Consider the following 61,285-nt stretch of genomic DNA (forward strand, 5'->3'; position numbering starts at 1 on the left):
TTTATGAATGCACTAATTTAATCATGCAAATCCAGAACTTTGCTCGAGTCTCTAATGTAATCTTTGAATAGTTAAAATATGAAGTATGTAGGGTAATCGTTTTTATTGAGCAATAATTAAATGTACGTCTGGTGACTTTGCAGTCGAACCTGTGCATGCCAAGGGAAGGACACCGACAAATGTGGAGCTTCATTCTCTTTTGGCTGCTCCTGGAGCATGTACTTCAATGGATGCAAGTACGCACGAAGTAAAAACCCTCGCAAGTTCAGACTGCAGGGAGACCACCCCAAAGAGGTTAGTTTCCAAGAAACTGTTGGTTATTTTTGGATACAGCCACCTTACATTTTATGGAAAATACTGTATTTGTCTATTCAAGACGTTTAAATAGGTTGAGATGTCAATGCATGATAGCATTTAAATATGAACCTTGTAAAGTCATTATTAACGTTGATATATTTTTTGCTGTCATTTGTGCAGGAGGACGAACTCAGGGATAACTTTCAGAACCTGGCCACTCATGTGGGCCCTCTATATAAGCAGCTGGCTCCCCAAGCGTACACTAACCAGGTAAAAACAGACAAACTATCTAGGACTGCCCCCTTTCAGTCGACTATTCGGCATTCGACTAGAAAACACTTATTCGAACAAATTTTTATTAGTCGTTTGTCTGCTTATCATTTAAAAAGTGTATATGCAGCACGTTAGTCGCTTTACATTGCCGTTCGCTCTAACACTACCATTAACTTGGATAAAGGAATGCTCAACTCAACTCTCAACTCAACTTTATTTATATAGCGCTTTTTACAATTTTCATTGTTACAAAGCAGCTGTACATGAGACATATTGACTATAAGCAAAACAATTAAAGTTATACCTGTAAAAACAAGAAAAAGTTGAAAACACAGAAGAAAGACATACCCACATACAAAACACTCAAACAACATGATGGCTAAAAATGAGGAATATGCAATCCTACGTTTGCCAGATCTGTTGAGCACATGCGCTGCATCCCTCCGCCATCTGTGCGCTTCTAACGGCAGCCGCATCGGCTTCATTGTGTGCGGGACAGAGAGCTCAGTTTTCCGGCGGTGCGGACAAACTTGGGTTCCTGCGACATTCCAAAAAGTTAAATGTGGCTTAATTCATTAAAATTCAGTATACACCTTAATAAAGCGTATTATGTAAAGAAATGCCGAAAAGCCTGAACGTGAACGGAAACCGCAATAAAGGATCACAGGACAAAGTGTGAGTGCTTTGCATTCATGTTCGAGGCTTCTGCTTTTCTTTACATAATATGCTTTATTATATGGTGTATACAGAACATTTAGAGTTTTGGAAAGTCGCAGGAACATAAACTTTGGCCTTATTGTTGGGAAAATTGATCTACGTCTTTATGAAGAAAGGCATGACGGCAGAGACACGGAAAACAAAGGAAAAACTGAGGCGAGTTTAGTTAATGGTCTATATTGTTGCAGTGTTTAGTTACTGCTTTAGTTTTTATTTATTCGTTAATGCAATGTATTGAATATATTTATTTATTCCTATGTTTTGCGTTCTGGCCTCTTTAAAGCCGTCTGCTTGATTTTCCATTGATATTATTTCGTATTTGAAGTGCTTCAATTTGCTGTATTTTTATTTATTAGTTTATTTACAATTTATTTTGTAGTCTACGTTTAAAATATTGCAACAACTGAATTTTGTTTTTGAAGAAAATACTCACATTATAGGCTATTTTTTGCAGTCTGATCCAGAGAAAAAAGGTTTCGTTATGAGTCCGTAGACCTTTTTATTTGTTATGGTTTGCTGTTTTTTTTCATTTGCCTAAAATTTATATTTACAAGTTCACTAGAGAAATATTATATTGAGATGTACAGACGTGCTCAAATGTGTTGGTACCCCTCCACAAAAAACAAAGAATGCACAATTTTCTCTGAAATAACTTGAAACTGACAAAAGTAATTGGCATCCACCATTGTTTATTCCATATTTAATAGAAATCAGGCTTTGCTTTTGATTTTTTATTCAACATAATACTGTAAATATTAAAACAAATGAAAACGCCATGGACAAAAAATGATGGGACCCCTAACCTAATATTTTGTTGCACAACCTTTAGAGGCAATCACTGCAAGCAAACGTTTTCTGTAGCTTTCAATGAGACTTCTGCACCTGTTAACAGGTAGTTTGGCTCACTCTTCCTGAGCAAACTGCTCCAGCGGTCTCAGGTTTGATGGGTGCCTTCTCCAGACTGCAAGTTCCAGCTCTTTCCATAGATGTTTGATAGGCTTCAGATCAGGACTCATAGAAGGCCACTTCAGAATAGTGTATGTAATATGTGTGTTTTGGGTCATTATCCTGTTGGAGGACCCATGACCTGCGACTGAGATGGAGCTTTCTGACACTGGGCAGTACGTTTCGCTCCAGAATGCCTTGATAGTCTTGAGATTTCATTGTGCCCTACACGGATTCAAGACACCCTGTGCCAGATGCAGCAAAGCAGCCCCAAAACATAACCGAGCCTCCTCCATGTTTCACTGTAGGTATGGTGTTCACTTCTTTGAAAGCTTGATTTTTTTCGTCTATGAACAGAGAGCTGATGTGACTATCCAAAAAGCTCCAGTTTTGACTCATCTGTCCAAAGGACATCTTCCCAGAAGGATTGTTGCTTGTCAATATGAATATTTGCAAATTCAAGTCTCTCATTTTATGTTTTTCTTTCAAAATTGGAGTCCTCCTGGGTCTTCTTCCATGCTCAAAAAGCGACGGATGGTGCGTTCCATGGATCTTAAACTTCTTAATAAAATTTGCAACTGTTGTCACAGGAACATCGAGCTGCTTGGAGATGGTCTTGTAGCCTTTGCCTTTACCTTTACCATGCTTGTCTATTATTTTCTTTCTGAGCTCCTCAGACAACTCTATCCTTTGCTTTCTCTGGTCCATGTTCAGTGTGGTGCACACAATGATACCAAACAGCACAGTGACTACTTTCCTCCGTTTAAATAGGCTGAATGACTGATTGCAAGACTGGATACATGTGTGATACTAATTAAAGAAACTAATTAGTTTGAAATATCATTATAATCCAATTATGTATTATCTTTTCTAAGGGGTACCAACAAATGTGTCCAGGCCATTTTAGAATATCTTTGTAGAATAAGCAATAATTCATCTCTTTCCACAGCTTCTTTGCTTTATTCTATGACATACCAAAGGCATGCAAGTATACATGATACAATAGCTTTTAATTTCATCACTCTTCATGAGGAATGAAGCATTATTTCAATGAGCTGTAAGGGTACCAACAAATTTGAGCACGTCTGTATAATCATAACTTGTGGCGGTGTCACAGCGGATTGCATTATGCGTGCGCTTGAGCATTTAATTTATATTTTAAAGGCTCATTATAAGGGTTTTGTATAGCTCTGTAATTTAGAGCAATGTTAGCAATGTTACATAAAATATATTTTTCATTCATGAAGCTTAAACCATCATCTGATGTCCCCATTCTCCATGTATATTGAGATATTTAAATTAATGTCATAAACGTGCGAATAGTTGACTAATGGCCTAATTGAACAACTACTAGTTGACTAAAGAAATCTCTAGTTGGGGGCAGCCCTAAAACTATCTAATAAGACATTGTATTATTCAACCATATTAAAAACATAACTGATTTTATGTTATGATCATTTTTAAAAATCACCTTAAAGTGATGGTTCACCCAAAAATTCTGTCATCATTTACTCACCCTCGTCATTTAAAACTTGACTTGTTGTCTCCTGCAGAACACAAAAAATATATTTTGAAGAATGTTGGTAACCAAAAAATGGTGCTACCCATTGACTTCTCGGTGGTTTTGGGTCAATACAATAGAAGTCAATGGGTGTCACAGTTGTTTGGTTACCAACATTCTGCAAAATATCGTTTGTGTTCTGCATAAAATAATCATACAGGTTTGAAATGAAAAGAGGGTAAATGTTAATTTTGGGGTGAACTACCACTTTAATAAATGATGAACAGGAATAGTCTTATCATGTAAATAGTTTTTATACTAATTATAGTTTTCTTTTTTCTTAGTGCACGTATGAGAAAGTTGCTTCAGACTGTCGATTAGGTTTAACAGAAGGAAGACCATTTTCAGGAGTCACTGCTTGCATGGATTTTTGTGCCCATGCTCACAAAGACCAGCATAACCTCCAAAACGGCTGTACTGTGGTAGGCTATTAATTTATATATTTATATGAATAATGTGTGACTCACTCATACAATTTCTATTGTTGTTTTTTGTAAACATTAGTGTAGGAAGTTGTTCACCTTTTCCTTGCACTTCCTAATATCATTACTTCCAGGTGTGCACTCTAACAAAAGAGGACAATCGCTCCGTAGGCACGATCCCGGATGATGAACAGCTGCATGTGCTTCCACTCTACAAGGTCTCTCTAACCGATGAATTTGGTAGTGAAGAGAACCAGCGACTCAAAATGCAGACAGGAGCCATCCAGATGCTCGCTAACTTCCGCCGAGAGGTTAGAAAACTTCCAGAGCCTGCTAAATCCTGCCGCCAGCGTCGGTTGGAGGCCAAAAAGGCAGCATCAGAGAAGAAGAATAAGAAATTGCAGCTTTCAGAAACCCCAGAGAAGACTATAAAGATGGAGATGGATCACACAGCGTCACCACACCCTCAGCAAGGCAATAAAGGTCAGTTAAAGGATTAAACATTGTAATAGCTTTGGGGTGGTATATTGGCCCAAGGTGCTGAATTGTGCTTTTACATGTTGGGGTGGCATCATTTGAATGAAATTTGCCATTGAATTATAGAATTTGGAATTATTTTTGAAACAGCGTATTATATTTTAATATGAGACAACATTTGATTCTTACACTGACCGGAGCTCTAAGCTTTTGAATCTGCTACTTATACAACTTGAGAAGATACTAATTTTATGTTTTTGTTATCTAGCTGTTCCAAAACAGGAGGGGAAGCCCACCATCAAAAAAGAGCCTGTCGACCGCTTCCAGCCCTTCAATGGAGCCATACATGGCCATCCAGCACTAGGAAACGGCAAGACAACCCCTGATCCCCACAGCATGAACAGTTTGTTCCCCTACCCTGGTAACTATGCAAGAGGTCACGTCCCCACCAACAGTCAACCTCCTGCACAGAGCCCCATCAATGGCTTTCATCCTAATCTCCAAGATAGACGCTACGGTTACTACAACTACCCTTCCAATGCACTTTTTCCCCCTGAGCTCTTGAATTATGATAACGGAGCCTGGCCCAAAGCTGGCGAACTCCCTGCCACATCATTTGACCAGAAGCCAGATGTTCAGTTTCTCCAAGCCAAGCTGGCACAGGCCTATGCCAATCGTCCAGGGCAGTCACAACAACAAATGGCTGATGCATCCATTCAAGGCTACCCAAACCCATCTGAGGTATCACAGTCTCCTGTCCCACCCAGTCATACTCCATCAATGTTGCATGAGCAGAAAAACCGCTCGACACCCATCATCAAACAGGAGCCCATGGATGTGCCACTGTATGATGGCAGATCAGACGGGCAGGTTCAGAGCTGCCCTGGCACCCCCAGTATCACACCAAAACCTGAAGGCTGGCCTGGACATAAACCAAATGGCAGCCTAGTCCCCAAAGGCTGGGATGGAAACATGAGACCTAATCCAACTGATTTGGCCTTTACTCCAGACAAGCAGAGGCTCCACCAGCAACACCCACACCAAAACGAACATCCTCAGTATCCACAGCAGCAACAGTGGAACTCTTATAACACTCCAATGAAATCCCCTGCTCCATCTCCCTCCCCATCCCTTAAAGCAGGGCCTTCCCCTTCTCACTCTCCGCATCCATCCACCCCAAGACAGTGGGATAGCCCTGCCCCTAGTCCACAACCTAAGGCATGGGGTCCTTACGGTCCCGTAGGTTATGGGTCTGGCAACCCTGCTGGTGCGTTCCCTGACAAAATGCTATCCCAGGCTGGTGGAAATTGTGGCTCTGCTCCACTGGGACTTCAAGAGAAAGCTTGGAAATCTGGTGGTGGATCAGCAGCAGGCAGCACACCATCTCCGGCTCCTGAGGGTCGACTGTTTCCCGATGCACTGCAAAGGTCGACTGGGCAGGCATGCTGGGACAGCGAGTCAGAGACCCAGAGTCAACATGACCCTGAAGAAGAAGAGGTGTGGTCAGACAGTGAACACAACTTCTTGGACCCCAACATTGGAGGAGTAGCGGTGGCCCCTGGTCATGGCTCTATCTTGATTGAATGTGCCCGTCGGGAGCTCCATGCCACCACACCACTTAAAAAGCCTGACCGTTCCCACCCCAGCCGTATTTCCCTGGTCTTCTACCAGCACAAGAACCTGAACCAGCCCTGCCACGGCCTGGCTTTGTGGGAGGCCAAGATGAAACTCCTGGCTGAACGAGCACGACAACGGCAGCAAGAAGCAGCTCTTTTGGGTCTCTCACAGGAAGAAATCAAGGCCTATGGAAAGAAGCGCAAGTGGGCGGCTGAATCAGCAAGCCCATCCCCTGGACAGGCAAAGGACAAACGAGAGGGTGCAGTGACACGAATGGCATCCACACAGCATACCACCACCATAGTGACTGTTTCACCCTACCCGTCCACACACATCACTGGCCCTTACAGTCGATTTGTGTGAATTCGTATAGACTATTGCCCCCTGGAGCCAGAGATGGGAAAAGAAATGATAAGGGTCATGAATCGTACTTCTTTTCCATTTGCTTCCCCACTTCTAGCTCTAACACCTCTTTCAGGCTACCACAGGTGAGAAAGAATAGAGGAAGGGGCACTTTTTCATTTTTTTCTTTTACCTCAAATTTTGGCAGCAGTTTGGCAACACCCCAAACGGACACGCTGTCTATGGTGCTCTTGCTCTCTCCAACGTGGGAGGGATTTCCATAGCTACCCCTCCTTAGGTGAATTTGATGATCCTAATTATTATTGCTCTATTATCAATATTATTACGATTGCTATTGTTACTGTCAACGTTGATATTACAGGTATTGTTATATTATGAAGATGACTATTTTTTATTTTAATGTTATTGTTTTTCATCGTTATTAATATTATGATTTTTTTCTCCTCTTTGACTAAGAGGGACTTCCTTTTTTATTCTCGCTTGTTCGTTATGAACATGAAAACAAGCTAATCACCATTTTTTTCTGTTGCGCTTTTCGCCTTTTCACCCATCAACCTCTCTTAAAAAGCGCCTTCATCATTGTGACTCACATTGATGCGGCTGCATTAAGGCAACTAGAGTATTTCCTCAGCTCTAGTCACTGATCATGTGACCAATATTAGAAAGAAAGGACCCGACACCAGCTTGGGCCTTTCTTTTTGGTGCCACTCCAATGAAATATGTAAGGTTTCTCATCCCTTCGAATGGTGCTTCTTTTCTGTCTCTAGTGTCTCTAAGTTTGCCCTCACAATATCGAGGCAGATGCTGGACCTGGGTGCTTATAGCAGCAGATGTGTCAATCATGTTTAGTGACAGTGACCTCCCAGTCCTGGTGAATTGGCTCAACCTTCCATCTTGTCATCTGACTGGTGCTGACTCATTCGCCTGTGGTGCTTTTTCATTGGCCATTCTTCACTACCCATATAACATTTGGGGTGCTGGTAACGGTAACAAAAATCCACTTTAATAAAATCTGCCCTACAGAGCTGCAGATAACCCATCCCAGGTCTTAAGATGATTTTTAACAATCCATTCTCTGCTTAGAATTCTAAAATCTTTAGACATTTTGTCTATTGGCTTGACATTGTAAGACCTTTACAATTAGTGCAGAGACCTTGAGCTGCTGTAGGTAAGAAAAAGGTTTTCAAATGAATGACTTACCATCACAGATGAGTATCTATGCATATGTAACATTTGTTACATTTGCTAAACGTGTCTTCCATGACCTGATTTATCTACAGCTACCCATCTGCGATGTGAAGTTTTTGTTCTTTTCTTAAAATAGTTTCTTACCTACTGCCTGTTAAACTCACCAGCCTAACGGACAGAGCACATTTCTTGGAGTTGGTGCTACCAAGAGCTCCAGTAAAGTTGCCCCTCATGTAATAAGCAGCCCTCTTCTCACACCTGAAATTCATGGTGCTTAATGGCAATGCATAGCCTCAGCTCAATTGTTTGTGTGAGCGTATAACTGATATAAAGTGTGTGTGTGTGTGAACATGTGCATGGATTCGCAAACATGCACACGGGTTAGAATGTATGTACGTGTGCGAGCATGAATGCCTGTGTGTGCTTGAGCTACATGTAGGGAGCAACGCAGGGCTACCACTGGTTTACACAGGGCTGTAAGATGCTTGACACCCTCACAGAGGAAAGATCCTGGTGCTCGTAAAGTGGTCCTAAAGCTCTTTACCTCGTGTTGTACTGACACTGGTCCCAGTCCACAACTTGCTCCATATACACAGGCGCTACAGACTGCAGGCTTGCTGCCTACATCCACATTCGTACCTACTTTTTTATTATTATTTATTATATGATAATGATGATGATGATTATTTTTATTGTGATTGCTGTCTCTTTTTTTTTGCTCATTTTAGAGAATTTGTAAATATTGAAGAGAGGATTTTATAAAAGCACTTTTAATCTTGATTTTAATGCGGAGGAAAAAAATGATAAGAACGGATTATTGACAACTTGAAACCTAGTTTTTGTTTTAATGGAATTTTATTGGGAGAGATAGAAATGTAAATAGTTAAATATTTAGGTAAGATTATTTAACTGGTGATGGCCTAATCATGAATGATTCCTGAATTTTTAGTCTTCAGTAGTCTATATGTCAAGCCGTCAACAACAGAGCACAAAGCACGATGCTTTGTCGGTCTATTCAAGATACTGCTGTCCTTCTTTTGTGAGTACTGTACTTACACCGATACCTCTGTACTACCACCGGCTTTCTACCCCGCCACATCTGTAAACCGTAAACTAATGGACAACAAAGAAACAAAGTGCGAACCTGTTGACTAATACTAGCAGCTCTCAAGGATTCAGGACTCAAAGGGAGTGGAAGTGCATCACTTTTACGTGAAATTTGCCCATAGAAGTGTAAACTTGCCTCTTGAAATGCGACAGCCTTCAGTTCAGAACTCTAGGTAGATCATGTAAATGTTTTGGTTTATTTGATAAAATATCATGTGGGGTGAGTCTTGCATAGCTCATAAGGCTGCACTGACATTCTTGGAGATGTAGGACTTGATCCTGAAGCTTCTTAAAACTCGGGTTTAATTTTATTCATCCTAAATGGCTTTTTAAACCATGGTGCTACCCTCTTAGAGTTCACTGTAGAAACGACTCATAGCAAACACTGTTGCTAAAGATTTTTGGGGCTCTTAAATTGTGATGTGAACTCGTTTTGAGAGTATAGGAAACCTTTATGGTGCTGATCGTTTTTAAATCTTTTTACTTCTGAGACATTTCTGACGATTGCAAACGAAAACAAAAGCACTCCAATTGATCCGGGCGCCCTTTTTAGTCATCACCTTAAATAACTGAAATGGTACTTGATGTGCACGATAGCAGGTAGAGGAATAGGTACTCTCATGCTTTTGATGTGAATAGACTGTTAATTTAATATTCTGGTGCTACCTGAACTGCCCACAGGTCTGATTATACTCATTTTGAAGTTTTATACATTTTGTCATTTTCTTAGTTGCACTCATTGTTTATTCACACTTACCTTTTGGCCACACTGTCACACAAACATATACAAATACACAATACAGACACGTTCACATACACACACTACTCTGTGCCCCCTATAGAAGTACTCGCTGTTAAGAGTATCATGCCCAGTTTTTAAACATCAAAAGGTTAAAATGTCTAAACTAAAATAAAAAAAGAGAAACTGGCAGCTACATTCCTTTATGAGTTAAAGATTGTTCTTGGTTCTATTTTTTATGTTGAGTATGCAGTATGTAAAAAGTGTTATCTTTTGTTTGGTCTCTCTCCTTGTAGCTGTATGGTGTATTATGTGAATACATAGTGTATGTGGTAAGACCCACAATACTGTTTTATGTTCTAAACTAAGAAAAAAAATAAAAAAATCAAAGAACTAGAGTGTGGCAACGTTATTTATTTATCTGACTGATTATCGAAAATATGATTGTGTTAAGAAGAATTTGCAATGTTGATGGTCACTATATTAATTATATTTTGCAGGAAAATCCATTGTAAATTTATGTAGTATAGTAAAGTTTTGATGTTAAATGAGATCCCAAATAGTACTGCAACATTTTTTAAAGCTTTGTCAATAAAAACAAATCATGCAACCCACGAGTCTGTACAGTACATGATAACTTTAAAATACACTATATGGACAATTGGGATGCCCCCCATAAACGTTTATCTATTCTAGTAATTCCAATAAATACAGATATTAATGCTATACCATACAATACAATTTTGCTTCCATCTTTGTTGCAACAGTTTTAGAAGGGCTTTTTCTGTTCTGAAATGACTGTAGCCCTGTGTACAAGTCATTGATGTGTTTGGGTGATGAGCGTTTGGCTCAAAAGCTGGGTTCAGGTCTGGACTTTATACAGATCAGTCAAGTTCTTCTTCCACACTAGACTGAATCCTTGATTTCTTTTTGAATCTTGCTTTGTGCACAGGGGCACTGTCATAGAATAGAAAAGGACCCCGCCCAAACTGTTGCTATAATTCTCTAGTCTAGAATATCAATCTATGCTGTAGCATTCAGATGTGTGCTCAAGGAAATGACTGAAGTAGTCAAACCTCTTCCTAAAAAGGGGCGTCCCAATTCTTGTGTCCATATGGTGTAAATGTACTTTGCTAGAAGTCCACATGATGGCATCAGAGTTCTGTGCTCTAGGCGACTGTGCAACGATTTACGGAAAAGAACATACCTGAATGCTGCAACCCATTTATTAGTGGGGCAGGGCACAATAATGAACTCTTGTAAGGTGGAAACACGCGATCTCTTGTTGAAAGTGAGTGGTCATATTGAAATTCCCCTCCAAAATGAAAATGCATACAAGCTCCTTCCTAGAAAAGATGGCACAAATGCAGTTAAAGCTATTATGTGAATACGTCAACAATAACGAAATTGTCTAACGGCGGGAAAACACGCAAAATTATAATTATTCGGTATTATTACCTCTATACTGTTTTCTGAAGAAGAATAAATGATAAACTTCGAGATTTAAAACATTTCTAGAAGTAGTAGGCTAGGACATTAGCCCTTAGTCTCAGAGATATCAGTCTTAAGTGTAGGCATCTGCCAGTCAGTTTAAATTTGACCCAACATCCAAGATATAACAGATACATGATTAAAAAATACGTGTCAAACCTTTAGACGGTAGAAGATCATATTAGATATACAAATACCTCATTTATTTTGTTTCTCACGATGTTTTTTTTCTCCTCAGGTAGGCTACTGAGCGAAGTCTACTGCGCATGCCTCGACTTGAACGTTTTCGCTTTTTCACTATTTTTTCACCACATTTTACTTGGGGTCAAAACATTGCTCTTTACTAAACGAGAGAATGAGAATGAAACTGACAATTTGCACTTATAAATGGACGCGATAGTCTCGATGCTAATGGTATTTGATACAAATACAGACAATTACAGTTTCATGTTTTATTCGAGAATTACAAAATCACTGCACTTAAACGTAGCATGTTTTTTTAAAACGGCAGTCATTCTTTAAATTACAGTAAGATATTGAGTTTGGAGGTCCTCATAGTCTGGTTTAAACTGTCTTGCAGCTCCCTCTGTTGGACACAACTGATGTGACAGCACTTAGCATTGTTCCAACTCCAACATATAAAAACAGTAGGTAAGGTCACAAAGTAAAACTTTATTTTCATTTCGTTTTTGACAAAATCCACATGCTTTTGGTTAAGTATTACAGACACATATTTAAGTGTTTAAACTGACTGTGACAAGTATAACTGAAGGTCGTGCTTCATTCTTCATTTTAAAATTGTGAACAACGAACGATTGGTTTTCAGAAATAAGCATTGAGTGGGTTTAAGGCAGTGGTTCTCAAACTGGGGGCCTCCAAGATGGATCCAGGCATTTTGTGAAATATAGAAATTTATCATAGATTTTATGCAATCAAACATCAGAAAAATGACACCGCCAACCAAAAGAATTGAGGTTCCAGCATTGTATAACTGTTTTTGGTTTAATAAAAATTCTAAGTTTAAGATTATACGTCTTTATATGGGGGGCCGTAAAGCGATGCACTTAACACAAAGGGGGCCTTACAACGAAAAAGTTTGAGAACCACTGGTTTAAGGGGTTTCATGTTATTTTTGTACGTCATATGTGGTTATGATATCCACTCTTTGCAACAAATGATGGTTGCTGGAATAAAAAGCCCTAGGCTTTGACTAACATTCAAACAGGGAACGTAAAAACTTTGAACTAGAATTCTGTACGTTTGCATTGGTTACAAGCTATCGAAAAGCTACCTTCTGAATTTATTATCGAGCCAAATAAGAGTTAGAAATCGCCAGCAAACTCTGTGATCTAACAGAGCCATTAAGTAGCTTTCATCTATAAAAATGCTCAACATTTACACAACAAGAACCTTTGATGTAAATTGTATGGCATCATCGTAAATAAAATAATATTTACAAAGTCTGTTGCTTTCATTCCAAGAATGCTTCTCGGTGTGTAGATGAATAATAAAGTTGTATATTTTATATTTCCTAGCATTAGTCGTGACCTATATAAACTTTACAAATATCCATCTCATCATCTGCTCAACACAGTGAATTTATGCTGTGGGTGGTACATCCATATTTCTGTATCTTCTGCAGGGAGCTACAGTTAAAAATGCCCCAAGTGTTAATCAATATCTCTCCTATAACTTGTACTTCTTATCAATGGCTAAATAAGTTTGTGAAATGCAGATTGTAGCCTGTTCTGCTTGTTCAATGAACCTGGCTCCAAGGAGACACAACAAGGCTCTTGAAGCACTGAGCACACAAGACTAATGAGGACAACACTGAATGCCAATGAGGTACAGGAAAATACAGCAAAAAGGAAACAGAATTACAGGCGACTGATTGACGAGAATCAGATTTATTTTCCCCCGTCATATGTCTGGTCGCTAACACCTAGATCAATTTAATCTTTTGACTATGTGATATCCTCTTCTATGTGATGGCACTGGAAGCATGCTGAAAACACTTAACTTCAACATTTATGGATATATTTTTAAAATCAAAAACTTTGTTAACATCGGGTTTCTTGTTCGCACTCGAATTTTAAGGGACAGTTCACTCAAAAATAAAAATTCTGTTAACATTTACTCACCCTTGAGTTGTTCAAAATCTGTATAAATTATTTGGAAGAATGCTTGTAACCAAACAGTTTTTGGCCACCATTAGGAAAAATTGCAATGTCAAAAGTGCCCCAGAACTGTTTGCTCTCCTACATTCTTCAAAACAGACTACTATGGTTGTCAATGGTGGCCAAGAACTGTTTGGTTGCAAGCATTCTTCTAAATATTTTTCTCTCTGTTCATCAGAACAAAGCAATTTTATACAGCAATTTTACTCCAGGGTGAGTAAATGAAGACAGAATTTTAATTTTGGGTGAACTGTTCCTTTAAGGGCATGATATCTGCACTTTTAGAGTCCCTTAGTTTACTGAATGATTGTGATACACACAATGTTCTGCACATCTGCAAATTTGAAATAAGACACATCTGAAGTATTCACAATTACTACTACAGCATAATTTGCCTGGGGTCTTGAAGTCTCTTTAATCTTATGCCACCAATTCAGGTCATGTCAGAGTCTAGAGTAGCAGCAGGTGTGTTAGAACAGTGTTTCCCAACCCCTTTTTCTTATGTATGACCACATTCCCATCAGCGTGAGAGACTATATTTTATTGCATTTTACATTCACATTTAAACTGACCGCAAAGTCATACTTGTGATCAAGAAATGCTTTTCTCATTTTTCTTTTATAAATGTAATCGTTTAAAAATGAATAATGAACTATAAAAAATGCCTTCTGCAATTTGTGTTTTATAGGATCTTCTTTTTTCAATGTATAGCCGCGGAAAAAAAAAGAGTCCTTTCCAAATTTTCTAGATGCATTGTGACCATTCCAGTCCAGTGTCTGTTGAATTTCAACAAAATCAAACCTCAAGAGTGACAAAGTCATCCAACAGCAAATGTGAAAGACTGACAGCATGACAAGAAAAATCCAGGTTATCATACAGTATATAAAATTGAACTTTTCCTAAATGTACAAATATTTTAAAAGTGAATATACATTCAAAAATACAGAGCATCTTTTCTGTTATTTCGACCTGTTCATTTTCTGCAAATAAATGCAAAAAGAAACAATACTTTTTATTTGGGAGAAATATTGTTAGTAGTTGACAGAATGAAGCAAAAATTATCATTTTACCTAAACACATACCTATAAATAGTTAATTCATAAAAACTGTTAATAATTTTGAAATGGTCTAATTTTTTCCGCGCCTGTATATGCTTCTATCTACAGTCTTCTATCTACAGTCACAGTTTGTATTCCTTGCAGTGATAACAATCATTTTTGGTCAGATTATTGTTGAAGAAGAAGAACACAGTTTTTCCATTTGTGATCACTGACTATAAGATATCTCTTGGCAGTTGATTTCAGCATGGTTTTTGAGAGCGGAAGTCTTCAAGTTCAGTGCATTATACCGTAAATCTGTGAGATCAATGAACCCCCAGCTGTCTTGAAAATAGCCTTGTACACAACAAATTGTACTTGAGGAAGTGAAAAGGCACCTGTGAAGAATTTCAGTCGAGCTCTAGGTATGATGCCATCCATAATTGAATATACAGGTATGTGACTGTCTGTTTCAGCAACAGCAGACTACAAAAGACTTTAGAGAAAACAGACTCAAGAACGCAGCTATTCAGTTTAGGTTCGATTTAAATCTCTTTCAAATTATAGATGACACTCTGTAACGGACACCACACAGGTGTCCTTTTCAGGCTGATATATTCTGTTGATCTCGCTGCAATAAAACCAAACATGTCATGAATCAAAATAAGCTCATTTAAGAAAAACATAGCACACTCATCAGTCATTCATAACACCATGAAACACAAGAAACAAGAAAATAAGAAAAAGAGATTCACAATTAAGTCTGCATATTGTGCTGGTTCTGCCCCATCTTGTCTTGCTTTTCTTGAGCTAGTGGCAGAACCATGACAGAACCTCTTGTTTCATGTGGAGAGGGGAATTTTGGCACTGATTGCCTTCCATACTCTCCAGGTCTGTCATTGTTCCTGCACTCTTGTTTCCTCGTTAATGATAATTATTAGTTCATGCCCCGCACCTGTCCCCCCTTGATTCGATCCCTTATTTAATGCCCCTTTGTCCTCTGTCTTGTGCTGGATCATTGTACTGTTGTGTCGTGTTCATGTCAGTGTGGTGAGTTCCTGTTGTGTAGTCAGTTTAGTTTATGTTGGTTATGTCAAGTGTTGTTATTATTTCGTCTAGTTAGTCCCTGTCCTCGTTGCTATGTTTTGTTATGTTCCCCATTGTGGGTTTTTGTTTTGTCCTTGTTTTATTATTATTAAAGTCCTGTTTAACCCCTTACCTCCTGTCTGCACTTGGGTCCTCTGTCTCTGTGTCTCACCCCGAGAATCATGACAGATTCGTTTTACAAATGTTTTATCAGTGTAAAATTCTGTTTTATTTTCATCCACTATCAGAGCATCTGAAATGTTTGAATTGTTGTCAATTGTTGCCTTGTCATTTAAAGCTCCTAACAGACAGCTTTGTCTAGGACTGTGCAAAAATATCGATACATGTAACGATCGCAATATTATTATTTTTCGATAGGTATCACTATCGATACACTCTACTATCGATATATTTTTTAAATCATGTCATATACATACGGCCAGAAGTAAGTGTAAGCGAGCATGGCGAAAAATATAAGAACGCTTGGAGCTCTCAGAGCTGATGTGTGGGTGTGCTCTGGTTTTCAAAATAAGTCATGGAGTAATGAGTTATATAAAATAATGCTGTTTGTAGGCTTCGCAAGTCATGACACAAGTCACTTGGCTACTGCAGTGCATTAGACAAAAAGTTTATTAAGAAAAGTAACAATGACATTTATTGTGCTTTCACGGATGTGACACCAGCACATGATGAACCAGAGGTTTAATACTGCCCATGTTCAGTGTTTTAACTGTAATGCACCACAACAGCCAAGTGACTTGCGTGAGCCACCTTATTCCCCTGTGCTACCCACTTGAGGGGCGCAATCCACAGTTTGAGCACCCAAACCTCTGATCTAAAGGTCCATGCATCGCACATCATGTCCACTCTGCAGAGGTTAGGGATGTTTTTACACTTATCCTTACAGAAAACCCCCGGTGGTGCACAGCATGTTGTATTTCTAGCTCTACTTTTTACATTTTCTATTTAAAGTATTGCAATATATCGCAAATGTGTATCGTATCGAAATACATAGCAATATATTGTATCGTGACCCATCTATCGTGATATGCCAATACACAGCCCTAGCTTTGTCCACCTACTGCCAACAGAGCACATTCATACACGTACAGACTGCTATTTTATTTGAGGGTCTGTCCATATGTCATCTTTGCAATGATATTTATATTTTTTTCAGCAAAAGAAAGTGCTTCTCACCGAAGTTACATATGCATTCGGACAACAGAGCTACTTATTTCTGATTGTTCCATATGTTTCTAGCAGATATATCAAACCTGTTTCTTGAGAAAGCATGAGGGCTTTTGACACAGCTTGTGAGTTTGGCGGTCCATGTTCAAACCAAAAATAAATTATTGACTCGTTTATTAGCCTAATCTATTAATGTGTATGTACAAAACATAAAGAAATGGGAAAAACTATTTGTAAATCATTCATGCTTGAGAGAGTTTTCCATCTTTATTATTTTTCTAATGACATTTACATCCTAATCTGTACAAGCTTGTTGAAGATCCACAAGAAAGCAGAATAAAAAATCAAATTGAATATGAAACATACTGCATCTATAGATTTCTTTTTTCTTCATAACTTTTATTTTGTGTCATTTCCAGTCAAGTCTAATGTTGTAAAATAATGCAAGTGTATAAATATTCTATTGTCTGTATTGAGGAATATAAAATCCTTTACAAAACAAAGACCACCATTCTTACAAAAAGTGTTTAAATTATAATCAACAAATGTTGTTTCAATCACATTTCAAAGAAAAAAAACCATAAAGACATTGTTGAACATTGTTAACAAATTAAAACCCTAGTGAATTTAAAGTTTTGTAAGTAGCGTTGAACAGAAAAACAAGGTTTCTGTGGAACTTAAGCGCTCACCGATAATATTTATGTTTGTCAGATCACTTGATTCGTTGCATTTTTTTACCCTTTAGTGTAGTTCAGTGTGATGCTTCATCTTTGTTTCAGCAGTTTCAAGATAACACGTTGCATAGCATTCAACCACAGAGAAACACTCCGATGAATTTTCCACAAAGTGCTCAGCCTTGAGCTGTTACAAATGCCTACAATTTACTAAATAACCAATATACTAATAACTAACTAATAACTAATTACTATAGAAAACATTTTCATATCTTCCCTCTGACAATTACTTTTAATATTTAGTTAGATCCTGGTTTAATAACCATGAATGGTGAAATCGTGCCAATCATATGGTCTCTCAAGTATTTGAATGTTCTTGCATGAGCATTTTAAAACCAAGATCAAAGACCAAAATCTCAGATTTTATGTCTCTAAATTAGGGCTTTACAAGTGATCGCCTCTGAAATGCTAAAAGAGACACACATGATCAAAATCTGGTAAGCAGAAGATGAGCACAAGTCTACATTCGCATTCCAATTTATTGCAGTAGAAGAATCAAATAAGTGCAATTTTCTGTGATTTCGATGTGCTGTGGGTTGCATATCAGATTTAGCTTAGCCAGGCCTGATTGAGTCATTAATAATTAAATTTCTTCAAATATGAAATGGTGGCCCTCATGTCTCCTTCTGAATTACGTTACCGTGGAATAGAGCACAATTTGTACATTGTCATTAAATGAATATAAAAATATTACATCATAAGATTTTTTAATTCCATTAAAACTCAAATAAAGAAATATAGGCTAGTAAAGGCTTTCTAAATTTACTATTTATAGCTGAAATATAAAAAAATAAACCATGAATTCATCCAATTCAAGCTTCATAGCACAGATTAAAACTATTCCTGCAATTATTAGCAGACATTTGAAAATGAAATATTGGATTACTCATAAATATAAAGCGATATATAGACAAGTTTACTATAGTATACTCATACATTTTTTGTCACGGTTTCGGATGGAAGAACCCAAGCGCAGGCAGCAGCGGTGAAGGGGTTAACACAGACTTTATTAAAACAAACAAAAACACCCACAATGGGGTAACGAGGGCAAGACTAATTATATAAAAAGAAACCAAAATACTTCCCACACGGGGGCAAAAACAGCAGGACAGAAAATAACTAAGAAACTAAACACGGTCAGGTAAGGCAAACACAAGGCAGGGTAATACTCACAAGCACAGCATGAAAACACAGGTAAGCACAGCATGAAAACACAGGTAAGCACAGCATGAAAACACAGGTAAGCACAGCATGAAAACACAGGTAAGCACATACGTACACGTACACAGTACAATGAATACAACGGACGAGCAACAAGACAATGAAACATGAGGGCATTTTAAAGGGAAGACAAACGAAGGGTAATCAAAGAGGGCAGGTGGGAAACATTAGACATGGCAGGGAGGCAATACATGAAACGAGAGGGGTGGGGCCAATGACAAGACACGAGAAAACATATGGAGTGTCAAAAGATAAACACCCCATGGCTTTCTCACACTAAACATAAGGCTTTGCCACGACTCTGCCGCAAGACCAAGAAATCCATGACAAGATAAAGCAGAGTCGTGACATTTTTTTGATTTATTTTATTGATTTTAAACGTCCTCTCCTGCATGGAAACCTTACTATTGAATTTCTCTGCATTGAATTGAACAAACTGGTGAAGAGCTCAAAATGTCAATGAGTATCTGATTGATAGCTTTTTTTCTTTTTGTGACACAGAGACATCAGATCTTTTTTTGGGGGCCGATGTATTTCACCTGACCATATGCCCTTTTTTATGTACTGTAATTCACGTTGTTGTGCAGATTATATTTTTAGTCATTGACATGTAAACCCTCTATTCTGTCATTAGAGTACACTCTGGTAAATGCTAGGTTATTTGCAACCCATAGTTGGGTCAAAAAGGACAAACTCAGCATAGAATCTAAATAGAAATTCATCATAATTTAAACTTTTGTGATTTTAACTAGGTTTAGCCATGGAATATGATTTAATAAATTTGTCATACTGATACTTTGCTTTCATTTAATTTAATAAATACAAACTAGAACATACACTTCCAGCATACAGCTCACTCAACTCAACTCACTCCTACTGTATATATAAATAATCTTTGTATCTATTTCAGTATGAATGAAACGTGCAATTTTCATTCAAAAATGTACATCTTAAAATCAAACCTATTTTCCTTTCATTCATTTTTTCCCTTTCAACCTAAATTGTAAATGTTTGACTTCTGGTTCTCTCAGCAGGACAGAATACATTTCCCTAAAGATTGCCACTCCACAGCAGAGTGGCGTAACCACTGCATCATTATTTTGTCCTAAATTGAAAACCTGATGCATAATTTATGTCTCTCGGGAGCAGCACACTTCACACACCATCACAATGCCTTAAAGGAGCAATGTGGGCTTTTTAGGAGGATCTATTGAAAGATATGCAATATAATATACATAACTATGTATTCAGAGGTGTAAAAAGACCTTACATAATGAAGCGATATGTTTTTATTACCATAGAATGAGCTGTTTCTATCGACACACACCAAGGGTCCCCTTGCATGGAATTCACCATGTTGTTTCTACAGTAGCCCTAAACGGACAAACTGCTCTACAGAGCGCGTTTCCGAAAAACGTTATCTCCTTCGGCAAAGTAGCGAAACCGTGACAACATCTTAGTTCTGTTTCAGCCACCGTTGTGCTTCTAAAGGGAGGGGTGGAGTGAGCCGTTGGTTGCAATTCGCCACCTCACCACTAGATGCCACTAAATTTCATACACTGGACCTTTAACAACAGTGAACAGAATCATTTTTGGATTGGACAGAGGCAGAGGAGTTGGTTCGTCTTATTGCCCAGTCGTGAAGGGTGTTAAGTCCTTGGTTATTAATTGAAGTTTTTAAAGTTCTATATGAAGTTTCTAAATGAACTGAACTTTGTTCTCAAACTGAGATACGAAATTCAAGGACATGGTCCCAAAATGGTATGCCTTCAAGTGTTTTAAATGTTTAATGATAAAAAATCAAATTAAAAGCTGTCTAAGGCAGTATATTCCAAGGTACTGCTCATTTTCAAGTGTGTGGACATTATTTTCTATTCGATTGCTACACAAGGTGCCCAGCTTTAACGTCCCCCCTCCCCATAACACCATGCCCTTTTCTATTTCACAGTTCCCTGTGGCTGCTATAATTCTCCTATTTCATTTGTATTTTCATTTTAAATAAATCCTCTCTAAATCAAATCGCCAAACATCCTTCAGCATTAGTTTTCATCGTTGCCGCCCGGGGTCTGTGTTGTGGTAGGAAGCCGCTAAAGCTGTCTCAGATTTTCACTCAAATTGTTCCCCGAAGCACACTTCTAGATGAGGTTCCTTTCTACGTCAATAGTGTGAAGTCAAGCATCAGCTCTCCAATCAGCTGTCCAATTGGCCTTTATGACTGCTAATCGCAGTCATAAAGAAACCTTTTAAAATCTCTACCTGTCGAAGAAAATTGTTCAAGATTTTTTCAGCAAGAACATTTTTTAATGTTCATGGACAGTATTGTTACAATGAACATGAAATTGTGTCATGAACGACCATCTGCTGCTGTTTTTTCTAACAACAGAACTCACCCATTTGATTAGTGCATATATTTAGACTGAGATCATGTGCGAGTTCACGCAGCATCATCGCCATCCTTTGATTTACATGCAGGTCGCTACATTCATGCAGAACTTTAAAGGTGCACTAACATTGACAAAGCCTAACTGATATTACTCCAGAAGTACCGTTTGCTTTTCAGCACGCTACAGAACCACATCTTTCTTTGGTCCCTTATCAAAACAGTCTTCAACAGCAACAGCAACTAGACCAAAGAGCTAAAAAATGGTACAGATTTTTGTAACGAAACTTCAAGACTGGCTTCTCCAGTATGGTCGAAATCAGTAAAATAGAAGCAATATTAAAGCCGACAAACCAATGCAATAAGGTTGTCACGGTGCCATAAACATATCTTATGATTCTATACCAGCAAAAGTATCTCGATACCAAGTATTATATATACTGTGCCACATTCATTATTCAAATTTACAAAACTAACCAAACTTCCTTAATACACAGATCTAAATTAAACATAGTTTATTATACTGTAGCCCTACACTACACTATTTTGTAGTATTAACTAAGGTTATTGGATTGAATTATAGCAAATATCAAACGTATTGTGTCAGTTCTGGCAGGCACGTTAGTCAAGCTTGCTCAGCTGATCTCATCAGGTGCAGCTAATCGGTGTCAACCAATAGTGATACAACACATACTAGACTGGGTCCTATTTAAGTTGCCTTCTTACAGCTCCTCTATAGCTGTTCATCCGTGCCATGCTCAAAAACCCACCCCTTCCCCAACTTCCCCTAAGCCGACTGCATCTACCAGGTACCTTTTAATTTGTGTGCATTTCTATGTTATTTTCCCCTTCTGACAGGTATGAATTATCTTTGTCATATCTTTTTAGTTTATTAAATTTGCATAGCAATATCATGTATGGCAATAATTCTGCTTAAATAACTGTTCTGGTTCCCCAGGTGGGGGATATTTTAATTGCTGCACTCCTGCTCTATTCATGTAAGGTTGCATGGTAGGCTACTACAATATAGCGTTTAATAAAAAGAGCGGCATCGTGGGTATTTTGAAGCTACCTTCGTGTGCTCTCGGAAATTCGATAATTCCCACTTCAACCCGGAAGTAACGTCTGGATTTAGTAACATTAATAGTATCTAGTAACATCAATACATTAATGTTACTAATGATTTAGTAAAACATTACAAGTATCTGCTAACATTAAAAGAGCACCATTCCATAAATGATTTCCGGGTTGAAGTGGGAATTATTTAATGTCCGAGAGAAGGCAGCATTAGCATCGCAATGCTACCGTGGCACCGGATCAACCAAATATAGCCTATTGTTAATTTACGCAATGAAATATTTATAGTAATTCGTGAAGTACACTGACGCATGCAAGATTAAAAGTGTTATTTATAGTGTGACTTATGCAAGAAAACTTTGATTCAGGAAAAACAAGTGAGAACAACTCTGTGATCAAATGATCACCTGCTTACAGACAGTATAGTTCTGACAGACTTTCCGATTCGGTGTCTTGAGCCGTAGGCCTACTGATTGACAGTGTGATGTGTATTATTGTTAACAAATGCTGATGTTGCAATCAGACCCCCGTTCAGGAATCTTGATTCCTCCGTTTTCAGCCACTTAAAATCCATTTTCAGTCTGCTGAAGACCTTTTAGTGAAGTGTGTAAATGATTGTGAGATTGCCAGATTGAAGAAAGCAATATATTCTTGTTACATGTAGTAAAGAACATGGACTGTTTCTCCGCTTTTATTTTCATTGAGAATCTGTGTGTACAACCAAAACTAGGGAGAGTGGGGTGATTTGTGCCAGGGGGAGGGTACTTCCAGCCATTGTTTCTGGAAAACCATAGAAGAAATTGGTCATGTGACCACATAATTTTGAAAAGCCATCCATTTTACTCATCCTCCAAAGAAGAGAGACACATGGCATGAGAGGTAAGCACATTTTAGCTCAAAAAACTGTTTTTTTCCTTTCAAAGTAGAATTTCTATGATCAAGGTTTTTTGATTGTAGTGTCTGAACAATAATAGACAAGTTTGAAAACATTTCACACGTGTTTTAGTGCTTTAGCAGGCTACACAATGAGTCTATACAGTTAGCATGATGTTAGCTCTTAACTGCTGGATCATGCTAGTTTTTCAAACTTGTGGGTCTGGGGTGATTTGTGCCAGTGGCACAACTCGCCCCCACTTATGATTGTTTTCAACATATTATTAATTTGTAATTGTACATTGTTCTCTTACATTTTAGCACTTAAACTATGTGACATTCTTAATTTTAGACCAAAACCCATCATGCCACGCACTTATAAACTGAAGACAGACAGGGCTTCAACACCTCTTGTGGAGTTGGACAGAGCAGTGAAAGAGGTACAACAGGAAAAGACCATACATCAGGTGACAAGCGAGATGAAGATCTGCAGGATGACCTTGAAAAGATTCATGGAGAAGAAAAAGATAGAAGTGACAAAGACAGGGTATAAGAGAACAGGACTTGCCAACCAAGTCTTCAAAGAAAACATGGAGACCATATAAAGGCACTAGCAGCAATGCTTCACGGCATAAGTGCCATGAAATGCCGTGAGCTGGCTTTTGAGTATGCACGAAGAAATGGCATTGATATCTCTGCCAGCTGGATCAGAGAGAAAAAAGCAGGTTAGGTTAAGTGTGCATTTATTAAGGAAAAGTTATAGGGAACATTGATAATTATTTTCCCAGGACATGCTCATGCAGTTATCACCATGCACATCCTACAGAGAAGCAAAATTGGGTACTTATTTAGAGCATATAGCTTTACCTTATGTAAAATCTGAATGTAAACTGAAATGGTTCAATAAGGGATAAATAAAGAGATACCATTTATGCTAATAAACTATTAACCTTTTCTAGGACCTGATTGGAAGAGCTACTGCCTTTAATAGACACAATGTGGGGGAGTTCTTTGATAACCTCTCTAAAGTGATGGACAGGTAATCATCAATCATAGGATCACATATTCTCTCTCTCTCTCACACACACACACACACACACACAATATCTGGTTTATTATCTCCGTGGGGACAGTCCATACGCGTAATGTTTTTTATACTGTACAAACTGTATATTTTATCCCTTAACCCTAACCCTACCCCTAAACCTAAAGATCATAGAAAACCTTTTGCATTTTTAGATTTTTAAAAAATATCGTTCTGTACAATTTATAAGCTTTTTTTGCCCATGGGGACCTCAATGTTGGTCCCCACGGTGACACGAGTCCCCATGTGTTGGTGTGCATTCAGGTTTAGGTCCCCACCGGCATATAAAAACATACGCACGCACGCACGCATGCACACACACACACAGACGAGGCAGCCAGGGAAGGAAAGAGGGCACATCTCTATAGGGTCTTCTGCCCTGAGTATCAGAGTTGACATTTACACACAAAACCACCTCCATAATCTCATTTCAGGTATAACTTCCCTCCACACATGATGTACAACATGGACGAAACTAGTGTGACTACAGTGCAGACACCCAAGCAGATTGTCACAGAGAAAGGGAAGAAACAAGTGGGTTCAGTTACATCAGCTGAAAGAGGAGAGCTCGTCGCTGTGGCCTGTGCAGTAAACGCCACTGGAAATGCAATCCCACCCATGTTTATTTTCCCTCGTGTTCGTTTCAAAGAATCCTTCATGAATGGATCACCTGCAGGGTCCATAGGTCATTCTACAAAGTCTGGATGGATGAATGAAGAAGCCTTCTCCGTCTTCCTGGAGCACTTCATCCGCCACACCAACTGCTCCATCGATCACCCAGTCCTGCTCATTCTGGACAACCATGAATCTCACATCTCACTGAAGGCAGTGACAACTGCTAAAGAAAATGGTGTCGTTATGCTCACCCTGCCACCTCACACCGATTGCAACCATTGGACAAAACAGTCTATGGACCACTGAAAACCTACTTCTTCAGAGCAATGGACGGTTGGATGCGCACACATCCTGGTCGAACCTTATCGATTTACGAGGTCGCAGAACTTGTGAAGCAAGCATTTATGTCTGCAATGACCCCTACAAACATCACATCAGGTTTCAGAGCTACGGGCATATACCCATACAACAGGGATATCTTCCCAGATGAAGATTATTGCCCATCAATGGTAACAGACAGGCCAAACCCAGAAGAGCCCTCCACCAGTGCTGCTGCTGACCCGCCTGGACCATCACATGAGGAGCCAACCCATGCCACAGGTCTTGAACCAGGTCCAGACCCAGGGGAGCCACCTGCCACTCTTCCGGAACCAAATCCTGAGCACTCATCAAGTGATGAAACTGGTTCTGGTGCCCATGAGAGTTATGTGTCTCCAAAAGTCATACTTCCCTTCCCAAAAGCCACAGCAAGAAGGCCCAGAATGATGAGAAAGTAAAAACAAGAATCGTGACCGACACACCTGAGAAGATGGAGCTGGAGAAGGCACACAAAGAAAAACAAGATTAAAAGGCTGAAAAGGAATAGAAAAAGAATGAAAGGCAGAAGAAATGGGCTCTTAAAGGCTCAAATCAAACCAAAATCATAAAGAAAAAGGTTGTGCACAGTAGCTCATAAGAAAGCACCATGGGCCTTCCACTTGATGACACCACTGACGATGAAGCAGAAGATGACCTGGAGAACACACACAACAGAGAAAATAAAAGGGCTGAAAAGCATAAAATGAATGAAAATAAGAAGAGAGGGGCTCTGAAAGTGTTTGCCTAGTCACTTTATTCTTATATGTTACATAATTGACAGACAGCATTCTATGTATGTCAACAGGCATCTGTTGCCAAAGCCTTTTTGCCTGAAATGATTCACAAATATCATATATTGTGTATTTAAGTTTTTTTGTGTTTTCCCAAAACTACAAAATATGACTAATTCCAACAGTTTAATAGGGTGACAATATCTAAATAAACCTTAAATTAGTAATTTTGTATTGAATTTGTCTTGTTTTCATATAGCATTACAGTTCATAACATTAAAATGTTCTGTTTTACTTCAGAAATCACTGGCACAATTTACCCCAACGTATTCTCCCCAAAGGCACAACTTACCCCGCACCAGGGCCAAGTTGTGCCACAAGACCACTTTATCCCCAAAAGCTATATTTCTGAAACAATTTATTTCAGATCCAAAGTTATCATTCTCAGGGATGCACCACATCCTGAAATATATGTACATTCTTAAGTTGAAGGCATTACTGTCATGGCCTCACTTTAAAGTCACTTACATTTACATGTATTCCACAAGACAAAAAAAATCACTGAATTTACTCAAATGATCCTGTTCTCAGAGTGGATATATGTTTTTTTTTAATCCAGCTTTGTCACTCATGACACACACAAATGGTCATAGGAGGTCATTGATGCTTCATGTGGCAACAAGAGAGGAGTTTTGTTTTGTAAATAAATGGTAATGCAAAAACAGTATTTCTGAATTTACTCTTTATAGGTATGTGTTTAGGTAAAATGATCATTTTTGTTTTATTCTGTGAACTACTGACAATATAAGCAATATTTTATTTCAAATAAAAATATTGCTTCTTTCGGCATTTATTTGCAGAAAATGAAAACTGGAGAAACAGGTCAAAATAACAGAAAAGATGCTCTGTATTTTTTTCAGACCTCAAATACTGCAAAGAAAACAAGTTAACATTCACTTAAGCTGTACAACAGTAATATTTGTACATGTATTTAGGAAAAGTTCGAAATCGAAGTTCACATAAAAAAAATTGTTGATCACGGTTTTCATGTCTTGTCATGCTGTCAGTCTTTCACATTGCTGTTGCATGACTGGATGTCAACAGCCACTGGACTGGAATGACCACAATACATCTAGAAATGCTGATTAAATGAACGCTTGCAATGGTCTCTTATTTATTTCCGCGGCTGTATATACTTCACTTTGTGTTTGTCATTTTAAGATGTCTTTACATTGTAAATCTTCTCTGTGACTAGTAAGGCAAGGACTTTGTTTCATTCTGATTAACAGGACTCACATACTGACAATTACAGCATGTCTATATGATGTGGAGCTCCCAATTAGAAGTACACATCCTATAAGATCAGTTCCAGTTTTATTGCAAATATGGTACTGTTATCTTAGACTAATCTCTTATGACATCTTTGTCATCTTGCTAACAGTTCAGTCTAGATGACAGAGAGTTTTATTTAAAAAGCAAGACTATTGCCCGATTCACATTTCGCGTCTTTTCTGCGCGCATATTCGTTATTTTAAATGTAGGCGCGCGGACATAGGGGGCGACGCAGTCGCAACGCCCACACATCGAGGTGAAAAAATCTCAACTTTTCATAAAGCCGCAAGCGCACCGCAGGTCATGTGACAAGAACCAACCAGCCAATATAGACAAGCTCAATGAAAATGGAAACACAGATGATCACAGCATAACTAAATCTATAGTAGCAGAGTTATTGCAAGGTATTTTCAGTGCATATAATCCATATGCTTTGTTTATACCTCCTCGTCTCAATGGCTATCGTGGCCCATGGTTGCTTAGCGACGAAACATGCCAGGAGAGCGCAAAGTCCAGGCAATTTGGAAAAAAAGGAGAACGCAGTGCAGCTCGCTGTGAATCGGGCCTAAGACAGTTAACAACCTATCAAGTAAACTGAAGTCTAAATGAATGTTCCCGAGGAGCATGTTTATAATTCCAACCAATTATAATGTATAATAGGTAGAGGTTCTAGATAGATATAGATACCAACTGAAATACATCAGAAACTAGATACAAGATCGAGAAGAACTGGATGCAACAACTAGAAGAAATTGCATCCAAAAGCCTTCCAGATTATTGATTTATAAACAAAGCTTTGGTGTAGCTTCATCTTATCCAGCTTTACAGAATATATAAGCTGTTTATTTTCTGCCAAGATCATTGTCTGGAATCCCTCCACTGGGGAAACAAAAACAAGAAACGACACAACACAACACAACACAACACAACACAACACAACACAACACAAACAAACTAAAGCCAAACAGAAGCACTCCTAAATCAAATGAGATGGAGTTTACAAAAATAAACCTGTTGTTCAGCAAAGTCTAATTCCATTCGGCCACCTAGAGGGTAAGAAATCGGAAAATCATTTTAGACTTCAATGACACAAATTTCAGCAACACAAAACCATTTCTTTTGGGAACTGAAAACCCTCAATATTCCATCTAGTGGCAACTATAGGAATTACACTCCTCAAGGTTATCATTCCTTAAAGGGGTCATATGAAACGGCTAAAACGAATATTATTGTTTGTTTTAGATGTAATGCAATGTGTTTACACGATTTAAGGTTAAAAACGCTGTATTTTGCATACCGTGCATACCGAAACATGCAGATTTCTTACAAAGCTCATCGAAGCGAGGTGTGCTATGATTGGCCAGTTAACCAGTAGCGTAGTGATTATTCAAATACTGCAAGCGTGTGATGGAAATGTAACGCCTCTTACCATATTTGGAACATCAGGTTCCAAAGCAATTGTACTGACAGGTACGCCCACCTTACTTGCGTATATATTTGGGCGGTCTTAGTCAAATTAGACCACGAACTGACGTAGATTTGTGGGGGTGTGGCTACACGAGGCGTTTCAGGCAGGTCTGGGTGAGCATTCACTATTAGATGGAATGCATCTTTTGTTCCGACACTTTCATTTTTGCAATTTTACGTGTCTAATACATGCATGGGCAACTTATAACACACCAAAGACACGTAAAAACACGTGTTCGCGCCATATGACCCCTTTAAAGAAAAAGTTCACACATAAATGAATGAATGAAATCACACTAATGTGGTTACCAAATGGCATAAAAGTGTTTCACTCAATGCAAGAATGTTGACAAAGCTCTTTTCTATACAATAAAAGTGAATAGGTCACCAAACTCCAAAAATGATTAAAAACCACCATAAACGTGAGTAGTCCATTCGACTTGAGAATTTTATTTATAAAGTATATTTTTTAATAATATTTATCCTTTATTTATAAGCATTTGAGGTATCTTCACAATCTTTAATAAAGACTTACTGTATATCATAACCAGCTAGCCACAGCTACAGTAGAAGCAGTTTTATGCATTTGCAAAATTATGTAAACTACACACAAAAAACTACACAAACTTTTAAAATATAATAAAACTTGTAACACCGAACGTATGGAAGCACAGTAGACTTTTGCAAAGCCAAATCTAGCCGAAATGTCAAACTGCACAATCTTTTCACTCATAATGTTACATGATTGTTATACAATTCCAATGTGACGGCATCCTAAAGGTCTAGCAAAGGTTAAGCAGACACCCGTCCACAGGTTTTTATGGTGGGTTGTTAATTTTTGACCTAGCAGACAAGATCAAACAACCATGTAAGCTCATGAGTAGTGTAATACAGAACTAATAGTTGTAGATGCTCTGGCAGGTGCAGACAACTTGCTACAAAAATAACGCAAGCTAAAATGTGTCTTGGGAAAGAGTTGTCATTGTAAATGTTAAAGAAATCACCCACAATTTTAATTCTGTCATAATTTTTTTGTCATGCTGTGATTTTTTTTTCTTTTACAGAAAAATTCAAGAAGTCATTTTTAATCCCAACACAAATGAGAAGTCAGTATGTAACAATATCAAAATCTCACTGTACGATAATACTTCGGTAAAAAGTCCACGGTAAGGTATTTATTGCAATATGTCAAATGATCAGTGTTGGGTAAATTACTCTGAAAAAGTAATTAATTACTAGTTACTAATTACACATTCGATAATGTAATTAGATTACTGTACAAGTTACTCTCTTCAAAAAGTATTTCATTACTTATTACTAATTACTTTCTATATCATCAACCTTGATGAGTTAAGTGATTCAAGGATATACATGAAACGGCTCTTTTAATTCATTCAAATAAATAATATAAAACGACATAAAGTATTATTATTAATTACAAATGTGAGAATTATACATTAAAGCACGGATTTTAAAGTTAGACTTTGAATTTTGATGTCAATTCCTCTTCTGCACACACATATTACACAAAGTATTTAGTTTAATTACATCAGAAGTAACTGTAATTAAATTACAGAAAAATAAGAGTAATCCCTTACTTTACTTTTTCCAAGGGAAAAGTAATTAAATTACAGTAACTAATTACTTAGTAACTAGTTACACCCAACACTGCAAATGATGAATTGGAAACGTGCCATAAGCATCCTCTTTTCTTTATCCTCTAATCATAACTGTTGCTTAGAGGTATAAGTTATAGTATGAGATGGGTTAAATGACCTAAAAATCCCTTTTATAAAATAAATTGCACTAGATGGACCTTGCCAAAGGAAACATCTATTAGTTTTTCAAACATTCTCTATGTTAAACCCAGAAGACCTATCGTTTCATACAGTCATGCGACGACGATAATATTGAGAAAATTTTGCTATTGCGATAACACAATATCGATAATATTGTTACATCCCTAGAAGTCAGCGCATTGTTATTCCGTGCAGGTGAATAATGACTTTATTTACATTTTTGTGTTTCACACCATTCAAATTGAGTAATTACAGAAGTGTGATACTTCTGTGTATAAAATCAACAAGAGTGTGAGACATGGACTTCTCATTTACCCGTCAAAACCACCATACATTTAAATTGTGTGCTGTAATTCTGTGGTCAAGAGAGATTGGAACCCAAACATATTTGTGTCAGGTTCGACTAATTCAGGTAGTTTGCATGATAGCTGTGTTTATCACTGGAGTGGCTGCTGGTCTATAAAAGAACGAGAGCAACACTTTTAAAAGTGTCCTATTGACTCACCTTTTGAAAGGAGACATGAGAGCCTTTTTGCGCGCTGAGTGTGGTGGCTTTGTCTTGAACAGCAAGTGATGCAAGACGCATAGCCAGCGAGGGTTACTGCATGCCGAGTGTTTTATCTGGAAAAGTCAGTTTAATATGAAAACCAGAATCAAATAAGCCTTCTGTACAAAAAAAAGCAAAGAACATTGAACTGCATTTATGTAGTGCAGCTCTATTGCAAACATGAAGTACAAACGTGTATGAATAGTTCTTCTTTTAATTTAAAGTTTATTTATATATTTTTTGCTATATTCATCAAATATTTCATGGTCTTTTCAATTGAATACATTTATTCAAATGTATTTTGTCTACATATAGGGACAAATTAATGTTCATTTTTATTAAGACATTTAGTTTTGGAATCATCTGATCTGATCCCCACAACCTGACACACATACAGCCTCAAAACTATCATTGAAATGTACAGCAATGGAAAAAATTAAGAGACCATTCCAAATTTTCATTTATGTCCATTTCTAGATGTATTGTGGCCATTCCAGTGCAGTATCTGTTGAATTTCAACAAATCAAACCTCAGGACATAAGATCATCCAACAGCGATGTGAAAGACTGACATTCTAGTGGTGCACAGTTAGCTATACATTTTAGAGCTTATATGAAAAACAATTCCCCATTTTTCCTGTTGAAAGGAGTCGGAAGCATTCAGGATGAATTAGTTCATTGTGAGTGTCTGTCACAAAGATCAAATAAGGTTACTGTGACTACACTACAGTAGAGCATGTGCTGAAATGATTATTTGGCTGCAATGATCCCTCATAGAATTCTGCCAAACGTATGTTGTATTTGAGTTCGCTACCATCACTAAGTTTTCTTTTAAAAATGATAGATCAGAAAGGAGAGGTATTGAAGGGCTTATTCGATCCCTGGATACCGCTTCTCCAGCGATTAAATAAAACACGTACTGTACATCCGAAACACTGTGAACAGCTTCTACGGTGTTTCTGTAATGCAATGTGTAGAGCATTGTGTTAGCGATACAAAGGCTCAAGGTTTGATTCCCAGGGAGCACACATGCATGCACGCACTATAAGCTAAACTTTCAATACAAACGTAATTAGAATGCTGGTACACTGGTAAGCACAGATTTACAGGATTGTTGTATTCATAAAATGTAAAGCTTGAATGCAATTGTATAGAGCACAAAAAAAAAATGTACACTCTGAATACAGTACATTGCACCCATAAGATTGACAAAGGTTGATGTATGTGCATTCATCTGACGGTATGAATAAACCAGGCATGTGCTATATGTGGCTCACCGTCACGAAATAACCTACTCCACAATGTGTAAAATAAATACATTTATTGCAGCTGTACATCATTTTTAAACTGATTTTGTATTTAAAGGAACTTTTTTTGCGTGTAAAACTTTGCTATTATGTGCACTTTATTTGTGATATCTTTTAAAATGTATATTCAAATTAAAATGTAATATGTGCTACAATATATTTGTGAAGACTATACAGTTACATATGTGCTGGAAAGAAGAATCGATAGACATCTAATGGATTTAATGGTTATAAAGAGAATTGTATTGGTTTTAAAGGAATGTAGTGGTCTCTGTTGGATATTATCTGGCGGATATAAATCAATAGAAAAACGTTAAATCTAACTGGAATAAGGCCTAAATCACACTACATAAAGGGAGTTTGTATTGGTTTTAATGATTGTAAACAGCCAGTGGTTCATAATGTTATTTATAATGAAAACCATTAGAGTTTGCATTGTTTATCCAGCAGGGTTATACAGCTTCGAAACCGACTAATGAAAAGGCAGATGAGAATGGTAGTACTTGTGCGCACAGAGCTCACAGTGCTTTAGCTTATGGTGTTGTGAGACAGTGGGAGTAGCAGACGTGTCGTGGATAACAGGAGCAGGGGGTGATTGAAAAGATTCTCGTGCGCTCGCTACTTGTTGACTCATAGATTGGACAGGGGCGCAGAGCGGATCGTTTGGAGATGCCAATAACCCATCATTCCAACTAGCTGTTTTATGAACCGCGCAAGACGTCTTGTGCATTCATTGCATTGTAGAAAGCTTTTGTGTCTTTTGGAGCTACAGTTAAAAAGTAGCCTAACGGCGTCGAGTCTCCATCAGGACGCAGGAGAGGAAAGCGCAACGTCCAGGTTTGCTGGTAAGTTTATATCGTGCGTAATTCGATTTTTCATTGAGCATTAAATTGAGCATTTCTCATATTCTGTTGGGGAAGCATTTTAAGTAGAAGACAGAGATGAAGTGACGCCGTTGTGGTAGTCTGGTGTAAAAAAACATCTGGCCGCTAAATTTCAAGTTGTAATTGCGCATGTTTTATGTAAATTACGCTACTATCACAATTTATACACAGAAATAAGGTTACTTGTTTGTCATTCTTTGCTCCGTCTGCATAAACACGTACAAAATGCACAACATCAACAATTTGTTCCGAGTCACGTAAATACCAAATTATGTTTTATTAACAAAGTTCGGGAGGAGCCGGAGCCTATAGTCAAGGCAGGCTGATCCACATCAGCAATCACGGCTTCTACCCCATCAGCTCAAGCGAGCTATCCCATAAATTAGGCAGCCGTCTTACCTGCGTTATCTCTACGGCTTTCAACATCCCTCCACCAACCCGCTTTCTCTCGCAGCACCGCTATGGAGCTCCCCGGACAGCACGCCAAATACGCATACCTTGTCTACTACTGCCATCATTATTATGAAATTATTATTATTACTGTGTTTTTCATATTTAACAATACAACTGCTCCCCACGATGCATTTTAATGTTAACTTTAAAATATAGGCAATACATTTCGTTTCCCTCTTGCTTGTTTGCTTGCTGAAAACGCATTTATTAGAAATTACTCCAATTTAGCCTTTTTGGAATAAGTAAATGACTATGGAAGGCAGTTTTTTAATAACCTGCAGTCGTAGCATTTGCAACTTAGGTCTGAAATCATAGCACTGATTGGTTTCCCAGGTTTTTAAAAGCTATAGCCTGACCAAATATGTTAGAGGACCTTTTCAGCTTTTCCTTACGTAGTCATATTACTAAAGCATGCAATTAAGGCTCTATGAAATGTCATTTAGATATTAAAGACACTGAGATAACAAAGCTCTCATACCATTATAATTAGTATCGTCGATTCCATTTCCATGACTTAGTGGCGTCTCACTAAGGTCTGCTAGGCAACACTGCAGACAGTAATCTTAAGCATTTTGTACAATTAAGGAAGTGAAAGCGGTCCTGTTTTTTCTTATTGATTGAATATACACGCTATATGACCCGTATTAATCCTTGTGTGGTGTTTGGGACCCATTTTCAATCTTTCAATGTTAACTAAAGACTGAGAAATAATAATAATAATAATAATAATGTTTTGTCAACCTCAAACATTAAGATATAATCGGATGAAAATGTTTTTTACCCATAGTTTTTATACATTTAAAAAAGCTTCAAAAAACGTTTTTAGTTCATTTATGTGATTTAACAAGTTAAATGACAAAATTAGCCTACATGCTGTCTATGTTGCTTTGAAATCGGGATAAAATAAAACATCTGTAACATATTTTTGCATGAATTTTTATGGTCCTGTATCCCCACAAACATAAGGGTTAATGGGTTCTAAAAGGGTTCCAATGTGAAGTGTATAATTTCCGCTAGTATGACTTGATATAGAATGCACTTTAGGTTCCATCGATAAAATTAGTGGTAACCCTTACAAAAAAATCCTGCAGGACCTGCACACCTGCAGATTCCTGGAGGATCCCACAGGATTTTCGTGATCATTTTCCTGTGGGACTCCTGCAGGAATCCTACAGGAAACACGAAGGACTCCTGAATGAACCCTTTAGGAATCCTACTGGACTCCTGCAGTAATCCTACAGGAAAGCTAAAGTGTTCAGTTCCTACAGGACTTCTGCTGGAATTCTAATGAACTATTATGTATACTCATCCTGTTGGACTACTAAAGGGATATTCAGGGCCTTCTGTATAACAAAACACTTTTAAAATGTTATGTGTCTCAAATTTAAATACCAACAAAAAATGAAAAACGACTTCATAAAATGTTCATTATTAATTATTTATTAGTCAAAAGAGCATGGAAAGATGAGACAAGTGGGAAGAAAATGAACACTCTGAACAGAACGTGGCCCATCATTCTGCAGAAACCAATTACTCTGGACTCTGGAAAAATAGAGATAAAACTTAGCTGATAAAACATGTATAAATAATACATGCTATGTTGTAGTGAATTTGCCCTCACCTCTTATGTCCACTCAGTGTTGCAGCTTAACAGTGTCCTTCTTATGTTGCCTGAGAAATATGAGTATACAGTACATATATAAATGCTCAAATATAAGGTACTGTAAATATAAGAACGGTAAATGATCATTTTACAGATTAGTTGAGAAACAAAATGTGTATAACACTTAAAATATTAAACAAATTAGAATGTAAAACCTGCTAAGAAGTCATTATTAGTCATTATCATTATTTCTTTTCCCGTAAAGCAGCCCGAAGAAGCTTTTGGGTAGTTGCTGGAAATTTCTTCTGAACAGTGTCTGAAAGAGAAATGTAAATACACAGATACTTGTTATGAGAGAATTTTGGGAATAATTCACCCACAAATGAAAAATGTTGTCATCATTTGCTCACCCTGCAGTTTTTACAAACCTTCATGCATTTCCTTGTTGTGCTATACACAAATCACAAAAGTTTGTAACTACTATGGGAGTCAATGGTGACTATGTAAAAGACTACTATGGGAGTCAATGGTGACACAAATTTATTTCATTTTTGGGTCAACTATTCCTTTAAAGTCCTTCAACACTTTTATACCTATAATAAGTTCCACTTGTGTGGGTCCAAAGGAGGCTTGGCTTGTGATTCTTTGTTGGCATTTCAAAATTTTGCAGAAAGGCTACGGGTAGCTAACATGCTCCTTCCAAAAACAGCCACGGCTAAATCCTTGATCATGGTTGACCATGATGTGCACCCTCTACCACCACACTTGGAATGTATCCTTCTTTCGTTTTCTGTGGATTTCAACCTGTGCAATACACATTAAATAATAAATTGAATTGGCAAAATTTTTAATCTGTGTTTTACAAAAAAACGTATGTTTTCTTAAATCACACAAAACATTTAATATACTTATTTAAATGGTGTGAAAATAAAATCTAAAAATTGTATTCTCACATGGTCCAGTTCAGAAGAATTATGTGAAGAGTTGTCTGGTTGAAGGGTAGCACAGCAAGCTGAACTTGTTAGGGAGGTTGGCACAGCATGCTTGTTTACACTGCTGTCTGGCAGCAACTCCCCAATTCTGTTAATAATCTCTAAATAAAGAAAACAATGTTTAAATAAACTCATACATTCATAGCAAAAAATCTATAACTATGTATATAAATAGCCTACCATTTTGCAGTTTAAAGTTCAGGGCCTTTAGTTGCTGATTCTCTGCTCTCAAGGCTTTGATTTCTTTTCTCATGTCATTTACAGGTATTGTGTCATTTTCTTTGTTTTTTCTTCTATTTTTTTAAGCAACAGCGTGTCATTTTATGTTTTTTCAACCTAAGTTGAGAGACAAAATTAAAGTCACAGAACAGCAAAAACACACATGTAGTCTCTTAAACAATGTTAATATGATTTATCAGGAAGTTATACTTTACTGTTTTAAATCTCTTCTGGACTTGATGGTGGGCTGTTTTCTGGACTAAATATTATTTTCCTTTTTATTGCTCTCTTTCAGGCGGCTTGCACTCCTCTTTTGCCTTCTCTCTGACTCCATCTGATTTAGACGTTTCAGTAGCTTGTGCTTATTTTCTGTACAGGAAAGGTTCATTATTTCAAATGAATAGTTCAACCAGAAAAAATTAAATATGCATGCATTCACTTATTCACCAATCTCACCATTCAGCTTGAGAATAAGTGCAGGAGAGCTTTCATCTTCATACTTGACATCAACAACATCCCCCTTGTGAACTACAGATTGAAGAATGTCTTTTCTCCTTACAGTGTTCAGAGAAGCTTCCATTTCTGTCCATTCAATTAATGCCCACATTTTGTCTATAATAGCAAAAAAGGACTACATTTTAAAACAGACAGACAGACAGACAGACAGACAGACAGACAGACAGATATTTTTTTCCAATAGCAATACAAAACCGTTATAACTTCATTGTTGCTTAATGTTTCCATGGTAACATATTTGCATACATGTAACGTTAGCTCTGTTAAGAAATCTTGTGTATCTGTATTTTTTCGATGCTTTCACTACGCCATTGTTTTGTGTGTCTTTTATACGTTCAATTATTTTAGTTGATGGAAAATTAAGTTTTACTTACCCGATTCACCAATACACGGTGCAGTTGCACTGTTCTTGCTCCAGAATTTACAGCGTTTGATGCGTTTCCTCGAGTGCATGTGCAAGTAACTTTAGTAACCAAGAAACAAAGTAACCCAGCAACGGACCCTTAAAGCAACAAAGCTTACTTAAAATATTTTAATATTTGTACATAAATTATTAATTAAAAGTATGAGAAGATCATGCCATAAACTTATAATCATCAATCCTAGGATGTCAGTGTTATATTATACTATATCTACAGGAACCCTATAAATCCATAATAATTCCTGCAGAACAACACAGTCACGTGGAACAACCCTAGGACTCCTGCAGGAATAATCCTTGACCTGTAGGATTTTCATTCAGTTCTACAGGATTTCTGCAGGATCCCTGTACATAGAACCAGTTATACATGAACAACCCTACTGGACTTCTTCAGGCATGTACCCTGTCCTGTAGGATTTTCATTCAGTCCTACAGGATATCTGCAGGATCCCTGCACATTGAACCAAAATCCTGCAGGATTCCTGTAGGATTTTTGTAAGGGAAGATTTATTATATGCTAAACGAAGCTATAACAGAAAAAATAATTGGTCGTGTCAATCGAGACTATCTTCATGGTGAAACGCATCCGTATATGCTGACATTCGTCTGAAAAAGGGAGCAGATGAACTTTATGAACTCTATGTTTTAGATGAACTCTAAATTTATATTTCAAGCAATTGATATCGCAGTCCTTGTACCAGACCAATCATAGAATGAGAGAGCCGCTGAGAGATACCCGTACTTCAGTCAAGCTTTACCACAGGTGCTATGGGTTGACGCTCGAAATGAAAGAGAAACATGAATGAATTATTGAAAAAAACCCAAACCAAAATGTTATTTCTCTAATGCGTTATTTGGAGAAGTGTGTCATTGACATCAGACCATCTAATGCTCTGTAAAATGTTATAAAGTCAGCGAATGCAGAAAAAGGTGTCTTAGTCCAGCACAGCACGCTTTCTAAGAGATGTTGAGCCTTGGACTATAGTAATGTACACAGCTTTTATAAAATGTTACATTTAATCTGTGTGGAAAACGTCAGACAGATGCGTTCCTCACTATAAAAAGCTGTTGCAGATTAAAGACAAACTAATGTTCACAGGAGGCACATAATGATGCATCTACTCCATAGAGACAGTATTGCCTCTGACTGATTTTATAAAATTAATACAAGCTGTGTCACTATTCTAACCTTCGATTAATTATGATTGATTTCATCTTGGTTAGCATTTGGAAAATGTAAGTATACTGTACATATACTTGATCTCCCTATGTGTTGAGATTTGATGAGCAATAAATTCCATCATTTGAAGACCGCAAATGACTTCTGTTGATTTCATTTATAAAATAGTTGCTTTTGTAAGAAACGTCTTTATTACCTATGAAGTGAATGTGTGCTTGTAGTGTTGGGCCTGACCAAAGCAAATGATGTACAGCTTCATTTTCCAAGGCAGGAAACAAGAATCAAAATCACCAAACATTAACGCCACACTCTAAAAAGACCAGACATGGCACAAGAGTATAAACACTGAAATAAGACTAACAATACAAGACCCCTATAGAGTCTTTTCCCTCTTTAGGATTCAGAGAGATCTGCAGACAGACTGACAGTGGTGATCACGCACACAGGCCTGTTCACTCTTTTGCTTTGTGTATGTTGATAGTAGACAGTGGGGTTCCTGTTTCAACTCCAAAGTACGAAGTGAAGACAGAAATCACAGTACTAAGCACCATCTGAAATGCTTTCCAAGGGTGACAAAGTTAACACCTTGTGTCATGAGAATTATCAAATATGTCTAACACATTTAGGAATTATGTTACACAGTTAACAGGTTTACCTGACAAATCTGGTATCAAACTGTGCATCAAGGACACAAGGCCAGATCAACACCAAAAGTGGTTTTGACAAGCCAGTTAATGGAGGACATTGAAAAATAACACTTTTGCAGTGCCATATAGAGAATGTGAAGCTACGTCACGCCGTGTTGAATGTTGCGCCATCTTGGGAGGATTTCTAGTGCGTTCAATGCAGGGTTTAGTTTTTCTTGTCTGATTAAGAAATAACTATGGCAAGTCGGTCTTGCTGTATTAAAAACTGCAATAGCATTACGCAGAGTCGTTCAGGAAAAGCCCATGGTTCTTTTTACTTTCGATTTCTCCATATACAGTATCTCACAGAAGTGAGTACACCACTCACATTTTTGTAAATATTTTATATCTTTTCATGTGACAACACTGAAGAAATGAAACTTTGCTACAATGTAAAGTAGTGAGTGTACAGCTTGTATAACAGTGTAAATTTGCTGTCCCCTCAAAATAACTCAACACACAGCCATTAATGTCTAAACCGCTGGCAACAAAAGTGAGTACATCCCTAAGTGAAAATGTCCAAATTGGGCCCAAAGTGTCAATATTTTGTGTGGCCACCATTATTTTCCAGCACTGCCTTAACCTTCTTGGGCATGGAGTTCACCAGAGCTTCACAGGTTGCTACTGGAGTCCTCTTCCACTCCTCCATGACAACATCACAGAGCTGGTGGATGTTAGAGACCTTGCACTCCTCCACCTTCCGTTTGAGGATGCCCCACAGATGCTCAACAGGCTTTAGGTCTGGAGACATGCTTGGGGTCATCTTGGAGGTCTGTTTGGGGTCGTTATCATGTTGGAATACTGCCCTGCGGCCCAGTCACCGAAGAGAGGGGATCATGCTCTGCTTCAGTATGTCACAGTACATGTTGGCATTCATGGTTCCCTCAATGAACTGTAGCTCCCCAGTGCCGGGCAGCACTCATGCAGCCCCAGACCATGACACTCCCACCACCATGCTTGACTGTAGGCAAGACACACTTGTCTTTGTACTTCTCACCTGGTTGCCGCCACACACGCTTGACACCATCTGAACCAAATAAGTTTATCTTGGTCTCATCAGACCACAGGACATGGTTCCACATTTAGACATTTACATTTAGTCATTTAGCAGACGCTTTTATCCAAAGGGACTTACAGATGAGGGGAAACAATGGAAGCAATTGGAACAACATAAGGACAACAAAAAGCATAAGTGCAAAAGGAAAATTGGTCTCATATAGCCTATCACAGAATACAGAGCTAAGTTTTTTTTTCCTACTCTTTGAAAGAGTAGGAAAGAGATAGAAGTCAGAGCTGATCAGTCAGGTGTTGACGGAAGAGATGTGTTTTAAAGATGGCTACAGAATCTGCTGATCTTGTAGCAGCGGGCAGATCATTCCATAAATGTGGAACCGATCCCGAGAAGGTACGTGAGAGAGATCTTTTACCTTTTTGGGAAGGCACCACAAGACGTTGTTCATTTGCAGAGCGTAGGGATCTGGCGGGTATATACATCTGCATTAGCGAGTGAAGGTAAGGGGGTGACAAATCAGTGGTGGTCTTGTAGGCCAGGAGCAGAGTCTTGAATTTGATTCGGGCGACTATAGGGAGCCAATGTAACTTAGTGAAGAGAGGAGTGACGTGCGCTCTCTTCGGTTCATTGAAGACCACTCTTGCCGCCGCATTCTGGATCATCTGTAGAGGTTTGGTTGTGCAAGCTGGAAGTCCAGTCAGTAGCGCATTGCAGTAGTCCAGTCTGGACCACAGCATGTGAGTGGAGCGGAGCAGGGAGCGGGCGGGGAGCGGAGCGCGCGAAATATAGTTGGACCGCGGAGTGGGTTTTTATCCAAAGGCCGGAGCGATCGCTCTGTCTCGCTCCGGTTCCGCTCCGATACTGCTCACACCACGAGTCTAGGGCATGCACAAATCCACCCAGAATTCACCTGTGCCTTCAACAATTAACAAAACTGTCAGCCTACACTTCAAAAATTGTTCGTTGTGAAGGAGAGATGTCTGGTGTAAACACAAGCATAGCAGTGGCGATCCGTGACTCCTCTTCAGGGGAAGCAGTAATGCGAAGCTCGGGAAAACATGTATTTAGCCCTTCATGTGTGTGTCGCGTCATGTCAAAATACGTGCCTGCTGCAGACGCGTTGAAAGGGTTTTTAATAAAAGAGACGCTCGCGTTTGCTAGATACTTGCTTAGTCTCATGTGTAATCAGAGTTAAGTGTTAATGCAGTGTCTTCTGAACGCGAGCGTCTCTTTTATCATAAACCCTTTCGACGCATCTGCAGCAGGCACATATTTTGACATGATGCGTGATGCACATAGGTTCACGTGAAGCGCTGAACACGTATTTTGAATTCCAGCTTCCCCTGAAGAGGATTGAGGCACCGATCGCAGCTGAAGCATAGACTAGAATGACCGCGATCAGTTCCGGAGCCGTAATGTGCCGCAGATGCGTGCAGTGTAAACGAGGGGTAAGGCTTCGGTTGAAAACGGCAGGTGTTAGGCATGCAGAGGAATTTTTAATTTGAGCGAGCATGGAGCAATTTCACCGGAGCGGGATGAAATTGTAGCTGAGCGGGGAGCGGAATTGAGCGGAGCGGTCTGGTGCGACTTTCAGCGGTGGAGCGGGGGGCGCGAACACCCACGTGAGCGGGGAGCGGAAATTCTCACCGCTCAACTCCGCTCACATGCTCTGGTCTGGACAGAACAAGAGCCTGGACTAGGACTTGCGTAGCATGCTGGGATATTGCTTAGCATGCTGGGATAAAAAAGAATGGATTACTGGTTCCAGTAATCCATGTCCTTAGTCTGCTTGTCTTCAGCGAACTGTTTGCAGGCTTTTTTGTGCATCATCTTTAGAAGAGGCTTCCTTCTGGGATGACAGCCATGCAGACCAATTTGATGCAGTGTGCGGCGTATGGTCTGATCACTGACAGGCTGACCCCCCACCCCTTCAACCTCTGCAGCAATGCAGGCAGCACTCATACGTCTATTTCCCAAAGACAACCTCTGGATATGACGCGGAGCACGTGCACTCAACTTCTTTGGTCGACCATGGTGAGGCCTGTTCTGAGTGGAACCTGTCCTGTTAAACCGCTGTATGGTCTTGGCCACCGTGCTGCAGCTCAGTTTCAGGGTCGTGGCAATCTTCTTATAGCCTAGGCCATCTTTATGTAGAGCAACAATTCTTTTTTTCAGATCCTCAGATAGTTCTTTGCCATGAGGTGCCATGTTGAACTTCCAGTGACCAATATGAGAGAGTGAGAGCGATAACAGCAAATTTACACTGTTATACAAGCTGTACACTCACTACTTTACATTGTAGCAAAGTGTCATTTCTTCAATGTTGTCACATGAAAAGATATAATAAAATATTTACAAAAATGTGAGGGGTGTACTCACTTCTGTGAGATACTGTATCAAACAAAACAAGTAACAGTACACATAAAAACAATATAGCAGTGGAGTATGATCCTCCCAAGATGGCGGCACCACTGCAACATGCAGCTTAGGGTGTGACTTCAGCTTCACATTATTAATAAAAAAACATACTAGCAATGCAATGGAAAACAGCTACATCTTTAAGAAACGTAATTGGTTTTGGTTGTGATTTTTGCACCACATTTTGCCATTTAATTGAGCTAAAGTTAAATCTATAAACCTTTTTTGTAAATCTTCTCAACACTCAAAGTGTGAATAGCACAGACCTTGAAAGCAAATACACAAACTTTACAATACTTGCAAATTGACTGAATGCGGCATCTTCTTCAAATACTTTTTTGGGGTGTACACTTGAAAAGAATAAACTGATTTTTAAACATTTAAAACCTGCCACAATATAAAAGCTTTGTTTTTGCATTGATTTGACTCGGCATTCTAAAAAACTTTCTTTGCATTGCCCAGACTTTAATAACACTGATTATTAACTTCTCTAAAGAGGCCACAGATTCAAGGGTTCAGGTTTGATGCATTCAAATTTTAATTGTTACATGCAGTTGTTATTATCTTGCACATCGTGTCATGGAGCAGAAGAGATGGTTGGATTTGGTTGTTCAAAACAAAAGGGACAATGTGATTAGTAATCAACATCTCCGCTCCATCATCAAATCCTGCATTCCACCAAAAATGACAATTTAGACATGCACGCTCTGATCAGGGAATGTTTAATGTCTTTAAACGACCTCATGAGAAAAAATTGCACAAAACTGGAATCATGAAACATGTTTTAGGGTGATCTTTCTTCATTTCTTTTTTTTTTCTCCATTGGAGTTTTGGGTTCTTTGCCACCATTTGCATACTGTTTTGCACTGTTTGCCTGACCGGGGAGGCTGCTGACATCAGCTTTAGAATTGAAAGTTTTCGTATTTATTAATATAACTTTAAAATGTAACATTCTGCTTAATTTATTTATTATTACATATAGGAATTTATAGTCTGTATAATATTTGACCTGTGTTTCTCTCTCATTTATCTTAAATGTGTGCTTCTCTGAGATAACCACGCTGTGTGCGTGTGCGTGTATGTGTGCGTGCTTGGCTTGCGTATTTTGTGCTCTGTGCATGTGGAGTTGTTTTATGCATGTGGGTGTGTATGAACCTGCGTGCGTGTCTGTAATCTGTGTGTGTTAACTTTTTTTGTTTTAACTTGTATAACTAATGTTTTGCTTATAGTCAATATGTTTCATGTACTGCTGCTTTGTAACAATGAAAATTATATATATATAAATAAAGTTGACTTGACTTGACTTTTCCCCTGGAAGTGACACAAGCCACATGTCTATTCATTATCTTAAAAAATTAAGTCACATTTCAGTTTCACTTTGAGATAAGCAGAGAATAACACGGGGGCATAGAAAAGCTTTACAGGCTTTCAAAAGCACCTAAAGTCTATCAGCCCCCTCTCAGCCTGCAAGCATTTTAAATAGAGTTCCCTTCAAGGAATTGGCCTGAAATACACCACATTTTCCCTACAGCATGTAGTTTGTTATTCCCACACGTCAGAGATTAAATTAAAGCTTTGAATACAGTAAGTAGTAGATTTTCTGAATATTTCCCTTAGACTAATTAATATTTTATTTAAGGGTGTTAATTTAACATGTTAATCTAGAACAATTATGAAAAAAATTAATGTGATGAAAACGTTCATGTTCGTGACAATGATTGTCAAACAATTTACACAAAAGGATGAAAAAATGGCAGCTGTTGAAATAAACCGTCTGCACTTTTAAAAACAAAGGTGCTTAAAGGGACAGGTCACCCAAAATAAAAATTCTGTCATCATTTACTCACCTTCATGTTAGGTGTCTGATTATGAAATTTGGCTGATGATTAATTGTCTAATAAATCATTGCTATTATGACGATTAATTGTCTGTTTTAGAGCTTTGACTTTTAATTCTCATACATTTTTTATTCAGCTTTGAAACGACCATATTGTTCTGAATATAAAGACTATGTTCTTTTTCTTGGAAATACATAGGAAAAAATTGGGTCATCATACTTAAGGTTTAGGCTTTTACCTGTAGTAAATTGATCAGGAGTGAATTGAAGCCACCATTAAAATGCTATCAGTCATAGAAAAGCTTCTAGTCTGTTTTTTCTCACTTGCAAGACTGCAATAAAAGTTGACTTCTATGTTAATGAGATTTTGGTAGACTGGTTTTCACACTGAAATAATATTAAATTGTACTGCAGGTTATCTTTATGGTATATGCTTTAGTTTTTTTTCAAAGTGATTGTGTTGTGGTGGTACATTTTACAAGTATTACCATGCTTTAGTTACAATATATACAATAAAATATGCAATATGCAGATGCACTACAACTCTACAGATGTGCAATAATAGCGCGATGATCTGAAACCACGATTATTAATAATCGTGACAGCCCTACTTCATGTTATTCCAAATCTGTGTAAATTTACTTTATTTATTTTAGAAATATATCTGGAAACATGACAATGTCAAAAGTGCCCCAGAACTGTTTGCTTTCCTACATTCTTCAAAATCTTCTTTTGTGTTCAACAGAACATAGACGTTTTTCCTACTTTGGTAATCAATGGTGGCCAATTGTTTGGTTACAAGCTTTTTTCCAAATAACTTTCTCTGTGTTCATCAGAACAAAGAATTTTGTACAGATTTGGAACAACCTGAGGGTGAGTAAATTTGAACAGAATTTTCATTTTGGGGGGAACTGTCCCTTTAAAAGGTTCTTCACAGTGATGCCATTGAAAAACCATTTTGGGTTCCACTAAGAACCATCACTTAATACCTTTTTATATTCTGGAAACATTTTTTACCACAAATTTTTTTGGGGGTGAAACAAAAAGGTTCTGCGGATGTTTAGACATTTAGACAAAAAAGTTCTTCTATGTACACAACTTCCTTACAAAATAGCAGCCTGGGACCTTACCAAGATGGCAGACAAGTTGGACATATGTGGAGAATATTACAATCTAATAAAACGCTGCTGTCCTTCTGAAACCTCGTATCTCCCTTTTTCTTTTTGATTTTGGTCATAAATCATTATTATTATTATTAGTCACCCTTTTTGTTTGTTATGGGTTTCTGCAAATGTCTAACCAATAGAAAGTATTAAAAAGTGCTTGTCAACTTTGACAACACAGTATATAATCATTTTAAAAAGTACAGTGTTTTTTCCATTTCCTGAAAAACAACGAATTTGGACATACTGTACGGGGTTTCAGAGGCACAGTTAGGAAAGTTAGAAAAGCTTAATTGAAATTTCATTAACTATTTAGTAAACTACAGTATATGTGAACACAGAAAGTAATAAAGAAGCAAAATAGACATACTGTAAATTACAAACACTGCGCTGAATATTACGCTATGGTGTCTATATGATGCTTGCTATAGTGCACAACGCCATCTAACATTACTGAGCAACTTTTCAAGCCGTGTTGAAATTCTTTCCATTTTCAAAAATTGACAACATTGATTCAGTGCCGTATTTGTCTGCCATTGGGGCTTTTCTTTGACATTTTCTACTAAATTACATTTTTATTGATTGTTGGCTAATGAATTGAAATATTTTTTTTCATTTAGAAGAGCAACTTTGAGGTGTACTTTACTGTTCTGACGATGATTTTACTAACCAAATTACACAAAAGTGAGAAGCAGTCACAACGTTGATGGATTTTACAATGTCTGTGGATCGAAACGGGAACAGAAGTGAGAAAAAATCATTTCACATGAGTTCTTATGCTCGTCTTTTTTTATTTATTTTGATTCCTTTTTAAAACCAGTATTTTTCATAACTTTCATAACACAGAGAATCTTAGTGTGGTGAATTAATTATTTGCCTGGGTATTGAGGACGCTGTGGGAGTCGGTGCAAAAATAGACATTTCTTGGTTAACGGTTGCTATGGTCCTTCTACCTCAATGAGTTCTAAAGCCCAGGGCATTAATGTAGAAGAGTTGTACATGCATGAAAAAGCTTGTTTGTATAAAAACATGTATATCATTCTCCATGCATTTGTTGGAACTTATAAAACTGCTCTTTTCAGAAACTAGTTTGCAGCCTATTATATCAATATACGAATAAACACACATTGCTAGACAGGTAACTACATGTAGCGAATATTTAATACGAATATTCCTCTGAAATGCTTCAAGAATATGAAAAAGAATAATTGATCTACAATGAACTACTTGTCATAGTGTACTTTAAGCATCATTAAAAATAATGTCAAAAACATACAATTGATAAATGCACGTGGTGGCATTTAACAATGCGTCCCAGAATGCTGCGGATGCTTGATTTTAAAGGGAATAATAAATCACAGTGATTTAAAACCCCAAGGGTTTGTCAAAGTCACACTCAATATGAAGAAGCCACTCAAAGCGTCTTCATGAGCACATCCATCACAAGATCAGTAAGCATGCCTCAGGAAATAACACAATTCCATCCTCTACAATTTCAGAAAGCTCTTATTTTGTAAAGAAAATTAGCAATAGCTGTAGTTTACTACACTATAAGTGTAGAAAAATGCTCTTGGTTTTGACCAACTGAACGAGGGCACTATAAACAATTTAAATTATACTGTCATTTCTGTAACCAGTTATCGCCTGAGTTCAGCAAGGTTACAGTCACAATTACTGCTACCTTCTTACACAGAAACCAATTATCAGACACCGATTGACCTCGGTTTATACTGTAAAACTACAAAAGAACTGGATTTGTGGAGAACTCAAGCCAAGCTATCAGCGCACAGATAAGAATGTTTTCATTCGGAATACTTCCTGCATTGAAAGTGCAGTTTGTTTGATTCACCTGCGAGTCATCAAACAGGTAGTTGGGGCTAGTTGTCACAGAAAGTTGGCATAAGGTGGCAATAATATGTGTGTTTTCTCTAGCACTGAACGATTGTTTTTAAATATCTTATTCAGAAACTATCCGTTGTAACAATATTTCTGAATTCTGTCCTCCACACTAAATTGCTATAAGTAATGTTATTTGGATAAATAAGTAAACCTAATACAACAAACACTAGCATGCATGCATACAGGCAAGGGTGAACTATAGACCGTTTCATCGGACGCACGCGCCGGGACTGCAGCTAACTTCCGGTTTGTGTTTGGCTAGTGTCTAATAATATAACTATTTATATTGTATTTAATTTATCTTAATATTAATCTATATTTTTATTTTATGGTATAATTATTATATGGTATAAGGTATAACGGTCTGTCTTTACTCACACACAAACACAGTCCTTGGGTCGTGCTGACATTGATACAAATGGGGTAACACTTTAAAATAATGGTCCGTTGTTAACAAGTAACTATGCAGAAAGTAATAGGTAGTACTACATTAACACTTACCTTAATACTATTAACTAATATAGAAGCAAGATTAACTAAGCAATAAGTAATAGCTAATTTAGGACAAAGGTGGTTTCTTATTTGGTATTTGATAATTACTAAAGAAAAATGCCATCATTGAGAACTACTTGCGAAATATGACCAATTAATAAAGAAAAAACAATTAATTACTAATCTCAACATTAACGTACATAAAGTGAAAAAATAGGTTGTTTGTGGAAACAAATTTATGAATAAATACAAATACCAAAAGCCTAATACCAAAACATGAATGGATATATTCTACATATATAGCCTATCCATAGAAGTGTTAATGCTATTACTTTCTGCATAGTTACTTCTTAACAACGGACCATTATTTTAAAGTGTTACCACAAATGGTAGAGAATATTCACAGCCTCACTGCTCAGCATGCTAAGACATTGCTGAAATTGAGACCGCACAGGTTGCTTCAGTCCATTTTACTTCCAATGGCAATCTTATTAATTGAACCTAGCAAAAAGAAAATAACCGTAAACAGGTGTATATTTGTGTCTATAAGGTGTCTATTTTCTTGATGATCAGTATTTATAATAAGCATTTGGTTTGGTAACTGTCGTACTGGCTTGTGTAAAACATTGATTAAAACGACTACCGGCTTCCAAAGCAGAACACACAGAACAATTAGGGCTGTAAGGACATGGATTTCAGATTTCAGGATCTCCTCAATTGACATTCCCTCAAAATTACTTTTTTGTGTTGTGTCCCATCTGAAAGTATTGTCGATATTTACGCCGTCAAAAAGGAAAGGAGAGCCTTATTCAACCAGAAATGCATGATTTAACTGTTCCGCTGCTGGATTTTAAAGGAGCAATGTGGAGATTTTAGCGGCATCTAGTGGTGAGGTTGTGAATTGCATCCATTGGCTCACTCCACCCCTCCCTTTTGAAGCACTACGGTGGCTGCACAGCACTAAGATGTTGTCACGTTTTCGCTTCTTTGCCAAAGCAGATTAACGTATTTATGCTCTGTCAGTTTGTCCGTTTAGGGCTTCTGTAGAAAAAAACATGGTGAATTCCATGTGAGGGGACCCGCGGTGTATGTAGATAGAAATAGCTCATTCTAAGGTAATAAACGCTTCATTGTGTAATGTCTTTATACACCTCTGAAGACATAGTTATGTGTCATGATTCTGCCTCCTTTTGTCATGATTTTCTAGTCTAGTGGCAGAATCATGACAGAGCCTCATGTTTTGTGTGGAGAGCGACATGTTATTGTTGGTTCTGACATAACATGCGCTCTCTCTGGTCTCGTCTTTGGCCCTGCCCCTCTCATTTCCTCGTTTAGCTTTCCATTAGTGTTTCATTCCCCGCACCTGCCTAGTGTTAATTTACCCCTTGTTAGCCTCCCTATTTAATGCCCTTGTGTTTGCTGTCCTGTGCTCGTTCGTTTTGCTTCTTGCTCTGTTAGTCTTGCCTCGTGCGATACCCTGTGGATTACTCCCAGCTTTGTCGGTATTATACCCTGTCTTGTTGCTGTGTTTATTTAGTCTAGTCCAAGTCGTGTTGAGTTTTATTTAGTATCTTATTCTCTTGTCTGTTGCCCCCACGTGGGTAGTTTTTTTGTTTCTGTTTTGTTTCTGTGCCGTTCATGTTTACCCCATCATGGGCTTTTGCATTGTGTTTTTTTATTAAAGTCTTTGTTGTCTCACCACTGCTGCTTGCTCTTGGGTTCTTTCCTGACCGTGACAGTTATGTATATTATATTGCATTTCTGTCAATAGATCCTCCAAATCAAGACTTTGTCTGCTAAATTATTCAATGTAAATGTTCACTTTTATCAAAAGTGACTATTTTTTGCGATTATCCAATTGATCTTGTGGGAAAACATACACTGTAAAAAATGAATTTAGCTGTTTTAAATGCGGTAAACAGTTGGATTTTTCTCATGTTATTGTACACCCATGTAATTTTACTTTGCAAAAAAGTTATTTTACTTTTTCTGGCACCCCCAGCTGGAATATTGCCATTTCTTTTGCGGGATTTTTTTACAGTGCAGCTCATTTTGATATCGTATGAATTTGAACGATGCGAATTGTCCAAAAATGTACACTACAATAAAAAATTACAATACAGAATAAAATATATAAACTGCAAATTTACAAGTTAACATGAAAAACATGTAAAAAATAGATATATTTTAGATATTGCAGTCGTAGAGAGGACAAGAAGCAAAGTGTGAGAGAAAAGGGGATGAGGCCAGGAAAGGACCACGAGCAGGGACTCGAACTCGGGTCACCCAAAGCACAGTTGAGCTGTTTGTCTGAAGCACAGTCTGGATTTTCTGGCGCCCCAGCTGAAATATTTTTGAAACATTTTTACTGGAATTTTTTTACAGTGTGGTTGATTTCGACAACCACAGTGTGATGAACTTGTACGATGCAAATTGTCCAAAAACGTACAATTATTACAATAAATAATGAATATAGCCTTACCCCCCTTAAACCTATATCACAGGGGAAAAAGCAGTTTGTAGTAAAACGTACTAATGAGATTGTTTTGCAAGGTGGCTATGTGCTTTTGTACAGTCACAAAATTCGAGAAGATCGTGTTTAAATATCCATGACCATGATACATGTGTTTATTCATAAACTGCCCTGCTAACATCTGCTGTGAAATATTGTTTGAGTTGTTTGCATTTGGAGTGAGATTTTAGAAAAAGAAAGCTTTCACACGGCACGCATCAGATACGTCCAGCTGTCCTGTTAAAATTGACTGCACATTCCCTTTATCTTGATGCTTATTGTCTCATTAGCTCCTACTCTCCGCTGCTCAAATCATTTGCACATTTTGCAATTAAAAGTCATCAGGTGTCTTTGTTTTGAAATGACTGCTATATAAATGAATGGAAATGTAAATTGACTCTACTGTGCTGTGTGTGTGTTCTCAGGACCCCCAAGAGGAACATTTAGACTCCAGGCAGCATGGAAAAAGAACCTTCGGAAATGGAGATGCCAGACCTTTCTGCGCTTTATTCAAACAGTAGCCTCCCGTATTCCATCATAAACGGCAGTAACGTCACCAACCTCACCAGCATAATATACTACCCGTACTATCAGCACTCACTGCCTGTGGCCGCCGGCCTGACCCTGGCCTACCTCTTCATCTTCCTGCTTTGCATGGTGGGAAACGGCCTGGTATGTCTGATCGTGCTGGAGAACCGACGTATGAGAACAGTCACGAACCTCTTTATCCTCAACCTTGCCGTGAGCGACCTTCTTGTGGGAGTTTTCTGCATTCCGACAACCCTGGTGGACAACCTCATTACAGGTAACACACATTAAAGCTTCTGCCATGCTGAAAAATGATGTTGAGATGGTAGCATGACTGGATTAAGTTGGTTGCTCACCCCGGTCCTGATATGCACATACACAAAATGATGTTCTTGCTTTAGGTCCTAGAAGAGAGAGAATGTAAGTGTGAATGAGAAGGAACATTTCTAACTCTTAAGCTAAAAACATTTAACCGAGTCTCTCTGTAGAGCGAGTGTCTTTTACTATTGAAGTGAACCTGCAGACAGACGTTTCTTATTCTCCGCATTCTATACAGGGTTGACCTTATCGAACTACAGCACACACATCTTATCTCATATTTGTTCATGATTTTGTACTTCGGCTCTATTGCTTAAAACGCTCCAATGAAATGCTGAATTTAGTGCAAGGTCGTTCACATGAAAACTTATTCCTGCTACTTAACGGCAGAAATTGTAAGTTGGCTTGTCATTGCTCATAGCAAGAGAAGTCGTGACCATTTCTCATCAAAACATTAAAAGTGTAATGATCTGGCTTTTTTAATTGTTTTATACTGTTGTATGAGATCTACTTATGACGTCCGCATGGCTTTTACATTCAAAAACATCAAAATCAATAAGTAATAGGCTAGTTTCTACCCGGGTTTTGAGGCCGTCTCGACAAACGTTTGGTTTTAATGGACGTTCCGCATTGAAGACTTGGAAGTAAACACCCACTGCTATGATCGGATAGCAGTTTGCGTAGTAAACTTAGTTGGAGCCTTCTGTGAATTTGGTTAGACACGTAACGTTAGGTTACACATTATCATGACATATCAAGCGATCTCTAACAAAGCAATAGTGATGCATACTACAAATATGTTTGCTGCGCCATTCCTGTCGGATCCAATATTGACGGCACAGCACTGCTTTTGAATTTTAGTCTCTCCGCAAATCTAGCTTCGACCTGTGCCTTGTTCACAAAGGAATCCGCGGTGAAATGAAGCGAACAAACGCTCAATGTTTTACCCACGTGAGCTGGAACTTCTTTAAAAATAAACTTCAACCACGCATTACTAATGTCTGAATCTGAAGGAAGGTTGTGCAGCGACTGTGTTCTTCCACAACCAGGCACTGCACAATATTTTGCGATCTTTAACGGCATGTTTATTGCTTGCATGTCTATGGTGGGCGGGGCTAGAGAAGCAGTCATTGATATTCAACTGTGGAGGCGGTGTTCAACCTATCTATAGGTGCATTCCAGGACCTGGCGTTCGCTGGGCCTGGTGTCAATAACAGTTGTAATTTCAGTAACAAGGGCGTTTTCAGTTCTAACACTTACAGGATGTTCGCTTGAATACTATTCCCTCTTATATAACAAAAGCTCGGATTAAAATTGATGTCTTAATTCATGACACCTTTAAATCAAAATGTTAAAAAAGAAGGTGCTTATATAAATTGCTATGTCTGTCTTTTTTTTGCTGTGGCTTGCACTCTATTTAGTAAAACTTGAATCACTTTTCTTTCACAAGGATTAAAAGAAAGGAAATTTGCTAGCCCTTATTCTGCATCTCTTTTTCTTTCTATGTAACAACATATAGTTTCTTGACGATATTTTTAAGCCTGCTTGCCATTTCAAAATTATTTTATAATACCATGCTCCGGGTAGCCATTTCTGTATTTGCACTCAAAAAGTTTTATTAATGGTTTTTACTGTTTGGTTGCCTGATTCTCCGTCATATTTACAGTGCATTCTCTAGACGACTATTACAGTATACGTGCTGTTATCTTTGTATCTAATGGATAAAATAAGACATTTCCTCAATCAGCCCTCTCTTGTAGCATAGAAAGACACATCAGAGTACTTTTCAAGAGAGCTGCATTTGAGCAGGCGTAATTCAGACCATCTTCGTGAGTATTTTCACAGTGCCGATGTGTAACTCTAAATGCAGGTTTTTCAATTTACAATGGATGTAAAAATTCTGTAATGCCTGGATTTTGCTCTAGCGTTGTCTTTGTGGTGTAAGTAGCTGTAGATGGCCTTGGCTGAAAAAATTAAAAATAAAAATAATTATACGTTTTATACATAAATATTGTAGGATTTTGCAAACTCTGAAAAATGAAGGTTTCAAAAATGGTCCTTGTCAACCTGTATATGGTTCACGAAGAACATTCACAGAACTTTTATGTTGCAAAAAAAGTTTCTTTGTGGCACTTTGTTCTACAGACTAAATAAAAACCATCTTTCTTACATCAAGAACTGACTGAAAATGTTCTTTGGAGAACCAAAAATGGTGCTTTGAAAACCCTTTGAAAACCTTCATATAACCTAAATACATTTTCTAAACATTACATCTTTATAAATTTAAATACATGTAAATAAATATTACAGTGTATGTTTAAAAAACATACAATACACAGACAACAATTAAGAGACAATTCCAAATGTTCATTTAATCAGCATTTCTAGATGTATTGTGACCATTCAAATCAATATATCTAAATCGATCAATCAGACCTGCAGGAGTGACATAAAGTCATCCAACAGCAATGTGAAAGACTAACAGCATGACAAGACACATTAAAACTGACCAAAACAGAAATTATTATGAGATTATCACATAAAAAGAATCATTTTTGAACTTTTCCTAAATACATTGTATTGCTCAAAAGTGCATATGAACTTGTTTTCTTTGCAGTATTTGAGGTGTATTTGAGCATCTTTTCTGTTATTTTGACCTGTTTTCATTTTCTGCAAATAGAAACAATCTGTTTATTTGAAATTTGGGAGTAATATTGTTAGTAGTTTACAGAATGAAACAAAAATGATAATTTTACCTATGATTAATAATCTCTCTTTGTATTCAGTTGCCTTTATATTAAAAGACAACAAAATAATGTGTGTACAAGTTTTTCAAGTGCTGTTTTTTATCCACAGTATTGAATACTTTTGTTAAAAAGACAGACTAAAAATATATAGGCTATGTAATGCTACATGAGTTCTAGAGTCGGTGTGAAGGGCTATTTGAGCTGTATTGATGGGGCTGTGGGGGTTCTTAAGGCAAAAAAGTAATGAAATAACACAATTGTTTATGACGGACTGCAATAATCCTTTTCTCTCACACTGCCAGTTAGTCCATGGTGAGACTGAGATCTCTTGATGTGTTTGGAATCACAGCTGGTGAGCTGGTGCTGCCCCTCTGGGAAAGCAGAACACAGTGCAGAAAAATATATTGGCCACAGCAGACTACTAGATTAGAACTGCTGAAAGAGCCGAGCCACCTCAGGTGGTCCACCCAGCTCTCTTTTCAGTCTAGTCTACAGTAGATGTCTTTATTTCTTATTTAAGCCACCTGCCATGTCTGTCCATAATGAGCTCGAACTAATCACTCAATCGGCACTTAACTTTTATTCCACGGCTCGTTGGAATGCTTGATTCTGATTGGCCAGTCGCGACATTTGCAGGTTCGTTATTCCCAGATAACAACCTCTCAAAACTAATAACACACAGTAACCCGGATGCAGCAAATCATTTTGACAGGTTTTTGACAAATTAAATATAAATATGCCTTTTAATAACACATATGACATTATATTTATCAAATTGCCTGTTCGTGACATTTGAACGTAGTTTCTTACATTAAAACCGAAAGTAAACGGCTTTTCCTCGCGGAAGGTCAGCATTCTGTAAAAATTAGCTATTTCAAATTCACATTTCATGTCTGTTTTTTTCTCATGTGGCCAGTAGCTGTGTAATAAGTGGGATAATGTACAAGCAGCCGGCTATTATCGTGAAATAAGCCCCTTCAGTGTGATAAAAGACCCTTCGCTTCGCGTCCTGATCACCCTGTCGAGGCTTATTTCTGCGATGACAACCGGCTGCCTGTACATTATCCCTTACTTGTCATTCATAAAACTCTACATATACCCCAGAGAGAATTTTTTTTGGGGCCAAATGGAGTTGTCCTTTACGTTTCATTAAAGTATTAGATATATGTTTATTCAAGTAATTTCTCAGGAGAAATAAAAACAGAAACAAAGTTGTTGCCATTATATAAACTACATTACATAAACCACATTCACACAGACCGCTGATCCCATAAAATGATGACACGCATCTATAATAAATCGTAAATAATTTGGCTATAAAAACAAATGTAGTTAAGCGAGTTATTTATGTTCGTTAGTTAATCGACAACTAAAAAATACTATTCGTCTTTAGCTAAATCACGGATGAATGCAAGTCATAATCACCAAACTTAAGCTCAAATGCGAGAATATTTATACCATGCCTTTTGTATTGGAATTAGGCTATGTTGCAAAAATACTGGCTAATTTTTACTTCGCAGCGTTCCGTTATATTTTTAATTAAGGCTCTGTAAATTTGTACCAAACAAGCCTGAACAATTTGCTTTTATTTATTTTCATTTTAGATTTAGGCCTATCTTATATTTAGCGTAATCTCGTTGGGCTATAGTCTACCTTGCGTTTTTGTGCCTCAATACTCGTTTTTGTGCCTCAATACTCTTCGTTGTTCTACATTTACCAATAAAAAATATAAATAAAAAAGTTTGTTTTAAAACTGACGTCTTTGTCATTTGCAAAAAGCAACAATGTATGCTACAGAATAATAACCAAAAAGAGAGATTATTTAGGTTTATTTGGCACTAAATAAAGGAAAGCAGTATGCCTAATAATAACAAATTGCGCTATTTAGCCACCGCAAGGAAATATCCTTCACCGTGATCAGCCCAATATTCACAAATAAAGCAATGCACATAACATTACATTGCAGTATATTACGTCACGTGTCTTTATGGGATCTTCACGGGAATCAGGATGTGTGTGAACTCACGCACAGATTCCAGAAAATCACTGGCAGTGTGATGAACAAAATGTGTATAATTATTAATGATTGATTTGGCTTTGGAAGGATTGAATGAGAAATGTGTGAGGTTTTGATTTAAAATTGCAGACTTGAGTTTTCAAGCAGTTTCCGAGATATTTTGTAGACCTCTTGTGAAACAACAAGAGACACGTGAAAGAACAAAATGAAAAGCATGAAAAAATGTCAAACTTTTGGCTAATTTGATGAGTTTTTTTCTTGTACATTTAGCTCCATTTAACACATTACCATATTCAGGTCTATTCTGCACAATTCAACAAATGTTCAAGACAGAAAATGTGAAAGTTGCGGTGGAGTCAAGGCAACCACAAAACTTCAGTTTGGAGGTCAGCGTTATATGTCTGTTTTGCTTTATCTTGCTTTGTTTCTTCTCGAAACCATGTATCTTACAGCTCTGGACAGTGTTGCTAGGTATCAAGTACTCTAATATGAAAAAAACAAACCGCTTTACCGAATCCTGTCCGCGATTATTATAACGCTGCATTTATTCAATTTTGCGTTTCCAGTCTCCAAAGGTACTGTAATGGGTTTTCATACAGCATATACATGATGGGCATGTTTGATGGATATGGAGTCATGATCACAGAGTCATCTGTGATATTAGTGCACACATCCTTTAATATTCGAGAAAAATAGTTTAAAAGGTAAAATAAATGAATGTTACGGCTGTGTGCAACTCACTGTAAGGGTACAGGGAGAAATTTGACCTCCTGTTATATTGCAGGTTTAGTTTATGGCTCTGAAATAATGTTAGAGACATTTTTCTGTGTTCTCTCTCAGCGTCAAAAGATTGAGCGGACCACGGTTTACCTTTCATAATGTTGTATACTTTATCTTCCACCCAAGGTTGGCCATTCCCAAACACAGTCTGCAAGATGAGCGGGCTGGTGCAGGGCATGTCAGTATCTGCCTCCGTGTTCACGCTGGTGGCCATCGCCGTGGACAGGTTAGTAGTGACATCACAGATGGAAATCTGCAGAAACCTGCATAGAAGTGATATTCATCCTGAAAATGAAAAGAAAAATCTGAAATAGCATTATGGGTTAAAATTACTATAATTCGTTTTTTGGACAATTCCAGATTTTTTTGTTGAATTCTGATTATTTTCATAACCATTAGCCAAATGTCATTCCAAATTCTCATTATTGAAGTTCAACCAAAAATCGAAATTTCTTCACTATAATGCAAAAACAATAATAATATATAATAAGTCAAAGCAGCTGTACAAGAAAAACCAAAAAGCGAACGTATGTTGCACACAGAATAAGATTTGACCCTGGACCACAAAACCAGTCACAAGCACAGGTATATTTGTAGCAATAGCCAACAATACATTGTATGGGTCAAAATGATTGCTTTTTCTTTTATGTGAAAAATCATTAGGATATTAAGAAAAGATCATGTTCCATTAAGATATTTTGTAAATTTTCTACCGTAAATTTATCAAATTTATAGTGAGTGGATGCAGCAAAATTGCAAACAAAAATGGCCGGAAACACGCCTACAAACTGCCCGATCTTTGGAAGTTACCCACTCAAGTTTGGTATCTATGTAAAGCTTAGCATTTCTGCTTTCGGGTTCATCTACTCTCCACAACGTCATTACAGCGGTAAGCCAATAAAGAGTGTTAAAACAAACCTGTTTCTTCTTAGCAACGGCCTGGTACAGAGTGTCTGATGGACTACTTTTAAGCCGATGTTATATCTTGGCCAAATATTGTCCTATCCTAACAAACCATACATCAATGGAAAGCTTATTTATTCAGCTTAAATCTAAATCTAATTTTGGAAAATTGACCCTTACTGTTTTTGTGGTCAATGGTCACATAGTATGACCTTAAAAGTAATATGAAAGAATGAACGGTCATTTAATACTAAAATGTCTGCACTACAAACTGATCACTGTAGAAAATGTAAAAAAATATATAAAAAATAAGCTTTAACAAGTTTTGTTTCTAAAATAGCAGAATAATTGACCAGATTCTTTTTACGAGATTTAAATGTTAATTTGCCATCAATTAAACGGATCTTGAAATAAAAACCACCTCACTCCGTTGACATTGCATATAGTAAAAACACTTTAATTGCTGTACGTTGGTTTTAAATCTACTGTATAATTTATGCTAATTCATATCTTACAATTGTACATCATATCACCTCTTATAAAATACCGGTGTTGCATGGTAACATATAATCATGCATTTTTCTAAAAGCTGCTTTGTAACAATAGAATATAATAGTACAATAGGTTGAATGTAGAGAATACCCAGAAAATGTGCAAATGATGAAAGGGAGTGCAACAGGACAGTAGTATTCAAAGTGTGAGAGGATGAAAATGATTATAAATACAGAGAGGGGGTTAATGCACACCGAAACTGGAATGCCTTATAGATTTATCCCTGCTGAGAAGTATTCTCTTCCAATTCCATGCAGGTTCCGTTGCATTGTGTACCCCTTCCAACCCAAACTCACCCTGCTGGTTGCCAAGGTGACCATAGTGATGATCTGGATGCTGGCGGTGGTGATAATGTGTCCCTCGGCCATGATGTTAACAGTTGAGAGAGTGGAGCATCATTACATGGTGCACAATGAAGATTACAACCACACAAACCCTCTTTATTCCTGTTTTGAGAATTGGGCCAACCCACAGATGAGAAGGGTCTACACCACAGTCTTGTTCGCGCACATTTACCTGATTCCCCTCACCCTGATCACGCTCATGTACGGGCGAATAGGGATTAAACTCTACACCACATCTGTGATCACGGGGAATGATCAGCACGAAGGCGGGCAGCCTCACGCCTGTCCTCCGAGTCACAGGGCCCAGCACGAGGGCCGTCCCCTCATCTCGCAAAAGAAGATTAAGGTGATAAAGATGCTGGGTATCGTGGCACTCTTGTTCACACTGTCCTGGCTTCCTCTGTGGACCCTGATGCTCCTCACGGACTATGGAGGTCTGGATGAGGACAAGTTGGAATTACTGACCGGCTACATTTTTCCTTTCGCTCACTGGTTGGCGTTCTCAAACTCCAGCGTCAACCCAATCATCTACGGATACTACAATGAGAACTTCAAGAGGGGCTTCCAGGCGGTGTGCAGGGCGCATTCGTGCTGCTGTGGGATGTCGGCTGGGAACGCTACGTCCCGGAAAGCCAACCGAGGAGAGGTGCGGGAACCTGCTGTGACCTTTGGCACGAGGAACAAAGTGTACACCGACGGCGATCTTAAGAATTCGGGAACCCGTCTGGAGATGGAGCAGAAGAGAGCCGTGCAGCCTTGTAACTCCGTCTGCACCAATGACACGGTATCCAACGCAGGATCTGGAATAAAAGGAGTTGCGAATCAAAAAGTCTTTCAGATGGAGGAACCAGAGAAAATAAGTCCAGTCAGAGTTGGCAAAAATCAAGCCTGGGACCAGTAGGTGGATTATTAGTGGTATTTATTCTGGTGATTTACTCAAGTTGGGACCCTACTGTATATATCTCTTCAAATCTAAGCAAATTGTGAAAAATTGATGGGGTAGAAAGGTGACATCAGTCCTACCGCTTGGCACATCTTTTCAGACAGTTTCTGTAAGGAAACACTGTGTGTCACATGGGAAGAAAATAAGTCCTCTCTTAGAATCTAAATGAACTATTATACATGGCTAACCTTTTCTGCAAGACCTATTTTGTTCATGGAAAATGCAAATGACAGACATATGATTGTAAAGTCAAATTTGTGGAAATAGCAGATCAGATCTGTTTTGTAGAGATGTGTAAGATAGCCCCTTATGGAGATAGCCCCTTTTATTCATGATATGCATTTGAGATATCCAAAATCACAGCCTCATCATAACCCTTGTCTCTTTGTCATGCACCGGCACTGATTGTTAAATGTTCTTTTTTTTAACCCAAAATTTTGAATTTATGAAACATATACAACACAAACTCTTTTCTGAACACACATGGCCTATACATCAAAAAGGAAACTCTCTAGGCTCTGGTGTGGAGATCTACATTGGAAACGCTTTTTTCTTGTACTAAAGGTCAGATGTATTAGAGTTGTTAATAGGCGCTTATCTCGTATCACGTTATCTCATCATTTCTGAGATGAGGTGGCAAATTGTGCAAACCACCTGGCCGTATTTACAGTATATTTTCTGCAGTGGGTTGTGCACAGGTGCATATTTGTGCAGCGAGAATTTGCATCGTACGAATTGTGTTTGTGTGCGCACACGCCTGTGTGTGTGGACTTGGTTTTTATGTGTTAGTGGGGACCTAAACCTGAACCCCTGGGTAGAGGATAAAATATACAGTTTGTACAGTATACATCTCATTACGCCTTTGGACTGTCCCCACGGAGATAATAAAACATACGTGTGTGTGTGTGTGTGTGTGTGTGTGTGCGTGTGTGTGTGTGTGTGTGTGTGTGTGCGTGTGGGAAAGGTAAACCCTACGGTATGGGGACAAAATGTCCCCACAAAGATGGCAATATCCAAAATCCTTGTCCTTGTGGGGACATTTTTTTGTCCCCTTGAGGAAACAAGCTTATAAATCATACAGAATTAACTTTTTTGAAAATCTAAAAGAGCAGATTTTTTTTTGTGATTGTTAGGTTTAGGGGGTGGGTTAGGGGTAGGGAATATGATATACAGTTTGTACAGTATAAAAACCATTGCGTCTATGGAATGTCCCCATAAAACATGGAAACCCAACATGTGTGTGCGTGTGTGTGTGTGTGCGTGCGTGCGTGCGTGCGTGCGTGCGTGCGTGTGTGTGCGTGCGTGTGTGTGGAGTGAGCCACGTTGTGGATCAGTATGTACTGTAAAATAGCTATTTCAGTACCCTTCAAGAACATAGTCAACACCAAAGCAGTGTGACAGATGCTGTCATGTGAAAAACCAGAGTTCAGAGTTTTCTACGGAAATCTATGGGCTCATATTGTGACTTTTCTTTTTTAAGTGCTGCAAATCTGGCATAAAATAAACGTATGCAACTCGTGCCAAGCATACAATAAATATATACAAAACGAAATTGCAAGGTTAGGTATTACATTTATGAAAATCTTGCGTTGCAGTCCTGTGAGATCGAGCCACGCACAAGGCAACGCATCCTTTTGACGTATCATTATAATCAATTT

At 38.0% G+C, this 61,285-nt stretch overlaps 2 protein-coding genes and 1 long non-coding RNA gene across 6 annotated transcripts in view; 2 read left to right on the forward strand and 1 right to left on the reverse strand.

Annotated features, from left to right (window-relative positions):
• The window catches only part of tet3 (tet methylcytosine dioxygenase 3), a 51,874-nt gene extending 41,589 nt beyond the window's left edge, over window positions 1-10,285 (forward strand). For 3 of the 4 annotated variants that reach the window (XM_057329015.1, XM_057329014.1, XM_057329016.1), the window contains 5 exons: window positions 144-294; window positions 478-567; window positions 4,078-4,215; window positions 4,350-4,698; window positions 4,961-10,284. In XM_057329015.1, coding sequence (XP_057184998.1) covers window positions 144-294; window positions 478-567; window positions 4,078-4,215; window positions 4,350-4,698; window positions 4,961-6,672 — 2,440 coding nt within the window. In that variant the 3' untranslated portion in view covers window positions 6,673-10,284. Of the gene's footprint in view, window positions 1-143; window positions 295-477; window positions 568-4,077; window positions 4,216-4,349; window positions 4,699-4,960 lie in introns of all 4 variants that reach the window. The other variant, XM_057329017.1, reaches the window with a different exon arrangement.
• Window positions 10,286-32,782: 22,497 nt separating this feature from the next.
• On the forward strand, window positions 32,783-60,731 carry npffr1l2 (neuropeptide FF receptor 1 like 2). The gene is made up of 4 exons (XM_057349136.1): window positions 32,783-33,053; window positions 50,921-51,300; window positions 57,012-57,111; window positions 58,598-60,731. The coding sequence occupies exons 2-4, from the start codon at window positions 50,955-50,957 to the stop codon at window positions 59,583-59,585; spliced, it is 1,434 nt and encodes a 477-aa protein (XP_057205119.1). The 5' UTR covers window positions 32,783-33,053; window positions 50,921-50,954; the 3' UTR covers window positions 59,586-60,731.
• On the reverse strand, window positions 35,000-37,032 carry LOC130563557 (uncharacterized). The gene is made up of 8 exons (XR_008964135.1): window positions 36,816-37,032; window positions 36,575-36,728; window positions 36,321-36,476; window positions 36,102-36,241; window positions 35,742-35,952; window positions 35,364-35,464; window positions 35,167-35,216; window positions 35,000-35,087 (listed from the first exon to the last, which is right to left on the reverse strand). It is a non-coding gene; the product is annotated as an uncharacterized LOC130563557 (long non-coding RNA).
• Window positions 60,732-61,285: the final 554 nt, after the last annotated feature.

This window comes from Triplophysa rosa, linkage group LG2 (assembly GCF_024868665.1).
Source record: "Triplophysa rosa linkage group LG2, Trosa_1v2, whole genome shotgun sequence".
NCBI lineage: Eukaryota > Metazoa > Chordata > Actinopteri > Cypriniformes > Nemacheilidae > Triplophysa > Triplophysa rosa.

Bases quoted from the DNA above. Each gene is read 5' to 3' on its own strand.
- npffr1l2 (XM_057349136.1), top strand. From the start codon at position 50,955: ATGGAAAAAGAACCTTCGGAAATGGAGATGCCAGACCTTTCTGCGCTT. The intron at 51,301-57,011 runs GTAACACACATT...CTTCCACCCAAG, and splicing joins GGTGGACAACCTCATTACAG to GTTGGCCATTCCCAAACACA. The intron at 57,112-58,597 runs GTTAGTAGTGAC...AATTCCATGCAG, and splicing joins GTGGCCATCGCCGTGGACAG to GTTCCGTTGCATTGTGTACC.